General features: G+C 33.8%; 5 protein-coding genes, 2 long non-coding RNA genes and 2 other non-coding genes across 17 annotated transcripts; 2 read left to right on the top strand and 7 right to left on the bottom strand.

Annotated features, from left to right (window-relative positions):
• Positions 1-14,066: 14,066 nt before the first annotated feature.
• On the top strand, positions 14,067-20,620 carry SOL1 (carboxypeptidase D). 2 transcript variants are annotated; one of them, XM_085741328.1, is made up of 15 exons: positions 14,067-14,278; positions 14,680-14,746; positions 14,885-14,980; positions 15,165-15,195; positions 15,306-15,362; positions 15,459-15,554; positions 15,969-16,091; positions 16,488-16,592; positions 17,602-17,648; positions 17,738-17,863; positions 17,952-18,054; positions 18,273-18,335; positions 18,874-18,957; positions 19,413-19,476; positions 20,238-20,620. In XM_085741328.1, the coding sequence occupies exons 1-15, from the start codon at positions 14,098-14,100 to the stop codon at positions 20,534-20,536; spliced, it is 1,542 nt and encodes a 513-aa protein (XP_085597454.1). In that variant the 5' UTR covers positions 14,067-14,097; the 3' UTR covers positions 20,537-20,620. The 2 variants fall into 2 exon arrangements, with proteins under 2 accessions (XP_085597454.1, XP_085597453.1); XM_085741327.1 differs by having other exon boundaries at positions 14,677-14,746.
• A 2,264-nt stretch (positions 20,621-22,884) lies between these two features.
• On the bottom strand, positions 22,885-24,407 carry LOC146958222 (chalcone synthase 4-like). Its single transcript, XM_085741329.1, has 2 exons — positions 24,137-24,407; positions 22,885-24,006 (listed from the first exon to the last, which is right to left on the bottom strand). The coding sequence occupies exons 1-2, from the start codon at positions 24,312-24,314 to the stop codon at positions 23,015-23,017; spliced, it is 1,170 nt and encodes a 389-aa protein (XP_085597455.1). The 5' UTR covers positions 24,315-24,407; the 3' UTR covers positions 22,885-23,014.
• Positions 24,408-25,988: 1,581 nt separating this feature from the next.
• Positions 25,989-26,105, bottom strand: LOC146958221 (U5 spliceosomal RNA). Its single transcript, XR_015025065.1, has one exon. It is a non-coding gene; the product is annotated as a U5 spliceosomal RNA (small nuclear RNA).
• Positions 26,106-29,457: 3,352 nt separating this feature from the next.
• Positions 29,458-30,996, bottom strand: LOC146958220 (chalcone synthase 4-like). Of its 2 annotated transcripts, XM_085741326.1 has the most exons (3): positions 30,963-30,996; positions 30,698-30,927; positions 29,458-30,577 (listed from the first exon to the last, which is right to left on the bottom strand). In XM_085741326.1, exons 2-3 carry the CDS (start codon positions 30,873-30,875, stop codon positions 29,586-29,588), a joined length of 1,170 nt encoding a protein of 389 aa, XP_085597452.1. In that variant the 5' UTR covers positions 30,876-30,927; positions 30,963-30,996; the 3' UTR covers positions 29,458-29,585. The 2 variants fall into 2 exon arrangements, with proteins under 2 accessions (XP_085597452.1, XP_085597451.1); XM_085741325.1 differs by having other exon boundaries at positions 30,698-30,996.
• Positions 30,997-32,794: 1,798 nt separating this feature from the next.
• Positions 32,795-32,911, bottom strand: LOC146958219 (U5 spliceosomal RNA). Its single transcript, XR_015025071.1, has one exon. It is a non-coding gene; the product is annotated as a U5 spliceosomal RNA (small nuclear RNA).
• Positions 32,912-39,585: 6,674 nt separating this feature from the next.
• On the bottom strand, positions 39,586-42,169 carry LOC146958218 (uncharacterized). Its single transcript, XR_015025006.1, has 3 exons — positions 41,653-42,169; positions 40,495-40,575; positions 39,586-40,395 (listed from the first exon to the last, which is right to left on the bottom strand). It is a non-coding gene; the product is annotated as an uncharacterized LOC146958218 (long non-coding RNA).
• A 236-nt stretch (positions 42,170-42,405) lies between these two features.
• Positions 42,406-43,955, bottom strand: LOC146958217 (chalcone synthase 8). Of its 2 annotated transcripts, XM_085741321.1 has the most exons (3): positions 43,902-43,955; positions 43,657-43,866; positions 42,406-43,534 (listed from the first exon to the last, which is right to left on the bottom strand). In XM_085741321.1, exons 2-3 carry the CDS (start codon positions 43,832-43,834, stop codon positions 42,543-42,545), a joined length of 1,170 nt encoding a protein of 389 aa, XP_085597447.1. In that variant the 5' UTR covers positions 43,835-43,866; positions 43,902-43,955; the 3' UTR covers positions 42,406-42,542. The 2 variants fall into 2 exon arrangements, with proteins under 2 accessions (XP_085597447.1, XP_085597446.1); XM_085741320.1 differs by having other exon boundaries at positions 43,657-43,955.
• A 1,878-nt stretch (positions 43,956-45,833) lies between these two features.
• Positions 45,834-53,159, bottom strand: LOC146958216 (S-adenosylmethionine carrier 1, chloroplastic/mitochondrial-like). Of its 2 annotated transcripts, XM_085741323.1 has the most exons (13): positions 53,016-53,159; positions 52,834-52,938; positions 52,070-52,152; positions 51,878-51,954; positions 51,517-51,607; positions 49,964-50,017; positions 49,793-49,888; positions 48,680-48,769; positions 47,635-47,686; positions 47,109-47,170; positions 46,730-46,810; positions 46,501-46,628; positions 45,834-46,028 (listed from the first exon to the last, which is right to left on the bottom strand). In XM_085741323.1, exons 1-12 carry the CDS (start codon positions 53,047-53,049, stop codon positions 46,512-46,514), a joined length of 942 nt encoding a protein of 313 aa, XP_085597449.1. In that variant the 5' UTR covers positions 53,050-53,159; the 3' UTR covers positions 45,834-46,028; positions 46,501-46,511. The 2 variants fall into 2 exon arrangements, with proteins under 2 accessions (XP_085597449.1, XP_085597448.1); XM_085741322.1 differs by having other exon boundaries at positions 45,834-46,628.
• A 977-nt stretch (positions 53,160-54,136) lies between these two features.
• LOC146958215 (uncharacterized) lies at positions 54,137-57,168 on the top strand. Of its 5 annotated transcripts, XR_015024592.1 has the most exons (5): positions 54,137-54,422; positions 54,621-55,142; positions 55,571-55,650; positions 55,732-55,790; positions 56,004-57,168. It is a non-coding gene; the product is annotated as an uncharacterized LOC146958215 (long non-coding RNA). The 5 variants fall into 5 exon arrangements; XR_015024590.1 differs by having other exon boundaries at positions 54,621-54,876; positions 55,732-57,168; XR_015024589.1 differs by having other exon boundaries at positions 55,732-57,168.
• The last annotated feature ends 13,948 nt before the right edge of the window (positions 57,169-71,116 follow it).

Genomic DNA, 71,116 nt, shown 5'->3' with positions numbered 1-71,116 from the left:
CTTATCCCAATCTCTCTCAAAATATGATTTTGTAACACCTAAGATTGGACCCTGGAAGTCACAAAAGCGTACGAAGAAGCCTCTACTGTCAAGTATAAACCCAACCCACAACCTTAATAGGTAAAGAAGTCAACCTCCATTGAAGATCCCCGAAGATAGGATCTCCACCAACCACATTGTCTTCAACCGCCCCTCAAAACTCTTTATCAAACAACATAGACGCCTCCTCCATGTGAATCGGTTGGCAAGTTTGTAGGCCATACACGTGCATAAGCAAATTAGAAGAAGCTCACTATGGAGATCTCTTAAATGTGGATGAAAATGCATTAACTCCACAATCGTAAAAGGCTCTCTTCATAGCCAACTTCTCGATAAAGTTGTCGTCTCGACTATCAGCCCCTCCGAGCAATTTCACCCCAACTTCGACCTCCCGATCTCTGAAGGGAACAACCCCCCTATAATATTTATTATCATCCCATGAAGGCCAAAAAAATCTCAGTCTTACGAACATTCAATTCAATGCCTAATTCTGGTACGGACTCCCAGGCGATGTCCATGCTTTAGCCACGACCTCCTCAGAATTTCATACTATAGTCTCGTCATCAAGATACCAAGCATGAAGAAGAAGCTCGCAACTATCTCTGATATGATGATGCCTATATTACTTATGAGTATGTTGATGTGTACACTTTTGTTTTGGTGGTAAGTTTGGGTGGTAAGTTTGATGTGTATATTTTTTTTGTAAGGGATGTATGTGTATACTCGTTGGGTCGTTATTGATGCTTAAATGTATTTTTGATATCTCTATTTAAAAAAAAAATGGTCTCCAATTTTAAAAATTGATTTTTCGATCCTAGGATTTATTTATTTTAATGCATTTTCTACCATCGTTCCATTTTAGGGTTACTTTTGCTGATGAGTCATCATTTATGTGGCCACATTGAATATCCTTGTCATTGATAGTTTTATTTATTTGTTAATTGTTATTTCTAAAATATTTTAACACTTCAAATACAACATTAAATTCTTAAAAAAAAAATACAACGTTAAATTAAAATAACAATTATAAAATTATATCTAACAATGTTTAAATAAATTAAACTAAAATTCATGGTAGTTCCCCCAATTTAGAAAGGAGATAGGCATCAATGGATGCGTTCTTCCTTTCTTATTCGTCTTCAATCATTCTTTCCTAACTTTTCAATCACTCGGGGACTAAGGTCATTGAACTGTTGAACCATTGATCTCATTTAGTGATTTTTTTTACAAGATCTCATTAATTTAGTGATTTGATCTTTCATCCATGCAATGATGTGTAGCTCGATTTAGACATTTTCAAAGAAAGTGTTAAGCCTATGTAGATCGGCAACTAGTTGTTTGTGTTGAACACAAGTTTGAGGCACGAGTAGTAGCGACTTTGTTATACTTGGCAAATCTAAAAGTCATGAAGTTGGAAATTTATGAGTCCAATTTGTGTTGCCATAATGCAATTCTCATTTACAATTGGCATACACCACAAGGTTGCACACTAAATGGCGCTAATTTGGACATCACACAATATCTTTTTTTTTTGACAGAAAATAACTATCTCATTTCATTAATAAGAACATCTTGAATACAATCAGGTAATATAGTGAAATCTTGGATACTAGCATACAACGTGGCCGCCCTAGCAAGTCTATGAGCAACCTCATTTGCTTGTCTCCTAATAAACTCTACCCTTGAGTTTGTGAAAAAGGATGAGAATGTAGACCTACATTCTCTGATGATAGCTCCTAAATCAGATACATCATTTCTAGTGCTATAAAAGCTATCTACTACCCTCTTAGAGTCAAGCTCGAAAATAACATTATTTAAATTCTGCTCTTTTGCCCATCTGATAGCATATAAAAGACCAATGGCTTCTCCCTCAGACACCTCTAAAAGTGGCGATGACCACCTGGTTCTGGCTTTCACTAACCTCCCTCGATCATCCCTGATGCACATCCCTATGCCTACCCGGTTACTTTCTTTGAAGAAAGCAGCATCTACATTGCATTTGAAATGACCTTCGTCTGGCTTGCTCCAAACCGTGTTGTCAATACGCTGTTGCTGTACACCCGCTCTATTGCGGCTATCTTGCGCGTTTTGCCAACCCGTAAGAAGATTAAGGCCTCTGTCACGAACTGCTGCAGTAGTCAAGACTTCATTCCTCCAAATATAGTCATTTCTCTGTTTCCAAATAGACCACATAACGCAAGCCCAACTAACTCGTTGACTCGAGTCTAGCTCCCGCAGTATCTCAAACATGGTGACCCCAAAGCTGAGATTTAATTGAGCATTTTGCTGAATTTTGCTCCACAACCCTAATTGCTGCCAACACTGCACACTCTTTGTGCTACCAAAAAATAGATGCATACTATCCTCATCCTCATTCTCGCATAAAGCACAAGTTTTTGTACAATTTACCCCTCTGTCTTGAAGCCGGACTCTTGTAGGAAGAGCATTCCTGCAGGATCTCCAGAGGAAAGTTTTCACCTTAGGAGGCACCTTAAGATTCCAGAGGAACCCCCAATTTCCATCACAACGGTGAGTACTCAAGTCCACATGTTGACTGAGACTGATACGATATCCACTTCTAACGGAATAGATACCATTTGTCTCTGACTTCCACACTCTTCTATCGTGCTGATTAGGTTCGAAGATAGGAGTATTAAGGATGCGATTAGTATCTTCGTTGCTAGCAAGGTTCCTCAATAAACCAATATTCCAGAACCGAGTGTGAGATATGAAAAGATCTGAAACAGTAAGCTCTTTGAATTCTTCTGGCAGACTTTCTGGCTTCTGTAAAACACCACCATCCACTAGCCATCGTTGGTCCCATACACAAATATCAGTACCTGAACCAATGCTCCATTTGTATCCTGCACTAACAACACTTTTAGCCCCCCAAATGCTGCGCCAAACGTAGCTTGGATTATGACCAACCTTTGAGTCCAAGAAATCACACTTGTTAAAGTATTTTGCTTTGAACAATCTAGTGACAATGTTATGCGGTTCCGTCATGAATTTCCAAGCTTGCTTACCAAGCATAACCTCATTAAAAGCGTGGAGGTTTTTAAAACAAAGACCTCCTTCCTTTTTGTGAATGCTAAGTCTTTCCCATGACATCCAGTTGATTCCTTTGGTGTTCCTTTTGTTATGACCCCACCAGAATGAGTTCAACATTTTCTTTATATCATGTTCAAATCCCTTTGTTCTTGCCACAACCAAACTTCAATCTCCCTCTTGTTTCACCTCCACCATTAATGCCATTCATTTCCATCAAATCAAATCAAAATAGAAATATCCACAATTTCCATTAGAACCTACTTCAAATTTAGTTCTTTTGCACACCACAAGCAAAACCAACAAACACTCCCACCTGTCAGCACTCAAGCATAGTTTCATTCAAGACCTTATATTTTCTTTTCAGTGTTGTTGACCAGTGTAAGCCCTTTCTAACCTGTCGCCTAATTACCTTTTCAAATATAAGAAATTGCAGTTAAGCATCGTAAAAACTTGTGTATCTTTTTTTTTTGTCAAAAGAACTTGTGCAAATTTTGAAGTTGCTCTTGGCTGATGGAAATGGTGATTTGAATATTATTTTTGTTTAAACAACTTGTGAGCATAATTTTAATATTGGGTGATGTTCAAAAAGTTGAAATAATTGGAGCGAGACAGCGGCCAATATAAAGTTCTTGGGAAAATACTTGGCTGACATAATGTCACCGTGACATTAAATCTGGGCCGCACAAATGTACTCATGGATGTGTTGTGTGGCCCAGATGCAAATGGTAATGTGTGTTGTGTGGCCCAGATTTAATGTCACGGTGACATTATGTCACCCAAGTGCTGTCCAAGTTCTTGGCGTTAGTGGTTAAAGAGAAATGATATTTTGACAACCACTTTTTGACAACTTTTGGACAACTTTCTCTCTCATACTCACATGATGCTGTTATCCTCTCTCTTCCTTTTTCTCTCTCCATTGTTTTTGACCAATAAGAAGTGAGAAAAACAAGGTTGTCAACAAAGTTGTCATCAAATGGATGTCAAAATATCATTACTCTAGTGGTTAGCTTTGCGTCGGTGTGTAGTGGTGTCAACTGTGTGCTAGATTTGGTAAAAAAAAAAAAAAAACTGTCTGCTAGATATTTGTGTATGGGTCTTTTTTTTTTTTCTTTTTTCTAATCAGTAGTATCTTGTAGTATAACTAACTGCAAAGATCAATCTCAAATTATGAAAAACAAAATCTCCATTAAAAAGAAAGACAACAAACTCTTAAGTTTCAGTTGTGTTGCACTTCTCGAACTTATAATCTCTGGTTAAGTTGTAAAATACCTGAATGATTTCATCCAAATGTTAGATATTTTTGTCCTTAAATATAAGAATATTTTTTTAGTATTAGAAAATTTATAAAGGCTTGTTTAAATAGATATTTAGTTTTTCAAAACTGAACGATTTCTTAGAGAGGACTTTCAACCGAATTTTCTTGTAAGAAAAAAAGTCTATTGGTATATTTGTTTTTTTATTTCAGTCCATTAGTATTTTTATTATGTGGAATAAGACTACCTATAAGAGGCTTTATCACAAAAAGACAATATATAAGAGAGGAATAATGAATTGGTTATAAAAACTAGAGGAATGATGAAATGAATGCATAATTTAATCACGATAGATCTCAAGGTCAAGGCCCGTAAAATTTTAACAGATATTTACATATGATCTATAAAAGTTGTAGTATTAATAGAAATACTTACCGATGATCCACAAAAGATGTCATTGACAATTTAATCAACCCTAACCATCTTTTCCATAAACAACCCTAACCGTCTTTTTTTTCTTCGTGATAAACAACCCTAATTATCGCTGTGATAGTTTCACAACACAATTATCACTTGTAATAATCAAGTGATTTGGTGGAAAATTTTATATTCAAATTCTAATTAAAACAATTTTTATCAGATTTTACTTACGCGAGTTGGTTGAACTTCAAATAAATATGACACATTCTCCTAATAAATCATAGTGTAAAACAAACAAAAAAAAAGATATAACTCCATAAAACGTGTTTACTCCACATGAAAGTGATATAGGTGAATCCCACTATCCCAACATTTCAAAAGGTCAACCTAAACTAATTTACAATGTTGCATAGGAACCCATTACATTTCATAATCATCCTTTCGGAGGGCACTAAGCCACCATTAGGGCTGACTGATCATGTGTGGTAAAAATAGTTTGTCTTGCTATTACCATATTTAGCAAATGCCAATAGGCTCTTGCTTTTTAGCAAAGGCTAATAGGTTCTTGCTTTTTAGTTGACTTAAGTTTTATTGGCCACTCTTGCCTTTTTTTTTTTTCAAAAATTAAATATCACAAGACAAGAACATTCAAACATTCAATAAAATTTGTTCAAAGTGGAGAAACATATTGATTTAGTAATGGCTAGTGCAATTTATAGTTTAAAATTATACACGTTAGTTAGTGTTGATTGATTGAAAGATACCACGACTAAATTAGTGCTCTACTTTTTTTTTGAAGTAAGAATTAGTGCTCTACTTGACGGGTTGATTCTTCTTTCTTTAATTTAAAGCAGCTTTAATTTAACATATAAAATTACATAATTTTGTATTAATTAAGTCAAACTCTTTAAACAGAAGAAGTTGGGGAAATGTTTTTCCAGTAGCGGTTTTCTTCTTTCTTCACACAAGGCATGCTTAAGAGATACACATGTCAACAAAACATATAAAAAGACATGATACTTTAAAACTAAAATTTTGATGTTAAATATGATTCATTTGATTTTATTCGTATTTTTAAAATGCATCTAAGTTGGAGAAAATAGAAAGTAAAAGAGATATAAAGATTAGGCAAATATATATGATCAACTTTATCTGTATTTTGATGCTAAAATAAACAACTCATCTTAAAAATATGGTACAACACAATTCATGATGATTGCGTGTTTTCTCATCATGAATAGATTTATGAATCTATTCACCAACTTATCATTTTGATTTTCAACATTAGACAATGTATGAATAATCGAGTCATGATCTTTTATGAATCAATATTCATTGATGATTTTTTTAGAGGAACTCATCGATGATTTTAAAATGTTTCCAAATCATTTTCAATGTATAGTCTAAGGTTCTAAATGCAATCATAATATATTCCCACCCTTGTGAATGTTCCAATTAATTTAATATAGATTCTCCAAGCGTGTGTTTGATTATGCGGTGACGAAAATTGATTTTGGTTGAATTGATTTTATAGAATTGATTTTGATTAAAAGTGAGATGAATGAAAAGTGATTTGTGTTTGGATACCTTTACAATTGAAGTGATTTGTATGAAATATGATGTTTGGATATTTTGGGTCAAAATTACTTTTGGTTGTGTAAATGACCAAAATGGGTTTTTTCATATGTGTGCATTTAAAACATATTTCATTTATTTGATTTTTTACAAATTTCATTTACATCTTTAGTTAGTTATTAAATTTTATGTTTCATTATTAAATTTAATACAATTGTGTAAATATTATTAAAAAAAACTTTATACAAAAACAAAAGATTGTTAAAAAACTATCGGTAATTAAACTACTAAAATTCATATTATTGTTTCATAAAAATTAAAATTAGTTGGGCTCTTAGAATGACATAGGGCCATTAAAAAAGCCTTTCAGATGACAGTGGAACAAGAAAACAAGAAGGCGTCACAAAAAACACTGTTTCTTCCCAACAACAGTGTCTTCTTCAACCTTTGTCCTTCAGATTTCTGCATACCAACAGTGAGATGGAGTAGCGGGTTTCTCAGGTAGGTGAAGAGATTTGTCAAATATAAAAAGTATATAAAAGAAATTCAAGGGCAAAAGAGACAAATCCTGATATGTACTTATGCGGTGGAAAGACTCGATTTCAAAAAGCTAGACATAGCAGCTTCTTTCAAAATCGATTCTGAAGAGGAAAACGTGCGACGGCGGTAGAGTGTTGCTCGAGAACCAAACATGTCGGAATCGCGTTTGAGAAATTGGACATGCGTTAGACCGTTTGCACCGCGTAACCAAACAGGGACCAAGTCTCATGCATTGTGAATCTTAAGATCAGTACATATTTGAACAAACCATTTGAATTATACTACTTTTACTAACTAAGCCATTCTAAGATGTATGTTTGACAATCATAAAAATTAATGCAGTTAGAATCCGTTTCAAACTCAACATCAACCAATTGTTATTAAGTCTTACCAAATTCATAGCAGTTAGAATGCCAAGTGATCCCCCTTATCAACTTCAAGAATTGGAGAAATAAGGTCAATTTGAACTAAGATAAAGGTCCCATGATCATCTCTAATGCAAATGTCTATATCTACTATAAACTTTCTTTGGAATGAATGGTCCCCGTAGTTTTATATTACAACATTTGCAAGTATTATATTCAACATCATAACATATATATGCAACTTTGAAATGGTTCAGGATGGATTATTTAGAGTATTCTTTTCACATGAGGGGGTAAAATATGATTTCTTATCATTCAAACTCAATCTATTTAAACTTGTTGTACATTTGTAAGATTAAATGATGCAGATTTAAATTAAATTTACTAACTAAAAAAGATAATCGGCTTTAAATTAGAACATATTCAAGCAAATAACATTTTTTTTTGACACAAGGTAAATAACATATTGATTGCATGTCTGTACTCGTATAATACGAGTCATGATTCTTTTCATTTAAGTGACACTATTATTTCGAGAGACAAATTCATCTCCAAATAATAGTGTCTGTTAAATACCGAGGATCAGACTCTTGCCAAGAGATCCAACATTACCAATTACCATGGTGTAGAAATGAAAAGAAAAACTAAAGTGGGACTTACTTGTTTGTTCTTTCTTAAATGGTGACATGGAACATGCATGTAACATTGTTTTTTCTTTTCTTTTTTGTTTATGGTTTTGGTTTTGGTTTAGGGATACATTTGTTTACTAGTTGCCTTGTGACCAAGAGGGGTGGACCCACACAAATTCCTGCCCGTGCCCGAGAACGTATCACTCCACAATCTCAATACACGTGGCAAATGAGTGGCTGGGAGAGAGCGGGCAGCACAGCGGTCAGCTAAGAAATATCTGGTGTGAGGAGAAGCTCAATTTCCAAGATATTTATCCTATCAACTCGGAGACGAGTTAACCGTGTTGACTCGCTGAGTCGTGGCCCAATGAAAGTGCAGCTAGAGATATTGATAGTAGATCTAATTCTCAGCGCGTGGCCATGTTTTGTGAATTGTCGAATTTTCAATCACCCTACTTGGCTACTTGCACATTGGTGCCACTATGAATCATCTATGATGATGCCATGCTATCATATCATCCATTTTGATGGCCATCATGTTACCCACCTCATATCATGGCCAATGTTTAATTAATATGCCTAACTAAGGTTAGGAGTTGGATTTTGATTGGCTATGTATTATGTAAAATATGATTTCTTTTTCCTTCCTTTTTTTTAAGGGGAATAACGGTGCTATGTTAGTTGATTTATCTTTTTTGTTTTGTTTGAGGAGAATGTTTAATTTTGCCATTCCATATTTTTAAAGTTATGTATTCAATTTTTTAAAAGTTTAAATTTTCTTTTTTTTTTTTATGCAAATTTTTATTTTTGAGTTTTTAAATATGTATGCTCAAGATACAAGTTAGCATTTGTTATTTTGCGGTCTTGGTTGTTTGCTTTGGATACTTAGTCCCCATTTAATTTGTGAAAATGTTTTTGTTTTTATTTTTAAAAAAATATGTGTTAATTTTATTCTGTAATAAAAAGATTAAAGACTCTTAAAGTCAATTATGATGTGAAGGTAAAATAATAGCTAAAGATGACGCATGAAAGGAAATAACGAAAAAAACTTTTATTTTTGTTTGAAAACAATGATTTTCGTATGCTCTGATTTTTTTTTTTTGTTGTTAAAACGATATTCGATCTAAAGATCAATTAATTCATGAATTTTTAAGAGACATCAATTTTTAAGAAGCTTACAAATAACTAAGTTTACCTGAATCAATCCTTAAACCGTACAACGGTACCCTTTTAGGGTTCTCGGGAGATAATGCGGAGGTCATGGGATACCTAGAGTTCAAGGAAATCAACATCAATAACAACCCCCAAGGTGAAAATACCAAAGCGAATGAACTATCAAAACTGGCTAGCATGAAGGCATCTAATCAACACAAGTCTAAAATCTTTTAGACTTTACAGACACCTGATGTTTCAGAAATTGAAGTATGTGTGGTCACCACCAACCCAACATGGATAAAGGAACTCAAAGATTATCTCTCAAATGAGATACTTTCTCGCAACAAAGAGGAAGTTCTGAAAAGTTAAGCGAGTTGCAACACTTTACACCATCATAATTGATCAGTTGTGTAGGAGGGACTTCTCCCAACCTCTATTGTTTTGCCTAGAAGAACAAGAAACAAAATACAACTTGAAAGAACCAAACATTTGGAGATTTGTTGCCATATTTTATGTGAAACACTCCAAACAAGTGTCATGAAATTGTCTTATTGTTGCCTAAGCCTATCTCCTTTTGTATGTCCAAGTTGGACATGGTAAACATATACCGTGCTCCAACTTGTAGGGAGTAATATATACACGAGAAGTTTCAAGTGAAGATAATTTTATCCCATCAATTGAAGAGACTCGAAACGGCAGTTGAAAGCATAGTTATTTCAATTTCGAATTTCTAAATAAGTTAGTTAAAAGTTAGTTACTTGTTATGCAAGTAATTGCATCCAATGTGAGGTATAGTTTACCTTATGATAGAAACCATGTACTTGTATGACTATCTTTGAGTTTTCTCTCTTGAATTCTCATCTCATCTCATAATAGGGCACAAGTCCCACATTGTTTGTTTGTTTGTAAGGATTTACAAATAGGATAAAACTTCAGTACCAGACATACATTCAATCATACTAGACCAAAATAACCAATCTCACCTCTCAAAAAATGTTTGCTATGGACGGGTAAACATGTAACATCCTAAATATCTAATGACTATAGAATTTCGACAAGTGAGTAGAACAATCTAGAATCATGACAAGTAAGTTACTACCATGGATTATAATATAAGGAGGTGTCGGCTACACAATCACAATAGCCACTACGATTGGTAGACTTGTCCATTTCAACGACCAAACAAAGCAGTTACCAAACAACTTTACAGTTTAATAATGATATTAACAAATGATATTAATGAGAAATTTACATAAGCAATGGTATTCTTTCATACAAGAACCGTACACGTGTTGTTAATTATGGAATTGCATACTTTCTGTGGCCCCACGTAGCACCATCGTTACTGTGTCGGCAAGTGATATGCTATTATAAAGTGCTTTGGACGGCTACTTAGAAGAAATTTAATTTTTAACTATACTTAACATGATGTTACATGTGACTTGGTTTCCATCAAAAACCATTAACCAATTAAGTAATCAACGGTGTCTTTCCCTTTGTTCCTTTTTTGTTAATTTTTCATTGTTTCGATTCTTTCGAATATTCTAGTAATCTCTATTCATATATAGGAGTATAGGACATGTTTGGAGACCATTGCATGCAGTGTTACTTACTATATTTATGAAAGTGAAGATATATTTTTATTGTAAAATTTGACCTATTCATTTATTTATTATTTGTTTCTTTTTCGCAATCATTGAATAAATTAAATTATATTGTTTGTATGACTTTGATTTTATTTTTATTTGCCAATAATGTCTCCTTACAGATTCTAATATCGAAGAAGAATCTCTTTTGTATTTTTTTTTTTGACAGATGGAATATCTCATGTATATGTATCATGTATATACGTTTACTTTTGTGGAACATGAAAATAATATTTTTTTCGAGGGAATGAATATAATTGATTCAAATAATATCTTTTTTTTTAAACAACTGATTCAAAAAATATCAATGTCACTGTATTTTATTCAAACATGAAAAATAAATAATTTAAAATATAATAAAAAATTGAAAGTTTCGTGCTAGATTTTATTTTTCAATAAATTAATGTTCTTGTAGATTTTGAATTAGAAATAAGTTTTGTCACTAGATGTCAAACACAATACAATTTTTGAACGTGAGAAATCCATTTTTGTAGATTTAAAATTCTGTTATAAATAAGATCGAAAAAGTAGTATTTTTTTTTTTTTGTTAGAATTGGTAAGAGTATATTTAAGGTGCTAGTAGCTCATAAGAACTTCACCCACGTGGTTGGAATTCATTAAACAATTATTAAATCTTGTTGGCAATAACTAATACATTTGAAAAACTAGTTTTTTTCTTGTTGTTGAATGAATTTCAAAAGCTAGTTGATGATACATATTTCACTACTCTATTTTTTTTTTTATGGTAAACAATAGCTTTAACATTTCATAAAGTAGAGAATATTACAAATAGCTAGTGTTAACATTGAAGGAGTGTTTCCCAACAATTTTGAAGAGCCAATACAAGAGAAAAAACCTACTAAATTGTGATTTGAAATACACATAAACTTTGGAGACAGGTATGAAAATTTGAGCCAAATTACATAACCTAACAATCCATCCATCAACAGCTTCCATCTTCTATGTCTGACAAAGGAGATGTGAGAATCCAGAGTCTTTTTTCCTATCCAGTTACGGATCATTTCTTCAACCACATCACGTCCATTTCGACTACACTTGGTCTCAGATTTTTTCACTTTGTCATTCTGGACAAAAATCAATTGATGAAGGGCAAAGGTAATGAAACTGGATTCATTCCCATAGAGGCCAATAAAGCTTGTGTGATACCAGCAATTCAAATTCAGTTTAGATAGAGACTCAAAGCAAACAAACACAAATGGAAAGGCAGACTTCAAACAAACACACAATACACAAACCAACAATAAAAAACAGACAAGACCCACAACAAACACACAAATGGCAGGGCTGAATTCAAACAAAGCTAAACAAACCCAACCGAAGATCACCCATGGAGGTTTCCGCGGAGGCCTTTCGGTGCCAAGCTCCAGAGAAGAGAAACCAAACTCAGTTTTCTGCAAGGTGGAGTGGAGTCGCAACAGTAGCGGTCCTGTCCATATGTTCATGACAACTGGAGGGGGTGGCTCTGGTGGTGGCCGCTCCGCCAAAGTAGAGGAGATCGCAGGGATGGATCTTGAAGGCTTCAACATCATAACACCAAGAGTGAAACTCACAGCCTTCTCCTTTAACAGCTCAGACTTTTTCCAAACATCCATCAATGGCCAGATCTGGATCTAGATACAAAAAACAACAGTAAAAAAAGGAAGAAAAAACGAAAAGCCAGGAGGTGCTGGGAGGAGACCAGGAGGTACTGGGGGGAGACCACCACTTAGCTGCCTTTCACTACTCTATTTTAAATGTAGTACATATTAACATATTTCCCACCAAGTAAACAATCACATAAAATTAGATAGCTTCAATCTAGAAATTTGTTAAGAAAACGTCAATTTATATAAATAAACAAAATGAAGTATTTTTTCCGCCATATTACTGGTGTGTGACACACAAGTGAATTCTTTTATTTCATTAATCACTCTTTTTTCATGTGCAATAGTCAAAGATCAAACATCTAATTATTTGTTTAAGGAGCTCAAATTCATTACCGTTTGAACCAATTTTCTTAATTGGTTTATGTGAAACAAATACTTTGAATATAAAGAATGAGGAGTGCTGGAAACACTCTCATTCGAACACTATCTTTAAAAAAAAAAAGCGTGCCCTTTGCATGAGTTGGTTTGCACCTACCTAATACGCTTATAGTGTCTTGCTTAACCACTTCAATCAGTAGCTTGGATGAGTGATAGGTGGCTTATATCTTTCTATTCGCATCCATGAATCCATAACAATTACCCGAACAAAGTTAATTACTCAATCTAACATGTTTGAGCTAACTTTCAAACATTAGGATTGTTGATGTACAAGGTGGGACGAAATATACAACATTGGGCACACATTGTCACTAACCCTGTTATTAGCTAACCATGCTAGCTAGTTATTTTCCGATGGTGAGAATGAGATAATGTTTTAGAGTTTGGTGTATTTGAAGACCACAAATCTTTATAATGAGTGTTTAAGGGACTAGTTCAAATGAATTATGTCTGTCCCTGGTTCGCAACCAAATCCTAGTAAATCATGCTGATGGTCCAACTAAGATCGGGTTTAAGTGGAAAGTGCCAGGGTTGACTTAACTTAAAAAAAAAAGACAAATAAAATTAAAAACATTTTTTTTATAAGAAAAATCACACAACTATAAATTCTCTTAACACATGACACGTTTTTTTTTTTTTTTTTTTTTTTGGGTCAAGACATGACACATTTTAACAAAAGAATAATAATATATCACTTTATATGTTGAGTTTGTTTATGAATAAATAAATAAAAAATAATAGGTTAGTCTCTGACCATGGAGAACCATGTTCAAATCATAATTATAAGAGAATATTCATTAATTCATTTGGGTTTGTCAAATGACGTTGACTTGAGATCATGAAATGCGTTCCTCTTCAAAGTTTCAGTTTCAATTTTTTTCGGTGTCCAATTTAAATAAGTGTTCAACCTCTTAAAAAAAGAGAGAATATTTACACTAAATGTTCGACCATAGTTGGAACATGATTATCTCTGATTGACAAATGCTATGAGAAAAAAAAATGTAAATACATGTATATTAAAAAAACTAAAATACATATTCGTAAACTAAGAACAAACGAAGACCAACATGATGTGAAATAAATGGTTTGAATCCATAACTTTATAGGTGTGTGTATCTGTGAATTGCAGTTGTTTTGTGATATTAGCCAAAATTCCAACAAATTTGAGTTCATAAAAAACATTCATTCCAAATGTTTGGTAAAATTTAGAAAAAGAATTTGCAACGGAGTAGTGGGTGGTGCAAAAAGCAATAGATGAGTAATATACTAATATAATTGAATGACCCAAACCCAATAATAAAAAGTGAGCAACGTTGCTTAAAAATGAAAAATTTCAATTTTTCAGGTCACGTGGGTAACATGATGATTGTTACCTATGAATGAATCAGAACAAACTATCTTACCTGAATCCGACAACATCATCGTCCTCGTCCTCGTCGATGTTCATGAAGAAGATCAACAACGTTCTCTTCTCTCTTCATCTTCTTATTCTTCTTCTTGCTTCATCACTTTCCTCTTCTCTTGCCAAGGGCGGTGCTTTTCAATCCCTTCTTCCTTCAGGTTCTCTTCATCCTCAGTTTTTTTTTTTTTTTTTTGCATCTCAAATTATGCTTCCATCAATGCCTTCTTCAACTTCCCTTTTCTCTTTTTAGCACTTTTAGGATATGAGTAGAAATGGGTACATGCAAATTTGTGTTTTTTATTTATGTTTTAGAATTTAAGGTTTTTGTTTTATTTATTTTGTAGTTAGTTCTTATATGGTGAGATTGTGGCAAATTTCAAATGTTGACTTTTTTATATGTTTGAAGTGAAATTGTGTAACTTAGAGGTGATAAATAAGAGTTTACATGGTTATGATAATTAATTAGCATGATAAAGTTTTATTTTTAGCTTGAAAGGTGGATGTTTGAAGTTTTTTTTTTTTATAAATTCTAACTGCATGTTTGTTTTGTTGTTAGAAGATTTCATTGACCGTAGTAATGTAAGCCGTGCAAGGCGTTTGCTTGAAGACGGTGAATCCCGCGCCCGGTAATCACAGTGGATCTTTCACTGCACAGCATAGTTATGACTAAGTTATTGCTATGCTATGTTATGCTTGTAACTTCAAATGGTGCTGTTTTGTTTATTGATTTATTGATTTATTGATTATTTCTTTTCTTTAAGCAGTGTTGATTTGGCACAAGGTTATATGACCAATTCTGATCTTGAAAGGGTCATTAAGGAATTTGGACAAAGATGTAGCAACATTTCTAGGATATACAGGTGATTCCTCATACCTGCTCATAGCTATTGTTTTTATCAAATATCTCACAGATCATGCCTCAATAAATGACATTAATATCTTTTTGAATGAACGAATAACTTTACAAGGAAGTTCTTCTTGCCATTGCTAAACTGACTTACCTTTTGTTTCTCTCTTTGAGGGATTCTTGGCGTGGGCTATTAGTATCGGGAAGAGTGTGAATGGAGTTCCACTGGTAATTTCTTCTTCCATTTGGGATTCGTTCATAACTTATCTCTGAATCATAATGACTTTTCATTTTGCTTGCATGAATGGTGTCTCTCTTCTTTGTGTTCCTCCATATAGTGGGTGATTGAGATTTCTGACAAGCCAGGAGAAGAAGAACCGGAACCTGCATTTAAGGTGAGTTCTTGGCACCTAACATCAGTGAAATGAATTTCTCATATTTTTGGTAGTTCTGTATTACGAAATTCTGTAACCGACATAATACTGACGCAGTATATTGGAAATGTGCATGGAGATGAACCTGTGGGCCGTGAACTTCTAATATATTTGGCCAATTGGTTATGTCATAACTATTTAAAAGATCCTCTGGTATGTTTCCCTTTCTGTCTTTATTTGCATAAGTATAATCTAATCTCTTTCCTCGTATTTGTTGTGACACTAAACATGTGCCTTAACCGAGCTTTAACCGATACTGGTGACAAGTTTTTGAAGTTTATAAACTGTTGCAGTGTCTATTATCGAGCACACAAGTTTTAATGAACGGCCAAAAGAAAATTATCATGCAGCCTTGAAATTTCAGATGATTGAGATTGAATGTCAAATGATAATTTGTATTTGTTTTACAAATTCCTTTAATAAATGAGCATAATCTACATCTCCCATATATAAGAATTCAGTTCAGCATTCAAGTCTTGTATTTTTCAGTGAAACTATTGTTAGTTATTTTATGATTCAATTCAGTCTTTACTTTTACAATGCCTTACTTTTATTGAAATGTTTTAGGCGTCATTGATTGTGGAAAATGTTCACCTTCATTTACTTCCATCAATGAATCCTGATGGCTTTAGCTTAAGGAGGCGTGGTAATGCAAATAATATTGATCTGAACCGCGATTTTCCCGACCAGGTATAATTTTTGCTATATTGATCTGTATACAATATGTTAAAAATACTGTTTGTAGTTCCATTTTTTCCCTGAAATTAAATTCTAATGTGAAAATTCATTCTTATTGGTTTTACTGTTATGACTGAGATTTTACTATTATGGTCATAACTAAGATTACTATATTGTTTAATTACATTTATAAATGTCATTGTATAAATTTGTTTGCCTTTTATTGAAGTTCTTAACATAGAACCATGATCTTTTACTTTATTGATGTCGGTTACACATTTTCTTTGCTTAATTTAAATTTAATGTTAGATTTTCTATTTCCTGTTTTTATGGCTATAGTTACTGATATTTCTTGGTAGAGATCATTTGAGAACTAACTTGCAATGATTGTCTTGAATGAAATAACAGTTCTTCTTCGCAAATAATGATGAGGATTCCCGGCAACCGGAAACAAAAGCTATAATGAATTGGTTAAGAGATATACGATTTACAGCATCTGCAACATTGCACGGGGTATTTATTTGAAAATTCATATAATAGTTTCTACTATATGGTAGTCCTGTTATACATCAAGGAGTTCTTTCCTTGCTTTTATTTCTACAATCTCTCTGTTTTCTCTATTAGTAGATGCATAGTTCTAGAGTTTATAGTTATGTGGTTTTGGTTAATGGGTATAAGATAAAGTTGTTACAAGTCATTGAATTTGTTATTCTTTCAGAAATCTAGAATATGAAGGTAACAAGTTTCCTATGCTGCTTTCTGATATCCTGGGATTTTTTTTTGAGTTTTGTTGACATCAGCCCTTAAGGACAAGGTAAAGAATACAGAAGTAAAAAAGTTTTATTGAAAAAAAGTATTTATTGCATTAGAAAAGTAAAGTGCGATAAATAATTTTTTTTTTCAAATAAAACTTTCTACTTTTATATTCTTAACCTTAGTGCTACTCCTAAGGGCTGAAGTTAATAGAGGAGTATTTTCTTTTTGAAGGGAAGTTTGTCATTTGTTATTTCTTCTTCAAACGAAAACATATTTTTGGAGCTTTCCTGAATGCCTTCTGCCATCATTTTCATACATTGTGTTAATTTCTTCACTGAAATGCACTTTTATTGTTTTTCATTCTTTGTTCGAAAAGGACATGTTGAATTTATATACGGTTTTAGATAAGGAAAGAGTGAAGAGAAAAGAATAACAGAGTTGAATTGTGATTGTAGTTTTATGCATAAAAAACTAAGAGCTAACTCATTTATACCAATACTAGCGCCTATTCCTAATTAAATTAGAAAATAAATGAAATATAATAAAATATGGAAATAAATATTAAAGCAAATCTAAGGATGTAAATTAGTGTAAGATACAAAATAACTGTTATGAGATTTCTTTCCACGTATTCTGATTCTAATTGGCTGACATATTGAGCTATGCTAACCATGAACAATTGATCTTGTACACCTGATTAGTACTTGTCTGTTATTTAGATACAAAATTTGTTCATTAATGGTGTCATTTTCTTTTACTACTTCAGGGTGCACTTGTTGCAAATTATCCTTGGGATGGTACGATTGATAAAAGGTGGTAAATGATTTTACTGTAAGATTTACAATGACATGCTCTCAATCTGGACTCTTACTGAATTTTATTTTGATATAAATAAATTACAGGACATACTACTATGGATGTCCCGATGATGATGCATTTCGATTCATGGCAAGTATATACAGCCACTCTCACTACAACATGTCTTCAAGCAAGGAATTTATAGATGGAATCACAAATGGAGCAGCATGGTAAGATTATTTGAAAGTAATGTGTAGTTCAATACTGAAACCCATGTTCGTTCGATATGTTCATAAATTACAAAAGATACCGATGCAGGTACCCTTTATATGGAGGAATGCAAGATTGGAACTACATACATGCTGGCTGTTTTGAATTAACCTTGGAAATTAGTGACAATAAATGGCCTAATGCTGCAGAGGTTAGTGGGACCTTTGACTCGGAGCTGTTTTCAAATTTTAAAATATATATCTGGCAAAATAATATTTGTTTTGCTATTAAAAATAAAATTTTTAATCAGGTTTTTTTAATTTAAATATTTTTAATGGAATGCTTTTATTTTATAAATAATTATTTATTAAAGATCTTTTGAAAGATAACATAGCTGAGTTAACTTCGGTTTGCTTATGTTATATGCAGCTTCCTATTCTTTGGAAATACAACAAAATGAGTATGCTTAATCTTGTTGCAAGCCTTGTGAAGGTATGCCATTTCTGCTTATCTGCTTTAAATCTAAATAAATAATTTGAGATCTTTGTACTGTCTTTTTACTTCACAATATTTTAAAATACTAAAAGTGTATTTTCAAAAAAATTCAATGATTACTGTGAAATATTGGTTTGAAGAAGGATGTAGGAGAGAACACCGAAGACTGAATGAATATGTGACCAGGACTTTGACATCATTTTATTTATAAAGAGAACACAGATAATACAGCTATGTAGTAGTAGAAGAAATAATATCTTTTTCAATGCGATAATCTACTCATATATACATATAGGGCAATGTGTATGAGAAAAGGGAAAGTTTAGATGGGACTCAAATTTTTTATTATTTTTTATATAAAGTTTAGAGGGGACTCTAGAACATTGGATTGCATTCTATTAGTTGCTACTGTTAATGTTTATCCTATGTAAAAACACTTCTAATTATATTTCATAATGTGCACATAATTATTCACATATTTGCCTATTTTTGACCATTGCTTTTTCTGAGATTGATTATGTTTTTTACTCTCCAGACAGGAGTGCATGGAAGGATATATTCTTCAGGTGATGGAAGGCCATTACCGGGCTTTATAACTGTCAGTGGAATAAATTACACAGTATGTCTGAGATTACATTTTGGTTATTTTTCTGTTTTCATTTTCAACTTGTTTTCGTTCTATCTTTTCCCTGCTCACTGATTTTTCCATTTACGTGTCTGCACATTTTTGTTCAATTAAATAATGAAATTTAGATTTTTCTATAAAGTACCAACACCTCTCCAAAATTCCGTACTGGCATGTCGAACACAACTCGGTCACTCCTTAATTGCGTCCAAATAAAAACAACATTTTTACAATACTGATTTATAATTGTGCTGAATGTTGTAAGACTTATTGATCTATTATTAGACAATAAATTGTTTTGAAATTCAAATTCATGCTTGAACCTTATGTTCTGTAGTCATCGTATGGATTATACTTCTGCTACAATTCTTGACATTGTTTGACTGCTTGTTACGTTTTGAGCTTCACTTTCATAACTTACTTTGGGTTTTATAATTCTGGACGAACAGGTTAGGGCAGGAGGAACTTTTGCCGACTATCATCGCTTACTTGCCGCCAGAGATAGATATGAAGGTATCATGCTTTTGGATTATTTCGTTATCATATTGAATTGAAGCCTCCCAAAAGAATTTATGAAATAGTTAAATGATAAAAGTGATTGTCTCATGATTTAATTAACCTAGGTGGGTTATTAGTGCTATGTTTGGATTGATGGAAGGGTTAGAATTGAATGGAACTGAATTGAATCATGACAGGTTCTATCAAATGAACTGTTTGAAATAGAATGCAAATATGAATGAAACATGTTGGAATGCAATTCCATCTTATCCCATCCAATACCTCACTTTTACTTGCCCTCTAATTTGAGTGAAATTAGATGAAACTAGTCTTCTCAATTTCATCATCAAAATGTTCAAACAATGAAATCGTGTCTTTATTCCATTTAGTTTCGTTCATCAACTTCATTCTATTCCTTCTCATTCCACTGGCATCCAGGCATAGCCTATGTCGTCCGAGTCATTGAATGGCAACAGAGTGGCAAAAATAAAACAAGTGTTAAGCGAAAAAAGAAAAAAGTTAAATATTTACATAAAATAAAAACTTAGGACATTTAGACACCCTATTATTCGAATGACGTGAATTTATGCAAAACTTAGGGCTTTAAATTCAACACACATGGAATACATATTATACACTTATAAGGTGACAATTTAATGGATTATGATATATAGATTTCATCAACATCAGATGACAGTTTCTGGATTTTCATCTTAAATTGACATTATTGTCTACTTGCAAATTTGTGTAATCAAAATTTTCAATATAAATTGCAGTGGTGGCAACTATGCCTGGCTACAAATCAAAGAATACATCAATTTGGTTGGATGAAGGAGCTATGACATTGGATTTTGTTCTTGACCCTGAAGTTAGTATCAAAGGGAGTGTACTACAAAATGTCTATGATTGCAACTGTGACAGTAAAAGCAAACTAGAATTTGTTCAGTTTCTCTGGGGATCCCACTTTGAAGTTTTCTTTATTTTCATTGTTATTTTAGGATTTTTATGCTTATTATTTCAGAGGAGAAAAAAAGTCAAACAATCAACAGGGGCAAAAAGAACTGTTGTGGTTTGAGGTTTTGGTAACTTATTTGTATCAAATTCTGTTGTATACTAATTTGGGTAGAAAAAAAATCAATATTTTTTATGTGCAAATAAATTAAAATATTTTCGTTGTAAATTTCCGCAGATACTAAATACCGTTGTCCTTAAGAGGAAATCAACGCAGATAAAAATGAAAAGTAAAAGAAATTGGCCAAGATAAAAATGTGATAAAAGGACATTCATTTGATGAGAAGAAATATAGGGAATATTAGAAAATTTGAGTGGCTATAAATCTATTCTATATGACCCTTTGCCTCAACATCCTTAAGCTTTTTCTCAATATCCTCTCTCAAGGATTGTTCAGATCATCATATAGGGAATATTAGAAAATTTGAGTGGCTATAAAAATGAATATATGATCAGCATGACTTGGGGTTACATAGAATTTGGGTGTCTAAAACTCACATTCAGAAGTCAAAAGTTTGCAAAGCACTATATTGTCGGTTTGTTAATTTTTACTGTTACGCATTGAAACCTTAAACTGCTTTTCATAATGCCTACAATTCTTGAATGTAGCGTTAAACCAACAAGAAGGAAAAAAACATACTATCCTCCAACAACATTAAAAACATGAAACAACGGTAGGTTCTAAAGATCCTTCTTCCCCATTCATCTAGAGAAGATCGAATAGATTCACCTACCCTTCTTCTATCCAGCCTGAGTAATCATAGCTCTAGTAGAACACTTCTTTCTGATTATTGACCTACCAAATAAGATATATGCAAACTAGAAATTTGAGAAAATATATAATAGCATTAAGATTATGGTCTTTAATTAGTATTTGTAGGAATTGAATTCTAAATTTAATTTCAACACTAGGTATATTTAGAAGAAGTAATTATAAGGACGGGTGTATTGTCCTAACTAATAGCCAATATGTGTGCAAGATCCATTACAATTTGGGAGCAAGAAGCTTTATTACATGGAGCAAATATTTGAAAGGACGTTTGGGATGTAGAGTAGAAAACAGAAACAAGATAGACACATTTATTAACAATCACTACATCTCAACAATAGAAATTATCACCATCAAGATGACTTGGAATAGGTCAATTTTACTTCTGATTTTTTGGTTACAAAGCTAAAGGAAAAAGGCAAACAAACAGAAAGAAAAAAAAAAGGAAAAGAACAGTGAGTTAAACTCATCAAGGTTTCAGTCGCATCACTTCACAAGATAGAAAGAAGATTTGTCGGAGGAGAGTCATGACGAAGGAGCTCAAAATTTGATGAAGCACCAAGCTTAGCCATATAGTCTGCTCATTGATTCCCCTCACAAAGGGTGTGGATAACCGAGACATTTCCCTGCTCAATTAAGTCGAATGTCTTGAATGAAAACCGCATAAACATGAAATTTCAAGGAGGTGTCTTTGATGATGTTGATACAGTGTAAAGAGTCGGAATAGCAAACTAGGTTGGTAATACCCATGTCTTTACTTCTGATACAACTAATATATAGTTTTGATTGATGGAATATGAAAAGAAAAATATTGAAAATGAACCCATATAATGCATTCTTACAAGAATGTACTAAATGATAACTAATTTTACTATGGCTTTAAGTTTCATTTAGTGTTATGCTAGCATTTTACGAAAAAATAAAAATTTACAAACAAGGGTTGGTTCTCCTTCTACCTTGTAACTTTCTTGTTTCGAATAATGGTGGGAGAGAAAATGTCAAACTCCAGGGAAGCTATTTTGGCTTTAGCCTTGAGAACAGTCTTCAACTCTATGTGAACCTGCATAAACTTGGCCTCATTATCCTTCAGCATGTTCCCGAAAAAGTGTTCAAGCCTGACCGATATCTCTATTCTTCTTCAAGCCGACCATCATTGGTGATGTCGCTTACAGTGGCTTCTGTTATGCATGTTGCAGACCGTTTGCAACATTAGGGGTAGAGTCTTGAATTGTTTTGAAGATCGCAGTGGTGACATCATGAATATTTCTTAAGGGATGGATTGTATTTTAATATAGGATTCTGGTTTTTCCTTATGATGCAGGCTGTGGTGTGTTTGGATGAATTTAGTTTTTTTTGGTCTGTTCTATTTTGTTGTGTATCTTTGTACTTGGTTTGTTGATCACCAAGTACACTTTATGCTACATTGCTACTGGATTGTCTCTGTTTAGAGTAATAAAATCTTTTGTTGCTGCAAAATAAAACATAGTACAGTGTACAGATATTTAAAATTAGTTTCAAATACTATAAGTTAGACGAGTGCACACATTACATTACTACTTTTTATAGTCTTTTATATGTTAACACAATTTACTTCTTCATTATCATTATAAATCATATATCAAATAAATAGTTGGAGTAGAATCTAAAACAAATCACAAATTATATTACTTTTAATATGATGTTACATGTTGAACTGTAGACAAGTTTTTCATCCTTACATAAAAAATCAAGCAAATTTGAAAGTCATACATGAAAATAAAATAATTAAGAACCTCATATAGTGACACTACGCAAAACAACGGTTTCAATGGTAAGCCCCGGTCCAAAGCCAAATAAAACACCCCACTCAAGTCCTTCTCCCGTGGTCTTCAGTCCATCTTGAGCCGACTTCTTTCTCATTTCATCTAAGATAAACAAAACACAAGCACTTGACATATTTCCATATTCACTAAGCACTTCTCTGGTGGCTTTCATCTTTTCAGGTTTTAAGGCTAACTTCTGCTCTACTTGATCTAGAATTGCAGGTCCACCAGGGTGTGCAATCCAAAAGATTGAATTGTAATCAGAAATTCCCAATGGTTCAAAAGCCTCAACCAATGCTTTATTGATGTTCTTTGAAACAATCCCGGGAACATCTTTAAGAAGGTGAAATGTTAGTCCAGCTTCACGAAGGTGACCATCAATGGCCCCTTCACTATCTGGAGCAATTGTTTGTGCAGTCCAAACCATCTCAAAAATAGGTTTCTCAATTTCTGGTATTGGATCTGAACCAACAATCAGTGCAGCAGCTCCATCTCCAAATAGTGCTTGTCCAACAAGGCTGTCCAAGTGAGTATCACTAGGGCCGCGAAATGTAACTGCAGTGACTTCAGAACAAACAACCAACACACGAGCACCTTTGTTGTTCTCAGCCAAATCTTTAGCCAAACGAAGCACCGTGCCTCCTGCAAAGCAACCTTGTTGGTACATCATATACCTTTTTACGTATGGACGAAGACCTAAGAGTTTTGTGAGTTGGTAATCAGCTCCAGGCATGTCTACACCACTTGTGGTGCAAACGATCAAGTGAGTAATCTTTGACTTTGGTTGACCCCATTCTTTTATAGCTTTTACTGCAGCCTCCTTCCCTAATCTAGGTACCTCTACAACCACCATGTCTTGCCTAGCATCCAATGAAGGTGCCATGTATTCACAAACACTAGGATTCTCTTTCAAAATCTCCTCTGTTAGGTACATGTATCTCCTTTTGATCATAGATTTATCACCTGAAGGTAATTATGAAGAAATGATATTAGTTCAGCAAACTTGGGTGACAAGAAACCAATGTAAAGATAGCAAAATATGTTTAAATGGAAAGTATCTAAAAAAGTTAGGTAGAGGAAAAAAAATACTTACACATGCGTTGGAATTTTTCTTTGAGTTCAGTCTTATGTTCACTATTAGTGATTTTAAAGTAGAAATCAGGATATGTGCTTTGTTCAACACAATTGGCTGGGTTTGCAGTTCCAATGGCTAAAATGGTTGCAGGGCCTTCTGCCCTTTGAGCATTGCGAATTTCGGACACACTTACCATATTGATATATTTGGTAGCAAATGAAATTAATCAAAGTATTGTAGTACTTGTTGCAATCAAAGAAAGAGAAGGGTGAAGGAAGAGTGTTGTGGTGGAAAGATGTATGGGATGAAATGGTTTTATATGAAGGAAAGAGTGGAAGGAAGGGTAGGTAGCTGAACATCACGTGTTTTGGTAAAACATTATGCACTTTTTTATATTCAACTATGGCTGGCTGGCTATATGGGTGAGTCCATGAACTGACCATGTAGGAGGCTTTGAATACCCTCTCCAGTCAAAATCCCCCTTTTTTTAATGATTATTTTAGGGAAGAAAACTGATATTTTACTTGAGTTTAATTATTATACACATATATATATATTTTTTTTTTGACAAAACTATACACATATATTTAAAAATTATTTTACACATGTTTTTGCCACATCAATATATTAATATGATCATTCATGTGTTTTATATTCAATAATTGATATATCAACATATATAATTGAACGTATCTGTAAAATAATAATACACCGACAATGTATACTAATTAAATTCTTTATTTTAAAATGCAAAATTATTTTAGTATTTGAGAATAAACCGTTCAATTTGATTCTTGAGAAAAATAAAAAATAACTCTTAATTTCAGGAGAAATTGTTTTGGGACAATTTGGTTCCTACATGAACCACCATCATAACATGAATAATTAGGTCCCTATCAATAATAAAAATAGATAGTTTGTCCACAAGTATTGTTCAACGGGTAAAAATATCAAAATTATGAGCCAGATGTTGTGATTGAAGTTTGATCTCAGCCTCTTCATTTATGTGTGAGTTTCAATGACTATTTTTCATTTTGTCTATCTAAAAAAATAGATAGTCGGCCCCTGATAGCATAAAAGTCCTTTAATAATTTATTCTTTCGTAAATCTACCATCTATGTTTTTTTAACATTGAAAATTTTAAAAAGATCCATTTTTTTTGAACAAGCCAAAATGAATTATATTAACACTGACACCGTGATCACTTCAGCACAAGGCGTGCTAAAGAAGAACACGGAAAATACAAAAGTCTGTCAGACAGAAACAAATGGTTAGCCAATGCCCAAACACTGAAAAGGGCCTGACCACCAGGACTGAGTACCGTAAACAATTTTAAAAAGATCATTAACACTTGATAGTTCTAAAAAAGATTCACAATATATCTAAAAAAAACTGGTATCAACATTGTACAATAAATAAGAGTATGTTAACGTTGAAAAAAAAAGTACGTTTGGAAGTTGAGTTTTGGAGGAGATACATATGGAGGAATAAGCCTATATTTTAATATATATTTAATATTTCAATAAAATTGAAATAACAATATGATAAATGATCATATAATAATTCAATCACACTTAAATAATTTCTAAAATCCTTTTTAGTGCCATTAATTTTAGAAAACAGTAATTAACTCCTTTTGTATCTTCCAAACTAAGGAGTTCTCATTGGAGGGATGGATGGCGACATATTTATCAAGGAGACCATAGTTGTTGAAATTTTTTGTTGTGCATTTGAATCAATCCACTTAAATAATTAATTCTTTCAAATCAAATTTTAAATTTAATTGGAAATAATTAAAAGTTGTTTTAAGTTTAGCAAATTCATCTTAAGAGATGAATTTGAACCTGAAAACATTGAACTAAAATTGCAGAGCCCTCCGCAAAGAGGACTCTTCCAAAAACTAGCGTATGCCGCTAATTGTGACGCTCACACGGTATTCTTTAGTAAAAGGCGAAAGAATAGTTCGCTATGTGATCATCACACGGCTCCATGATTTTAAGGAGGAGAGGTCCTATCTTTTTATATGTGAGCTGCATAGTTTAGTTTATGAATTGGGCGATGTGGGACATTATTAGACACTCACCTGTCTGAATCATCAATGGTGTCATATCAAAAGAATTCAATGGCTGGAAATAAGCCTTGATGTATATAACTAAAGTTTGAAAATTTAGAATATAGATATCTCAATTCAGTTTTCTCTCCATCGCCAGTTGCCGTTCATGGTGCTTTGATTCACCTGTTTCGCATCTCCCCATCAAAGGTAATCTCGTTGTTCTAATGTCTTGCTTTCATTATTTCACTTTGAAATTTAACGTCGGAGAAATCGTTTTTTGATTGAGTTTTCATTTTGCTTTTGTTGTGCCTCATGGTATATATATAATGCTTGTTTTCTGTTTGATATAATGCTTCAATTAAATTTTATTTACTTCTCTAATCTTAGTAATGTGATTCTCCTGCACCTATGCTTGTTAAAGGTGTTTGGATTCTGTAAAATGAATGGAATTGTTTGTTTGGAATGCAATTATGTGCTAATTTTTTACTTAGGGGATCGTATTAACGTTTTTAAGCATGTTACATTATGTGCAAATTCGTTTATGTCATTCTTCACAATAAATTACGCTTGTTCAGATCAACATGTTGTATTCTAACTTGTTCTGGGGTTCTGAATTTGTCAAAAATTATCTTAGCTAGTCTGATTGAATGCATATTTCATAGTGGAAATTAGAACAGAACCTACATATATAGTTTTGATACCTCATAAAGAAGGCTTGTTGCACATTGTTCTTCTTACCTTTACATGCTTTATTGGATGAAAACTTCTAATAGTTATAGTATATAAGTGTTGCATACTTCATTTCCATTATGAAATCAAATTTCAAATGTTTGCATGGGGAAATATTTGGAGTTGTAAATCTAAATGAAGTTTATCTTCAAATATTGTTGGTTAATTTAAATATGAATGAAGTGAAAGCAAAGACAAATTTGGTAGATTCTCAATTTTTACTCTAGTCGACACTTTTTACAACTTTTCAAAAATATATAAATGTGACATTTTTTTAGTGTTACTGGTCATATAATAAGTGTTACAAAATATAAATATGTAACAATTTTTTACTGTTATAAATATTGATACAAAATGTTACTGAAGCTTTTTAGTAACACAAGCTTTACCTAACAATTGCTCAAATGTTACTAAATTTAATTAGTAACATTTTTCTTGATTTAGTTACAATTTTCAATTGTTATTGAATCTCAATCATGTTGCAGTGAGATATCAAAAACTCTCATATTTCTCTCATCTTTGGTGCAAGCATCAAGCTTACGCCAAGAGTGAGGGATATATTTAAGTAAATTCGAGTTTGTTATCATTTTTGAAACTCAGGATAGCTCCCTTCAATTTACTGCAAGAAAATTTTATATCTAAGTTTTTCACCATAAGGAAATGGTCCCAAGAAGAGCTCTAGGTATGTAAGATGAGAAGTGTGTGGTTAGAGCCTAGAGGCTGTTGGCATCCCCATTGCTTGGTGCGAAAAGATCATGTTGTTTGCAACTGAAAGTATTAGAACCTTAATCCAGCTCGAAGCCAAATGAGATGGTTACATGGAGCCTAGAGGTTGTCGGTATCCGATACAGGTATATCTCGATGCTTGGGATATCCTCCAGGCTTCAATTCATCTAAAAAAAGTAGATGAAAAGTCCAAGGTATAGGAAGAAGATAGAAGACAAGCTAAGAATACATTTTTAGTTGCAGTGAAAAGAATGTTGACATTCTCAAAATTTCTGAACTTTTAGATCTGTTTTCAAAAGTTGTAATAGAAAATGAAGTGAAAAATATTAGATCAATAAGCTCTTATGAAAACATGACACATGGAAAGTAAACAGAGTTCTGAGTTTCCATTTTGTTTTTCCAATCCATGTTCTTTTGCCCCCATTTGGTGTTTGAATGGGAAATAAATCATTTTCTAGAAAGGAAAAGAGAAAAATAAATAATTTTTACATTTGTGACAGCACGTGCTTTATCAGCCTTGGAAATATAGACTTGGATATTTGAGATGTATAATAGAAAACAGAAACAAGATATGTAACAATTATTAGATCTCAACAATAGAAACTAAAGCTTATCAAAATAGCAACCCCATTCATACTTGGTAAACCAAAGCTTGAACTGAATTCTCTTTGAAACAATAAAAGGTGAGAGATCAAGCAAGAGAGTTACTGCAGGCAATATTGCGAAATGAATCAAGAATTAAACTTACAAACAATTGTATTGGTTTCCCTAATTATTTCTAAATTCAACCAAAAAAAAATTGGCCGGTATGAATTTCATGTTACAAATAAAATCTTGAATGTCACAATCTTTCACAATTTAAAAAGTAATTTATTCAAACTCCATTTCTACATTTAACAAATAAAATAATTAAACATAGCCAAACATAAATTTTATATACACTTGTAATGAAAAACTAAATTTGCATAATTTATTGAGTGACCATAAAGGGAAATTGCATATATTGCATCGCTGCAATATAACAGTCATATCATCAAGATGACTTAAACAGGTCAATTTTATGGAATATAATAACAAAAATATTGAAATTGAACTCATATGATGCATGCTGACAAGAATGTACTAAAATCTAAATGATAGCTAATTTCACTATGGTTTAAGTATCATTTAGTGTTATGCTAGCATTTTACGAAAAAATAAAAACTTAGAAACAAGGGTAGGTTCACCTTGTAACTTTCTTCTTCCGAATAATGGTGGGAGAGAAAATGTCAAAGTCCAGGGAAGGTATTTTGGTTCTTGCCTTGGAACAGTCTTCAACTATATGCGAACCTGCATAAACTTGGCCTCATTATCCTTCAGCACGTTCTTGAAAAAGTGTTCATGCCTGACCAATCTCTCCAATTTTTCTTCAAGCCGACCATCATCATCATCATCGTCATCATCAAATGATTGGTGACGTCGCTTACGGTGGCTTCTGTTATGCATGTTGCAGACCGTTTGCAACATCAGGGGTAGAGTACTGAATTGTTTCGAAGATTGTAGTTGTGACATCATGAATTGGTGTGTTCTTGGATTCAAGCCTCAAGATGTAAAGGTGGTCAAGTTCATGTGTGTTTGCATAAGGGGTGGGTTGTATTTCAAAATATGATGCTGGTTTTTGTTTATGTTGCAGGCTGTGAGTTAGAAGAGTGCACACATTACATTACTACATTTTAAAATATAATTCACTTGTAACAGTCATCTAATTTATTGTCTTTTATATGTTAACCCAATTTACTTCTTAACATCATTATAAATGAAATATTTTTCAAATAAATAACTATAAAGAATCTAAAACTAATCACAAATTATATTATTTTTATTATGATGGTACATGTTGAACTGTAGATGAGTTTTCATCTCTACATAAAAATCAAACAAATTTGAAAGTGATACATGAAAATAAAATAATTAAGCACCTCATATAGCGACACTGCGCAAAACAACAGTTTCAATGGTAAGACCCGGTCCAAACCCAAATAAAACACCCCACTCAAGTCCTTCTCCCGTGGTCTTCAGTCCATCCTGAGCGGACTTCTTTCTCATTTCATCTAAGATAAACAAAACACAAGCACTTGACATATTTCCATATTCACTAAGCACTTCTCTGGTGGCTTTCATCTTTTCAGGCTTTAACGCTAACTTTTGCTCTACTTGATCTAGAATTGCAGGTCCACCAGGGTGTGCAATCCAAAAGATTGAATTGTAATCAGAAATTCCCAATGGTTCAAAAGCCTCAACCAATGCTTTATTGATGTTCTTTGAAACAATCCCGGGAACATCTTTTAGAAGGTGAAATGTTAGTCCAGCTTCACGAAGGTGACCATCAATGGCTCCTTCACTATCTGGAGCAATTGTTTGTGCAGTCCAAACCATCTCAAAAATAGGTTTCTCAATTTCTGGTACTGGATCTGAACCAACAATCAGTGCAGCAGCTCCATCTCCAAATAGTGCTTGTCCAACAAGGCTGTCCAAGTGAGTATCACTAGGGCCGCGAAATGTAACTGCAGTGACTTCAGAACAGACAACCAACACACGAGCACCTTTGTTGTTCTCAGCCAAATCTTTAGCCAAACGAAGCACCGTGCCTCCTGCAAAGCAACCTTGTTGGTACATCATATACCTTTTCACATATGGGCGAAGACCTAAGAGTTTTGTGAGTTGGTAATCAGCTCCAGGCATGTCTACACCACTTGTGGTGCAAACGATCAAGTGAGTAATCTTTGACTTTGGTTGACCCCATTCTTTTATAGCTTTCACTGCAGCCTCCTTGCCTAGTCTAGGTACCTCTACCACCACCATGTCTTGCCTAGCATCCAATGAAGGTGCCATGTATTCACAAACACTAGGATTCTCTTTCAAAATCTCCTCTGTTAGGTACATGTATCTCCTCTTGATCATAGATTTATCACCTGAAGGGAATTATGAAAAGATGATATTAGTTCAGCAAACTTGGGTGACACGAAACCAATGTAAAGATAGCAAAATAGATTTAAATGGAAAGTATCTAAGGTAGAGGAAAAAATACTTACACATGCGTTGGAATTTCTCTTTGAGTTCAGTCTTGTGTTCACTATTTGTGATTTTAAAGTAGAAATCAGGATATGTGCTTTGTTCAACACAATTGGCTGGATTTGCAGTGCCAATGGCCAAAATAGTTGCAGGGCCTTCTGCCCTTTGAGCATTGCGAATTTCAGACACACTCACCATATTGATATCTTTGGTAGCAAATGAAAGTAATCGAAGTATTGTGATTTGAACTCAGTTGGTTTTGTTTGTAGTACTTGTTTGTTGTAAGAGAAAGAGAAGGGTGAAGGAAGAGTGTTGTGGTGGAAAGATGTATGGGATGAGATGGTTTTATATGAAAGAAAGAGTGGAAGGGTAGGTAGCTGAACATCACGTGTTTTGGTAAAACATTATGCACATTTTTATATTCAACAATGGCTGGCTGGCTGGATGGGTGCGTCCATGTACTGACCATGTAGGAGACTTTGAATACCCTCTCCAGTCAAAATCCCCTTTTTTTTAATGATTATTTTAGGGAAGAAAACTGGTATTTTACTTGAGTTTAATTACTATACACATATATTTAAAAATTATTTTACACATGTTTTTGCCACATCAATATATTAATATGATCATTCATGTGTTTTATATTCAATAATTGATATATCAACATATATGTTTTATATTCAATAATTGATATATCAACATATATAATTGAACGTATATGTAAAATAATAATACACCGACAATGTATACTAATTAAATTCTTTATTTTAAAATGCAAAATTATTTTAGTATTTGAGAATAAACCGTTCAATTTGATTCTTGAGAAAAATAAAAAATAACTCTTAATTTCAGGAGTAATTGTTTTGGGACAATTTGGTTCCTACATGAACCACCATCATAACATGAATAATTAGGTCCCTATCAATAATAAAAATAGATAGTTTGTCCACAAGTATTGTTCAACGGGTAAAAATATCTCAACCTCTTCATTTATGTGTGAGTTTCAATGGCTATTTTTCATTTCGTCTATCTAAAAAAATAGATAGTCGGCCCCTGATAGCATAAAAGTCCTTTAATAATTTATTCTTTCGTAAATCTACCATCTATGTTTTTTTAACATTTAAAATTTTAAAAAGATCCTTAACACTTGATAGTTCTAAAAAAGATTCACAATATATCTAAAAAAAAACTGGTATCAACATTGTACAAAAAATAAGAGTATGTTAACTTTGAAAAAAAAGTACGTTTGGAAGTTGAGTTTTGGAGGAGATATATATGGAGGAATAAGCCTATATTTTAATATATATTTAATTTAATATTTCAATAAAATTGAAATAACAATATGATAAATGATCATATAATAATTCAATCACACTTAAATAATTTCTAAAATCCTTTTTAGTGCCATTAATTTTAGAAAACAGTAATTAACTCCTTTTGTATCTTCCAAAATCCTCCAAACATACCATAAAATTCATGTTTCAATGGTGTTTATTGCTTGAATATTAAAGAAGAAAAGGACATAAGTGATTTATTGAAAAATAAACTATTTAGGGACATTTTCTTTTGTAGGACTAAATTATCTCTTTTCCAATTATTGTCTTGGACCAAATCACCCCTTTTTAATTATTGTTAGGCACCTAATTGTCCCTTTATTGACGATGGTTTTGGCATCCAATTACACTGAGAAAATTAGTCTTTCCTCTTTATTTTATTCACTTACACTGAGAAAACTCAATTTCAAGTTATAGACGAAAAATGAAGAGAGAAAATTTCAACACATCTTAATATTACTACTTCAAATGCATTAAGGTTTCATGGGTAAAATATAAAAGAAAATAAGAGAACCACATACTACAGGGAAGAGTTGAACAAGAGAGTCACATAATCATCAACAATAAGGAGTTCTCATTGGAGGGATGGATGGCGACATATATATCAAGGAGACCATAGTTGTTGAAATTTTTTGTTGTGCATTTGAATCAATCCACTTAAATAATTAATTCTTTCAAATCAAATTTTAAATTTAATTGGAAATAATTAAAAGTTGTTTAAGTTTAGAAAATTCATCTTTAAGAGATGAATTTAAACCTGAAAACATTGAACTAAAATTGCAGAGCCCTCAGTAAAGAGGACTCTTCCAAAAACTAGCGTATGCCGCTAATTGTGACGCTCACACGGTATTCTTTAGTAAAAGGCGAAAAAATAGTTCGCTATGTGATCATCACACGGCTCCGTGATTTTAACAAGAAGAGGTCCTATCTTTTTATATGTGAGCTGCATAGTTTAGTTTATGAATTGGGCGATGTGGGACATTATTAGACACTCACCTGTCTGAATCATCAATGGTGTCATATCAAAAGAATTCAATGGCTGGAAATAAGCCTTGTTGTATAAACAAGCCTTGTTGTATATAACTAAAGTTTGAAAATTTAGAATATAGATACCTCAATTCAGTTTTCTCTCCATCGCCAGTTGCCGTTCATGGTGCTTTGATTCACCTGTTTCGCATCTCCTCCATCAAAGGTAATCTCGTTGTTCTAATGTCTTGCTTTCATTATTTCACTTTGAAATTTAACGTTGGAGAAATCGTTTTTTGATTGAGTTTTCATTTTGCTTTTGTTGTGCCTCATGGTATATATATAATGCTTGTTTTCTGTTTGATATAATGCTTCAATTAAATTTTATTTACTTCTCTAATCTTAGTAATGTGATTCTCCTGCACCTATGCTTGTTAAAGGTGTTTGGATTCTGTAAAATGAATGGAATTGTTTGTTTGGAATGCAATTATGTGCTAATTTTTTACTTAGGGGATCGTATTAACGTTTTTAAGCATGTTACATTATGTGCAAATTCGTTTATGTCATTCTTCACAATAAATTACGCTTGTTCAGATCAACATGTTGTATTCTAACTTGTTCTGGGGTTCTGAATTTGTCAAAAATTATCTTAGCTAGTCTGATTGAATGCATATTTCATAGTGGAAATTAGAACAGAACCTACATATATAGTTTTGATACCTCATAAAGAAGGCTTGTTGCACATTGTTCTTCTTACCTTTACATGCTTTATTGGATGAAAACTTCTAATAGTTATAGTATATAAGTGTTGCATACTTCATTTCCATTATGAAATCAAATTTCAAATGTTTGCATGGGGAAATATTTGGAGTTGTAAATCTAAATGAAGTTTATCTTCAAATATTGTTGGTTAATTTAAATATGAATGAAGTGAAAGCAAAGACAAATTTGGTAGATTCTCAATTTTTACTCTAGTCGACACTTTTTACAACTTTTCAAAAATATATAAATGTGACATTTTTTTAGTGTTACTGGTCATATAATAAGTGTTACAAAATGTTAAACTTCTAATTCCTGATATGTACTTAACTTGCTGCGCAAGTTTCCTTTGCAGCCCTAGGGTTCTTATTGTGTTCCTACTTTAGATTACAAAACCTTAGATAGGAATTAGTTAGAGTTTGTTAGATTCTATCTGTACTATATATAGAACTTTGTAACAAACTCATCATTATTGATTCAATAATATTCATAGTTTCTCTCTCTTTTCTCTTTTCTTCTTCACCAAGTTTCTGTTTTCATCAACTTCCACCAGTGGATCATCATCTTCCACCAGTGGAAATGGTGAAGTTTATGATGGTATCAGAGCTTTTCTAAGCTCTGTTGCGCATCGTTTCCTTCACTCTGATATTCGTTCCAGATTGTTTTTTTCTTCCCTGTTTTCCTTCTTTCTCTTTTCATCATGGTTCGTGGTAATGCAAATGGTGGCGTTAATGGCGGTCCCGTGGTTGCACCGGTTCAAGATCCGTCGCAACAACCTGGTAACGTGTATTACGTTCATGCTTCTGATGGACCTTCCTTCGTCGCCATTACACCAAAGCTTAGCCATTCCAACTACCATTCTTGGGCGCGTTCTATGCGTAGAGCTCTTGGAGGGAAGAACAAGTTTGATTTTGTGGATGGTTCTATCCCTGTTCCAACTGAGTTTGATCCGAATTTCAAAGCTTGGAATCGTTGCAATATGTTAGTTCATTCTTGGATTATGAATTCTGTTGAGGATTCAATTGCACAAAGCATTGTTTTTCTGGAAAATGCCATTGATGTTTGGAACGAGCTCAAAGAACGTTTCTCCCAAGGTGATTTCATTCGTATCTCTGAATTACAGTGTGAGATCTTCAGTTTGAAGCAAGATTCACGTTCTGTTACTGAATTTTTCACTGTTTTGAAAGTGTTGTGGGAAGAACTTGAAGCTTATCTTCCTTCCCCTGTTTGTGCATGTCCTCATCGTTGCATGTGTCTCACTGGTGTGATGAATGCTAAACATCAACATGAGATCACGCGTTCAATTCGTTTTCTTACTGGTTTGAATGATTCCTTTGATTTGGTTCGTTCTCAGATTCTATTGATGAATCCTTTACCACCTATCAATAGGATTTTCTCCATGGTTATGCAACATGAGAGGCAGTTTAGATTTTCACTTCCTGTTGATGAGACAAAAATCTTGGTAAACTCAGTGGGTAAATCACAAGGAAGAGGACGTGGTAATGGTAACCCCAATGGTAATTTTCCTGGTCAGAAGCGTTCTTGTTCCTTTTGTGGAAGGGAAAACCACACTGTTGATACTTGCTATAGGAAACATGGTTTTCCTCCAAACTATGGAAAGAAGAATTCTGCAATGGTCAATAACTCTTCTCTGGAGAGCAATGAAGAAAGGGAAGATTTGGATGACTCAAAGAGTTGCAAAGGAACAGGCAACTCAGAACCATCTTTTGGTATCACTAAGGAGCAATATGAGCAACTTGTCACTCTTCTTCAGTCTCATCAAGCTTCCACAAGCAAGGTGAACCATGTGACTTCAGGTATAACTAGAATCTCATATTCTTTGAATCATTCCAGTTTTGGAACTTGGATTGTTGACTCTGGTGCTAGTGATCATATATGCTCCTCCATCAAATTTTTTGATTCATATGCATCTATTATCCCTGTGCACATCAAACTACCAAATGGTAATATGGCTATAGCAAAGTTCTCTGGTACAGTCACTTTTTCACCAGGACTTGTTGCTAGAAATGTACTATATGTTGCAGAATTCAAATTGAATTTGTTATCTGTTCCTAAACTATGCATGGATAATAATTGCATAGTAACTTTTGATAATGATAAATGTTTTATACAGGACAAGAGCAATTTGAAGATGACTGGTTTGGGTGAATTGATTGAAGGATTGTACTTCCTCAACCTTAACCCACAAGTTCATCAACCTGTTATAGCTTCATCTCAAGCCAGCTTTTCCACCACTTTTCTACCTCAAGAAGCCCTGTGGCACTTTAGACTAGGGCATTTGTCCAATGATAGGTTGCTTAGCATGCAACAATCTTTTCCTTGTATTAAAGTTGATAGTCATTCAGTGTGTGATATCTGTCATTACTCTAGACATAAAAAGCTTCCTTTCAAGCTCAGTGTAAATAAAGCTAGTCATTGTTATGAACTAATTCATTTTGATATTTGGGGTCCAGTTTCTATTAGTTCAATTCATGGTCATAAGTATTTCATTACTGCTCTTGATGATTACAGTCGTTTCACATGGATCATGTTATGTAAAACAAAATCTGAAGTTTCAAAATGTGTTCAAAATTTTATTCTTAACATAGAAACTCAATTTGACTGCAAAGTTAAAACTGTTAGAACTGATAATGGTCCAGAGTTTCTCATGCCTGAATTTTATTCTTCCAAAGGCATAGAACATCAAACTAGTTGTGTTGAAACTCCCCAACAAAATGGGAGAGTAGAAAGAAAACATCAGCATATCTTAAATGTTGCTAGAGCCTTGCTTTTTCAATCAAAACTCCCAAAAATTTTCTGGTCATACTCAGTTTTGCATGCCATTTACATCATTAACCGTATTCCTACTCCCTTATTGCAAAATAAGTCTCCTTATTTTCTTAGATATGGTCATGATCCAGATTTAAATGATTTCAAAGTGTTTGGTTGTCTCTGTTATGCTTCAACCTTACACAATCATAGAACAAAATTTGATTCTAGAGCTCAAAAATGTGTTTTCTTAGGTTACAAGCAAGGTATTAAAGGTGTTGTTTTATATGATTTAAATCATAGAAACATTCTTGTCTCTAGAAATGTGACCTATCATGAACACATATTACCTTACTCCACTCCTAATCAATTGTTTCAGTGGCAATATCATTCTAAACACCCCATTACAGAAGCCACTGAACAAGCTCCATCCCAGTTTGAACCAACTGAACAAAACCAACCTGAAACCAACAAAGAGCCTGATCCAAACCTTTATGAACCAGATGTACACATAGATAACAACATTGCAGTTCAAAACCCAACACAAATTGAACCAGAACCACAACAGTTGAACATTAGAAAATCAACTAGAATCCCACACAAACCTAACCACCTTTCAGACTATGTGTGCAATTCTTCAAGTAATTCAACCAATCAGGCTTCTTCAGGTATACTCTATCCTCTTAAGCATTATCATTCACTCAACAATATTTCTGCTTCCCACCAGAAATTTGCTTTGGCTATTACTGATGCTTCTGAACCAGCTAGTTACAAAGAAGCCAGTAAGCAAGAATGTTGGGTGAAGGCTATGAATTCTGAACTTAGTGCTTTAAATCAGAACAAAACTTGGATTTTTGTTGATACTCCACCAAATATAAAGCCCATAGGGAGCAAATGGGTTTATAAGATAAAGCATAAGTCAGATGGGACTATTGAGAGATATAAGGCAAGATTGGTTGCTAAGGGCTATACACAAGTTGAAGGGCTTGATTTCTTTGACACTTTCTCACCTGTAGCCAAGATAACAACTGTGAGAACTTTACTTGCCTTAGCATCCATAAATTCATGGCACCTCCATCAGTTGGATGTAAACAATGCATTTCTTCATGGAGATTTAAATGAAGACGTTTACATGTCAGTTCCTCAAGGTGTTCATAGTCCCAAGCCTAATCAAGTATGTAAATTGTTAAAGTCTCTATATGGTTTGAAGCAAGCCAGTAGGAAATGGTATGAGAAGCTAACTGGTTTTCTGCTTCATCAAGGGTACAAACAGTCTGCATCAGATCATTCATTGTTCATTCTACATAATGATGCAAGTTTTACTGCTTTATTAGTATATGTGGATGATGTCATATTAGCTGGAAATTCCATGATTGAGATAGACAGGATCAAAACTGAACTTGATACTGAGTTTAAGATCAAGGATCTTGGAAAGTTGAAATATTTTTTAGGCATTGAAGTTGCTCATTCCAAGACAGGCATAAGCATATGTCAGAGGAAATACTGTCTTGATCTATTGAAGGACACTGGGTTACTTGGTGCTAAACCTGCTATAACTCCTCTTGATCCTTCTATCAAGCTTCATCAAGACAGTTCACCACCTCATGATGATATTCAAAGTTATAGGAGACTTGTGGGAAAACTGTTGTACCTTACAACTACAAGACCTGATATAGCTTTTGTGGTTCAACAATTGAGTCAATTTCTCAATGCTCCAACTATCACACATTATGATACTGCATGCAGAGTAGTAAAATACCTCAAAGGGAATCCTGGTCAAGGATTACTATTCAGAAGAGATTCCAAACTTCAGTTACTTGGATTTACTGATGCAGATTGGGCAGGATGTGTAGACAGTAGAAGGTCCACATCAGGTTATTGTTTCTTTCTTGGTTCTTCCTTAATCTCATGGAGAGCAAAGAAACAACATACCATTGCAAGGAGTTCATCAGAGGCAGAATATAGAGCTCTTTCTTTTGCAAGTTGTGAACTACAGTGGCTTCTCTACTTGTTGCAAGACTTAAAAGTTAAATGTGACAAGCTTCCAGCTCTCTATTGTGACAACCAAAGCGCTATACACATAGCCAAGAATCCAGTATTCCATGAAAGGACAAAGCATTTGGAGATAGATTGCCATTTTGTCAGAGAAAAAATTCAACAAAACATCTTCAAGTTGCTTCCTGTCAAGTCTCATTCACAGCTTGCAGATTTTTTCACCAAACCCCTACCATCTAAGAGCTTTCATTCATTTTTGCCCAAGCTTAACATGATTGATTTATACCATGCTAAGCTTGAGGGGGGATGTTAAACTTCTAATTCCTGATATGTACTTAACTTGCTGCGCAAGTTTCCTTTGCAGCCCTAGGGTTCTTATTGTGTTCCTACTTTAGATTACAAAACCCTAGATAGGAATTAGTTAGAGTTTGTTAGATTCTATCTGTACTATATATAGAACTTTGTAACAAACTCATCATTATTGATTCAATAATATTCATAGTTTCTCTCTCTTTTCTCTTTTCTTCTTCACCAAGTTTCTGTTTTCATCAACTTCCACCAGTGGATCATCATCTTCCACCAGTGGAAATGGTGAAGTTTATGACAAAATATAAATATGTAACAATTTTTTACTGTTATAAATATTGATATAAAATGTTACTGAAGCTTTTTAGTAACACATATTTTACCTAACAATTGCTCAAATGTTACTGAATTTAATTAGTAACATTTTTCTTGATTTAGTTACAATTTTCAATTGTTATTGACTCTCAATCATGTTGTAGCGAGATATCAAAAACTCTCTCATTTCTCTCATCTTTGGTGCAAGCATCAAGCTTACGCCAAGAGTGAGGGATATATTTAAGTAAATTCGAGTTTGTTATCATTTTTGAAACCCAGGAACTCATGATAGCTCCCTTCAATTTACTGCAAGAAAATTTTATATCTAAGTTTTTCACCATAAGGAAATGGTCCCAAGAAGAGCTCTAGGTATGTAAGATGAGAAGTGTGTGGTTAGAGCCTAGAGGTTGTCGGCATCCCCATTGCTTGGTGCGAAAAGATCATGTTTGCAGCTGAAAGTATTAGAACCTTAATCCAGCTCGAAGCCAAATGAGATGGTTACATGGAGCCTAGAGGTTGTCGGTATCCGATACAGGTATATCTCGATGCTTGGGATATCCTCCAGCTTCAATTCATCTAAGAAAAGTAGAGGAAAAGTCCAAGGTATAGGAAGAAGATCATAGAAGACAAGCTAAGAAGAATACATTTTTAGTTGCAGTGAAAAGAATGTTGACACTCTCAAAATTTCTGAACTTTTACATCTGTTTCCAAAAGTTGTAATAGAAAATGACGTAAAAAATATTAGATCAATAATCTCTTATGAAAACATGACACATGGAAAGTATACAGACCTAAGTTCTGAGTTTCCATTTTGTTTTTCCAATCCATGTTCTCTTGCCCCCATTTGGTGTTTGAATGGGAAATAAATCATTTTCTATAAAGGAAAAGAGAAAAATAAATAAATTTACATTGGTGACAGCTTGTGCTTTATCAGCCTTTCAGAGAAAGCTCCAGGCCTGCTCAAAATTCATTCAGGCTTTATGATTGCAGACCAACTTTCAATTGAGGCTCAATGGGCTAACTGAATCCTTGCAGGGCCAAGGGAAGAATTTAGAGATGAATGAGAGAAAAAAGCTGAACAATAAGTGGCTCCATGCAATCATGAAAAGATTAAGATGCATTGCAACTTCATCAGCTTAATCCTGCCTTGAAAAAATTCACTTCTGAGCATGAGTTAGAGGGTGCTTCTGAGCAAGAATTTCCTTTGTCTTCTCAAGAACACCAAAAAATATTGAACCACCTATTCCTATCCACACCACTCTTGGCCCAATACCCTGCAAATAGTTTGTCTTTTAAAAAGCTGTTTGGTTAAAAGAAACTTAAGAGTGAAAATAATGATTTGTGTTACACTAAGTTTCAAAAAATATTCATACCTTAAAAAGAGCATTAGCTCCTTCTTCTTTAACTATTGTCCTCACACAATCATAAATGCCTTTGTAATGTTTTTGAGTTCCCTAATAGGGAGGATTGAGAGTATGATAATGTCAGATATCACTTCAGATAAAAGTCAAGTTTAATAACAAGTCATAAAATGAATTTCAAATAGCAGCTCCTATTAAGAATATTTGTCACCCCTCTAAATATGCTTATTCATTTTGCGTGTTGGAGTGGCGAGGTTAACTTGAGGCTTTTAAGGAAAGGGTTTTGGTTAATTTTGCATGCATTGATTTGGAAGGAAATAAATGCAAGGATTTTTAGAAACCTATTCAAGAATTATGACGAGGTGGTTGATGACATTAATGTGTTGTCTTGGTGTTGGTCGTTGTCTCGTTGAGTAGACTACAGATAGCATCTTGTCTCTATTACGAGTGGTGTTGGAATCCAAGAGAGTGTCTCAAAAGGAAGTAAGGGCGGGTGTTTTGTTGGAGCTGGCAGGTGGGATTGTTTTTTCTGGCTTAACAGTGCTTAACAGGTGTTAATTAGTGGAGCTTCTAGTGGTTACTGTGATTGGTTTTTGGGAGTTGCGGTTGGTTGTTCATTTCGATGGGCATCTTATGATATTTTCTTGTATTGTAGCTACTGTTATCTGTTTTCTGTTGGATTTGGTGGCGTCATGCGCCTTGTATTGATCCATTCTTTGCCATTTTTTGGTTGCTGTACTGTTTTCACGCCTTTTGCACTTCTTGTGCTAGGCTAATCAATGAAATTATGCTGATTCAAAAAAAAAATGATTCAAACTCCATTGCCACATTTAACAAAACACAAGTTTTATGTACACTTGTAATGAAAAACTGCATAATTTATTGAGAGACCATAAAGGGAAGTTGCATATATAGGCATCGCTGCAACATAACAGTCATCATCAAGATGACTTGAAATAGGTTAATTTTTCTTCTGATACAACCAATATATAGTTTTGTTTGATGGAATATGAAAACAAAAATATTGAACCAATATATAATGCATGCTGACAAGAATGTACTAAATGATAGCTAATTCACTATGGCTTAAAGTTTCATTTAGTGTTATGCGGTACATTTTACGAAAAAATAAAAACTTAGAAACAAGGGTACATAGGTTTCTACTTCTACCTTGTAACTTTCTTCTTCCGAATAATGGTGGGAGAGAAAATATCAAAGTCCAAGGAAGGTATTTTGGTTCTTGCCTTTGAACAGTCTTCAACTCTATGCGAACCTGCATTAACTTGGCCTCATTATTCTTCAGCACGTTCTCGAAAAAGTGTTCAAGCCTAACCAATCTCTCTGATTTTTCTTCAAGCCGACCATCATCATCATCGTCATCATCAAATGATTGGTGACGTCGCTTACGGTGGCTTCTGTATGCATGTTGCAGACCATTTGCAACATTAAGGGTAGAGTATTGGATAGTTTTGAAGATTGCAGTGGTGATATCATTAATTGGTTAGGTTCATGTAAATTTTCTTAAGGGATGGATCGTATTTTAATATAGGATGCTGGTTTTTCTTTATGATGCAGGCTGTGATGTGTTGGGATGGATTTTTTTTTTGTCTGTTCTATTTTGCTGCGTATCTTTGCACTTGATTTGTTCACCAAGTACACCTTATGCTACATTGCTATTGGATTGTTTCTGTTTAGAGTAATAAAATCTTTTGTTATTGCAAAATAAAACATAGTACAGTGTACAGATATTTAAAATTAGTTTCAAATACTATAATAAGTTAGAAGAGTGCACACATTACATTACAGTACTTTTTAAATTCACTTGTAACAGTCATCTAATTTACAGTCATTTATATGTTAACATAGTTTACTTCTTAATTATCATTATAAATGATATATCAAATAAATAACTGGAGTAGAATCTAAAACAAATCACAAATTATATTACTTTTAACATGATGTTACATGTTGAACTGTAGACAAATTTTCTATCCTTACATAAAAATCAAGCAAATTTGAAAGTGATACATAAAAATAAAATAATTAACTAATTAAGCACCTCATATAGCGACACTGCGCAAAACAACGGTTTCAATGGTAAGACCCGGTCCAAAGCCAAATAAAACACCAAACTCAAGTCCTTCTCCCGTGGTCTTCAGTCCATCTTGAGCTGACTTCTTTCTCATTTCATCTAAGATAAACAAAACACATGCACTTGACATATTTCCATATTCACTGAGCACTTCTCTGGTGGCTTTCATCTTTTCAGGCTTTAAGGCTAACTTTTGCTCTACTTGATCTAGAATTGCAGGTCCACCAGGGTGTGCAATCCAAAAGATTGAATTGTAATCAGAAATTCCCAATGGTTCAAAAGCCTCAACCAATGCTTTATTGATGTTCTTTGAAACAATCCCGGGAACATCTTTAAGAAGGTGAAATGTTAGTCCAGCTTCACGAAGGTGACCATCAATGGCCCCTTCACTATCTGGAGCAATTGTTTGTGCAGTCCAAACCATCTCAAAAATAGGTTTCTCAATTTCTGGTACTGGATCTGAACCAACAATCAGTGCAGCAGCTCCATCTCCAAATAGTGCTTGTCCAACAAGGCTGTCCAAGTGAGTATCACTAGGGCCGCGAAATGTAACTGCAGTGACTTCAGAACAGACAACCAACACACGAGCACCTTTGTTGTTCTCAGCCAAATCTTTAGCCAAACGAAGCACCGTGCCTCCTGCAAAGCAACCTTGTTGGTACATCATATACCTTTTTACGTATGGACGAAGACCTAAGAGTTTTGTGAGTTGGTAATCAGCTCCAGGCATGTCTACACCACTTGTGGTGCAAACGATCAAGTGAGTAATCTTTGACTTTGGTTGACCCCATTCTTTTATAGCTTTCACTGCAGCCTCCTTGCCTAGTCTAGGTACCTCTACCACCACCATGTCTTGCCTAGCATCCAATGAAGGTGCCATGTATTCACAAACACTAGGATTCTCTTTCAAAATCTCCTCTGTTAGGTACATGTATCTCCTCTTGATCATAGATTTATCACCTGAAGGGAATTATGAAAAGATGATATTAGTTCAGCAAACTTGGGTGACACGAAACCAATGTAAAGATAGCAAAATATATTTAAATGGAAAGTATCTAAGGTAGAGGAAAAAAAATACTTACACATGCGTTGGAATTTCTCTTTGAGTTCAGTCTTGTGTTCACTATTTGTGATTTTAAAGTAGAAATCAGGATATGTGCTTTGTTCAACACAGTTGGCTGGATTTGCAGTTCCAATGGCTAAAATGGTTGCAGGGCCTTCTGCCCTTTGAGCAGTGCGAATTTCAGACACACTAACCATCTTGATATATTTGGTAGCAAATGAAAGTAATCAAAGTATTGTAATGAAAGTCTCAGTTGGTTTTGTTTGTAGTACTTGTTTGTTGTAAAGAAAGTGAAGGGTGAAGGAAGAGTGTTGTGGTGGAAAGATGTATGGAATGAGATGGTTTTATATGAAGGAATGAGTGGAAAGGGTAGGTAGCTGAACATCACGTGTTTTGGTAAAACATTATGCACATTTTTATATTCAACAGTGGCTGGCTAGCTAGATGGGTGAGTCCATGAACTTACCATGTAGGAGAGTTTGGGGCCATTACCCGCATGACTTTGAAGACCCTCTCCAGTCAAACCCCATTTTTTTATAAAAAAATAAATAATAGTGAGGCTGAAGAATTTTTTTTCTTTCTGTCAATTAGTACAGTGATTAGAATTCATTTTTGAGGTGAATAAATGAGATGTTTTGACTTCGAACACCGTCCTATTCATGTAACAAGGCTGATATTTTTTGTGTTTAAAGTTATTTTACACATGTGTTTCTTCATCAATTAATGAACATGATTATTTATATGTTTTTATTTTTAATTGATGTTATGACGCATCATTGAATGAATGTGTAAAATAATTATACACAATTAAATTCATTATTTTAAAATGAAAATTTATTTGTGTACCTGAGAAAAAAACTGTTCAATTTGATTCTTGAGAAAATTAAACAGTAATTCTTTCCCTAAAAAAACTCTTAATTTCAAAATCAGGACCTACAAGAATAATTATATCCCTATCAATAATAAAAATAGATACTTTGGTCCCTGACAAAATAAAAGTCCTTTAATAATTTATTCTTTCACAAATCTCCCATTTAAATTCCTTTTTTTTTTTCAACATTGAAAATTTCAAAAAAAGATCCTGAATACTTGATGGTTCTAAAAAAGATTCAGAATATATCTAAATAACTGATATCAAAACTGTACCGAAAACAAGAGTATGTTAATGTAAAAAAGTATGCTTAGAACAAGTCTATTTTGATATATATTTCATATTTTAACAAAATTGAAATAGCAATATCATAAATGATCATATAATACTTCAATCGCTCTTGAATAATCTCTAAAAACTTTTTACAGTGTTATTAATTTAAAAAAGTAATTAACTCTCCCCCTCCAAAATCTTCCATCCAAAGTCTAAACATGCCAGAAAATTAATGTTACGTGGTTCATAGTTAAAATGGTGTCTGTGTATGTAGATGGTAATTGCTCGAATGTGAAAGAAGAAAAAGAACAAGCATAAGTGATTTAATGAAAAATAAACTATTTAGGGATATATTTTATTTTTTTAATTTTTTTTGAAGAATTTCTTTTGAAGGGACTAAATTATCTCTTTTTAAGTTATTTTCTGGGACCAAATCCTCCCTTTTTAATTATTGTTAGGCACCTAACTGTACCTTTAGTGACTATGGTTAGGTATATGAACAAAGTTGCCATTAGTTTTTTCCTTACTAACTTAAACTTGTGTTTATTTTTCTAAAGGAGCAAATTGGTTCACACCTACGAAGCACACAGACACATACATCAGATATGACATTAACGTTGACACCGATAAAATTTTGAAAAATGACATGATTTAATGTAATCACAAGTGTCAATGTCCGACACAACACATGTCGGGCACCGAAACACGCCTTCAATCAGAAATGTCGGTGCAGGTAACACAATTTTGTCAAATACTAAAATTAGTCTTTTCCTCTTTATTTTATGCACTTACTCTGAGAAATCTCAATTTCAAGTGATAGAGGAAAAATGAAGAGAAAAAATTTCAACACCTCTTAATATTACTTCAAATGCATTACATTTGATAAAAGTACAAAACATATATTTTATGTTGTCTAAAAGGGAGGAAGAGGTGATGAGAAAATCATATGGAAGAAGGATAGAAAGGGGGGAAGATTAAGGTTTCATGGGTAAAATATAAAAGAAAATAAGAGAACTAGAGACCACAGGAAATAGTTGAACAAGAGGGTCACATAATCATCAACAAACCCAGGAGTTGTCATTGAGAAGACTATCAGATCAATATTCTCTTATGTTTATTAGCTGAAGTGAAAATGAAAACATGATACATAGAAAGTAAACGAACCTAAGTTCTGAGTTTCCATTTTCTTCTTCCAATCCATGTTCTCTTGCCCCCATTTGGTGTTTAAATGCGAAATAAATCATTTTCTAGAAAGGAAAAAAAATAAATAAATTTACATTTGTGACAGCATGTGCTTTATCATTATCAGTCTTTCAGAGAAAGCTTCAGGCCGGCCCAAATTTCATTCAGGCTTTATGATTGCAGCCCAACTTTCAATTGAGGCATCAATGGGCTAAACTGAATCCTTGCAGGCCCAATGCAACAATTTAGGGAGATGATTGCTTTTCCCACTTCAAAGGTTGCTAAAAACACATGGAAATGACATTCAATACCCCAACTGTAGTTAACTACAGTTCGCTGCTTAATTTTCTCTTTTGGAGCAAACAATAGTTAACTACCGTTGCGGTATTTTGGTCATTTCCATGTGTGCGATAGCAAATCATTTAGTGTAAACAGCAATTTTCATTCAGGGATGAAGGAGAGAGAAGCTGAACAAAGTGGCTTCATGCAATCATAAAAAGATTAAGATGCATTGCAACATCATCAGCTTAATCTTGCCTTGAAAAAGCTCACTTCTGTGCATCATTTGGAGGGTGCTTCTGAGCAAGAATTTTCTTTGTCTTCTCAAGAACACCAAAAAATATTGAACCACCTATTCCTATCCACACCACTCTTGGCCCAATACCCTGCGAAAGGTTTTAGTCTTTTAGAAAGCTGTTTGGTTAAAAGAAACCTAAGAATGAAAATAACTATTAGTGTTGCACTAAACTTAAAAAAATATGCATACCTTAAAAAGAGCATTAGCTCCTTCTTCTTTAACGATTGTCCTCACACAATCATAAATGCCTTTGTAATGTTTTTGTGTTCCCTAATAGGGAGAAGGGAGAGTAAGATAATGTCAGATATCACTTCAGACCAAAGTCACAAGTTTAATAACATGTCATAAAAAAAATGAATTACAAATAGCAACTCCTGTTATGAATAGTTGTCTTATGGATTAATATATGCACTTTAAGTGGTTAATGTGCATAATATAATGGCTAGGACAATACCTAAAATAACAACTCCAAGTGGTTATTCTTTCATTTCATAACAAATTTCCATTTTCGGATTTCTTCCAAAAATTTCCTTCAAATAATAAAAGAGGGAAGACAATTTCACCGTACCTGAACCATTAATCTGGTTTTTACTACATCAAGAGGAGTCGTAACTGCTCCAGTTATGGCACCTACAAGGTATTAAGTTTATTAATTTCAGTTCCAACAAAAGCTTGCACTATATTAAGCATGAGTGAAAGGAATTATGAAATAAAAAGACTGATTTGAAACTAAATTTGTAAGTAACAATGTTTCCTTGCGGTTCATTTACTAGTTTAAACAAAACTTTCTTCGAGGGAGAGGTAGTCAGCATGTTGCAAATTATCATACTGTAATGGAACACTTTGCTAACAAGGCCTAACAAACTGTGCATTAGTTTATCTTTCACAGCAAAAATTAACACTAGATTAGAAAATTGTCTAGGAATGACAACAAATATATACCAAAAAATTGAAGGCAACATTATTAGGAAGTTGTCTAGAAGGACTGAACACTGGTTTTTGTTCAAATTTCAAAGAAATCTTATACAAACATGCTATAAAGAATCCTGAAATGCTTCAATAGAAATTGTTTAATCGGTGTGCCGTAGAAGTACCAGCAAATGCCCCAAGCATAGCATTCTCTGGATCATTCAGATCTCTTTTTGCCTGCAAAAAGAAAAAACAGAATACAGATTTAGCAATTATTTAAGAATAGATAAAAAAAATTAGGTTAATTCTGTTTTTGGTCACCGTAAAACGAACAAATTTTAATTTATGTCCCTGAAAAAAAAAAATCATATAATTTGTTAACTACTTATGCGTCCCTTGGAAGGCCACTTGGCCGCAATAGATGGCATCAAATAATACCCATGTGGCAACTGGCCAATGCCACATGTGTCTCCCCTAGGATTTGAATAGTTTTCATTTTAAGAGCTCTCAAGGAAATATTTTGGTGGGAGTCACATGACGACAAGGCAAATGAGTAGCCCCATTGGCATTACCAGGTGCCACCTGATACAGCCATGTGACCTTTAGTTGACATGTAAGCAATCAACTGATGTCACAATATGGTATAGACAAAAAACATTGATTTCAGATTTTGGAGGAATGAAAACTAGCGAAAATATTTTACGGGGACCAAAACCAAAAATCACTTATTTTACAGAACCAAAAATATATTTAACCTTAATCACTGTACAAGATAGAAGAAATAACACTACATAGAGGAACGGTCCAGCTTCCACAACAAAGGGAAAAAAGAGACACAACAATGAACGATTATAAGATACATATATTCTAACAGGAACATCTAGAAATACAATTATGTAGCAAATTGTCCAGTTTTCTGTATAGACAAACGACTCTCTTGAAACAGCCATGAGCTGAAAACAGAAGAGAAGCCACAAAATAATAATATATCCCTAAAAAGTTCAAGGACAAAGACATTCTAAGTAATGCATGAATTTTGATCCAACTATGCCAGAAACAATCATAAATATGTGGAATTTTTTTTTCTTTAAGAGCACAAACGTTTATATTTATAACAGTCAAACTACTCTTTTATATGAAACGGAGTGCTTCTCATTTTAGATGACTTGAAAATATGGGTACCTTCATAAAGTTACATATAGAATAATAGAGACTTCAAATTAAGCTTACCGCTAGTTTGTACCCGATACGCAGCTGTTCGTAGATGCATAATTCTAAAGCATCAAATGGTAAATCTCTCAATAAGAAAGATCTATATCCCTACAATCACTCAAAAACAGAAGTACGTGTCAAGATGGGTAATATAACAACCAAAGTCAGCATATATATATATATATATATATATATATATATATATATATATATATATATATATAGAGGGCATATCAAGTGAGAGGACTTTTAAAATGAGAGGGTGAGAGGAAGAAATCACAACTATTCAATTAATATAAACGGCTGAGATTAACCTGCTCCTTAAATAGTCACGCGCTATTCTAAATTCCTAACCTTCATCTTCTCTCTCTCTCTCTCTCTCTCTCTCTCTCTCTCTCTCTCTCGTACACTGCTTCTTCTTCCTTCTGAAATTTATATCCCAGTCCTACCCAGTTTTCATGCTTAATTTTCTTTCACTGAAATCCTTCTCTCACTCGTGTGTATTATTACCATTGTCATATGTTTCCGTCTTTTTCTTCCACAATTGTTCAATACTAAGTAACACCCCCTTTGATACTCTAGGTTTTCCTTTTCTTACCTTCTGTGTAGATCTAACCAACTAGAATTATCAGGTCCACACAAATCAAGTCCAATTACTGTTCATCCCATCCTTCTTGTTTCAATTTCATTCATGGAATTCTGGAAAAAGGGAGATGAAGAAATATGGAACGGAAGAGACAAAGGAAAATTGAGAAAAATTAAAGTGTGTGAGTCACTATAATAACAGTTTTAATCTGGGCCATTGATTTTGATCCAATGGTTGATAAAAGATCCTCTCACCCTCTCATAATAAAGAGTCCTCTCATTTGAATATAATATTAAAGTAGCATTCAAAATGGCAGTAAAAAACAGAGTAAAGGCATTATCATAATTCCATAATCTGCATACAACATCATATCTCCTCTTTCTTATATAAACCAACATGAAAGCTCTTTCCACTAGAGAGGGAAATCAAGCAAGTATTACCTACTAGAACAATATTTTAAAGCAGAAATTATTCCTCGCTACCTCAAAATTAAAGAACTACTAATTCTATGATCATCTATGACATGAAGTGAAACTAACACATACCGCATAAAGACCTTTAAAGCCCTCATTTGCAATGATAAGACGGACAGCATCTGGGGCTGATTTGAATTGACCAATTTGTATCCTTTGCTTAACAACCTAGAAAGGCACAAATCAATTCCAACCTCAAGGAAGTGGAAAATAATAGGCAATGTCAAAGGTAAAATAACTTACCTCAGTTGGAACACGAACAAGAGAAGAAGCGGCTCCTCCAATAGTACCTGCAGCCTGAACTCAGATTAGGAGTATTATCACAACAAAATTTTAAATAGAAATGTCAACCACAGTTCTAAGATATCCTAAACTGCCTGTGTGCTAATCATTTAAGACAAGCTAAGCACTGAATTGATCAACATAGCAGTCCATCAATTTTATATGTTTCAATTGTGTGTATATGTTTACATGTACTCTAAATTGTGTTTTCTTACAAGCACTAGAACTAGTGCAGTTCATGAAAAACGAGTAACAAAACTTTAGGCTTAAATGCAGCTATGGTCCCACTATTTTGATCAAACAGCAATTTTGGTCCCTCCATTAGCTTGTCATCCAAGTTTAAACGGTGATGCTGCCGTGGTAGTTATATGCTGATGTGACATTAATTACGTAGAACCTATGTGGCAGTGTAGTGCTGACTAACTAATTACTTGGTTGACATGTAAGCTGATGCGTATGCACCTTAGGTGGAAATAGTGAATCACTTTAAAAACTGTTTCACAAAGTCTTGGTATTGTGTTCTACTCTTAAATATGTAATTTTGTGAAATATTTTTTAAAGTGATTTACTATTGCCACATAAGTTTTGGAGACAGCCTCTTACGTAAAAAAGAGGGTAAGGCTGCGTACAATACACCAAAATGGTGGGACCCCTTCCTAGACCTTGCGTATGCAGGAGCTTTAGTGCACCGGCCTACCCTTTTTACTATTGCCCCGTAAGCTACATACGTATCAGCCAAGTAATCCTTTATTTAGCACTACATGGCCAAATAGGTTCCACGTAATTAATGCCACATCCGCATATAACTGCATGTCAGCATCATGGTTTAAAATTGGATGGCAAGTTGATGGAAGGACCTAGATTGAGTAATTGAAAAAATTGAGGGACTAAAATTGCGTAATTTAAAATGAGGGGACCAAAATTGTGGATTGATCAAAATAGGAGGTCTAGAACTGCATTTAAGCCAAAATTTTATGTGTACTTTATATCACAAATGTGTAGAAGTAGATATCAAATTTGAAAAATCTCCTTTCAAGCCAACCATAGGCCTCAAACTCTTTCGCTGCTCGAGATGAGCTTGTGAAAGAAGACGACTATTAAGACAGTTTTTCAAAAACTTGTCTGCTTTCAGCAAGTGTTGTAAGCCATTACATAGTAAAATAAAATAAGGATACTATCTGTAACATTTTGGAATGATTGAAAATAAATTTTGGTAAAAATTCTAATAAATTTGGTGAATAACTAAAATTTAAAAATATTGGATATCATGATAAGTCTAATGTTTTTGAATCAGAAAAGACGGCCTGTAAAAGAACTATGCTCATGTATTTTTGGTGAAGTTTGGTTTTTTTTTTTGTTAATCCTGGATTGTGTATCCTATGATTTATATCAACTAACTAATTCTCTGAACATCACAATGTCAGTATACAAACATCAAACGGAGAAATTTGTGTGCGACATGCCTAGATAATTCGAGTAGCTTATCTATTTTATTATTAAGAAAGCCAACTTACAATATGAGCCAAAGCGCTTAGATTCTCAGGGAAGATCTTCAGCAATTTATGCTTTGTTGGTTCATACACACCAATAAAAATCGCAGAAGCTCTGTCAAGCGGTAAACATAAATGTAAGTATTCTAGCAGAGGTGGGAAAAAGACTCTTTCAGACAATTCTTAATAGATAAAACTAGGAACAAAATATTTCTTAGCTTGAGATCAAAACAGATAAGCTATAATATGTAATTAGCTTTGATTCAAACATATTTGTCATAGTAATACATTAAACGAAAAGCAGAAAACGGGATAAAAAGCACCGAAATGAATGCAGCACAATTTGAAAGGGATGAGCGGTAAATGAAAAATAAAGCCTACTCACGGCAACACACCAGCAAGATTTGCAGCCAATCCAGAATACAAACCCTTGAAAGCAATATTTACTCCACCACGAGCAACCTAATACAGAATGGAATATGATTAAAATCAAAAGATAATGGTGTTATAAATTAGATAAATCTGTATAGACACACGAAGTAGAACTAAAAAAATTCACTCAATATACTTAATTCACCTGTAGTCGAGTTTTAATGGTATCAATGGGGTATAAAGCTGCTTCTACAGCAACACCAGCAACACCTCCAGCAATGCAACCCTCTACAATATTCATAAGTATGTTATACATCACAACTTCAAGAGGCAACTTATGACTAGTTCAGTTAAGATGAAAGATCCTACGTCATAAAAGCCAATTTATCCATAGAAATAGAAAACATCACTGCTCATTTTTATTGTAAAAAACAAACCAGAAAATTGGAATATCCATGATAAGTAGTCAACGCATCCCATAGAAGATATGATTATCAATTCAAAATGAAATATACGTGGGAAAAATACAAGAAACTGACATAGCAAATTACAATTTCAAGGCTTTGAAATTTTCAACTTGCTACTTCTAATCGCAAGTTTATAATATGTAACTGATTATGATGTCTGCATAAAAATGCGGCAATATGTACATATAATTTATAACTACATATGCATAATACCACAAAAAGGCAGACTTCTGCTCAGATAAACAACTTAACTATTTATAAGGTATTATAATAACACCAACAAAAATGTTTTCATGTAAGCTATAATTTGTTTTCATAAGCTATCCTAGAGAGCTTGTGAAAATGAGCTGAAAATAGCTATATAGTCATATAGACAAGTCATAAGCGATTTCCAGAAGCTCTCTTAAATAGTTTCACAAGTGCTTATGTCAGTTGATAAGTTCAAATAAGTCAATTCATTTGTTAAAAAACCAGAGTCTTAAACCGGAATTGCGAAACTTACCATATAGGGCACGAAAATAGTCAAATGGGTTATTCTCCCCTTGAGTGATAGACATGAAGAACATATCATGATCCTTTTGAGAGGCCATTTTAAAGCTCAATGAATCTGTGTATACAAAGTCATTTGTTCAACATAAGCATTAACAAAACAAATTAAGACAGAATGAATCGTAATAAACATACCAATTGAATCAGTTTGGGGCGCTTTGGAGCTCATGGAAACTGTGCAAAGAACAAATATTTGATCTAACGAACCAATGACAAGTTGCACAAGCTTTAAACAACGAACGAGGGTTTTGCAAGGTTTCTTTGGGTTTATTTGCACGTCTTAAATAAACCGTTTTGTTTACTTAAACCAAACCAAAAACTGAACCGCCCCCTTTTGAACCGTTTTTTTTTTTTTTTTTTTTTTGGGTTAGCAACCGTTCTATAAGCTGTTTTTATGCTATTCATTAAAAAGAATTAATTTTAAGTTATTATGCTTATATTATTATATTAAATTAGATATTAGATACACAAACTATGTTTAATCAAAGTTGAGTATAGTGAAAAACGTTGGAATTCCACATCGACTTACCAATTCTCGAATCTCAGTTGAGATAAATACTTGTATTTAGTATTCAATAAACTCGAATAGAATTACCTTCAATTAAAAGTTCTCGGAAGAAACAAAAAGAAAAAAAAAGGGTGGTGAGTCTATGAAACACGAACACTTTTCGGATTAGACGTGTCTTTGTAGCGACACATATAATTACACTTAATTATATGATTTTCTTAAATCATTATTGATATCGACGTGTCAGTTTCTGTGTCATATACGCATGAGTGCTTCATAGATGGTGGCCCATCCAAAGCCCAAGCACGAGGCTTGCAAGGGAGAAATGGTTTAAGTAGAGTTATTTAACATGGTCATGTTGACCCATCCGGTTCAACTACAATGATTTCTTATTAATTGTGGATTTAAAAAAAGGAAAATAAAATATTAATGCTTCAAACCCCAACTAATAATTATTTTATCTTTTTTTGAAAGAATTATTTTATCTTATTTGTGTAGGATTAATATTAATATTAGTATTGATTGTCTCGTTCATAAAAGTGTGAAAGATCCTAAACTTCTACATAATGGTAGCAATGTCAATTATTGTCGAAATTTTGAATAACTTCCTAAGTGCAAAGCAAGTTTTGTCCAATTTTAAAAAACCTAAACCATTCATTTAAAACTGAACCGGTCCGTATTTGTTAAAAAATAAAACCGGTCCGTATCAAACCAAAAACAAAATTCGGTCGAACCGCATAAAAAAGCATCCACTGACTGAAAGCTATTCTAGTTCGCTTCTACTAAATTCCACCATTGAAAGCACCTGAATCTGAAATCTGCCACTGTCCCAATTCTCAAGTTTGTTTCTTTCTTGCATTTTCTGATTCTACAATGCAAAGGAAAGGGTAAACTTAACCTCAAGAATTTGGAGATTAAGGTTTCCATCGGAGTAACTTCCCGGAAATTGCATCAACGAGATATTCCCTGTAATTTCCTGAAATGGGGTTCGCTTGGATTCTGCAAGACGTCAACCTTCGCCACTGGGTTCTATTGTAAGTGCTGACAGACTTAAGGATTGTTGTGCTGAATATGTTGCTTCAATTTGGGACGTTGTAATATCTCATTTCTTGTTATTTCAATTTCTTTTTCTTTATTGTTTTCTATTATTTGATTTCATGATTGTCATGTCATGTGAAATCTTTATGTTAATTGCTCACAAATGTTATTAATACGAGTGCCACATTGCTTAGGTTCCTGCGTTGTTGGGTGTATAAATGTGTTTGACCACCCTTTAAGGTAGCTTTTGGGATGAGATTCAAGAGAGTCTCGTTAAGGATTGCAATGTAGAAATTGGACTCTGCCGTGAGGGTGGGCATTGAAGTTGTTTGTAGTCCCACATTGTTCAGATTCTTAGGTTGTTGAACGTATAAATGTGCTTGAGTATCCTCGTCATTTGAGCTAACTTTTGAGATGCGATCCAAGCTCATTTAACAAGAGAAGAGAATGGTTAGTAGAATAATCTTAAAATGCATTTTTGCCTTTGGAATATGCTGTTGTTAGACTTGTTTCAATTGTTGGGGACTTCATACAAATGAAATAGGTTGGATATGATCTGATCTCCAATGAAGAAAAAGAAACGAAGCAAGGAAAGCAAGAAAAAATGTGGACTTTGTTAAGCTTCTGTTTGTTGTTGTTGATCAATGGGAAACACCTAAGCATCTATCTATATGTGTTATTTGTATATCACAATCAGAAAATCCATGAACACATAGGTATACAAGTGCAAGATTTGTGAGGAACCTAGTTGTTGTTCTTCCATGTGCTTCTCGAGTACTTTATAACAAGTTCACAATGAGCCTTATTCCAACAACAAAGTTAATGGTAAGGTGAACTTTCCATTAACTTTGTTGTTGGAATAAGGCTCATTGTGAACTTGTTATAAAGTACGCAAGTAAGGGTATGTGTACTGTTTATTTATTTTTTAAAATTTGAAGTCCATCCTTAATTGTGCAATTAACATGCATGTTTTAGAAGAGCTTTTTCCTTTGTTGCCAATTTGCCACGTTGTTGTTTCTCTATGTTTTGATGGAACGTTGATACAACTTATGAAACAGCTGTTTGGTTATGTAGCAATTATAAGTTAATTTGTGATTTCTACTTTCTGTTATTTTGATATATGATTCGGCTGGCTTTGTTTCAGTATCACATAGGTAGAGGTCATATTGGTGTGACTATGAAAGCAAAACTTTATCACTTGCTAGAGCATAGAGCTAAGGAATGGTAATCGATTTGATCAATACTTATACTATGAATTTGTGCTCTTTTAGATTTCACGTTCTTACTTCTATTTCTCCTTGGCAGCCAATATTTTGTCATTCCTTAGTGGAGGGGAACTGATTATTGGACAATGTTTGTTCAAGGTTTGATAAAAATTACCTTCTCATATCATTTTATTCGAACAAATTAAATAATTATTGATCTGTCTTTGTAAAAGAGAAAATTTCTCCTCTTCCAACCTTTTCTGACTCGCAATGTTCCAACGCAATATAGCTTAGCTGCGTAGTTCTAGCTAGCATATAACAAACTTATATTCTATCAGACACAAGAACTTGAACTTACAAATGATTTTGTAGGGGATTTCCAAATTTGACTTTATGGCAGTTTCAGAGAGTGTGGAGGATTGTCTCATGGGTCACTCTACATAAACTGTAGAGAGGGTCAATAAAAGAATGTCAATCCACTCGGAATTGGTCGGTAGGGAGAGCTCCATGCAGGATCTGCCATATAAAGAACTTCAGATTTTTAGGTAAATTCAATATCAATATTCGTCTAGGTCTCTTTGAAATGAATTTGATAAGTACATGGGAGGAGAAACTAAAACTAAAACTAAACCCAGCAGGTGTATTGGTTAGCCCCCCCTCAATATGTTGTCAAGCTTAACATAGATAGTAATTCTTTGGGTAACCCGGGAGGCATTCTTAGGAACTCTGGTGAATGTCTGCTTAGTTTCTTTGGCCGGTGTGGCTATGCAACCAACACTAATGCTGAGTTGTTGGCCATAGCACATGGGCTCAATACGGTCTGGAATGCAGGATTCAAAACTGTGATTTGTGAGTCAGACTCCCAAACCGCTCCGCAGCTCATCACTAAGGATGTCCTTGAGACCCATCCTTATGCCACTATGCTGAAACATATCAAGGAATTTCTTTCCTTTGATTGGTGTATGAGCTTCACTCATACGGTGTGAGAGGGTAATTCCTGTGTTGATAGGCTGGCCAAGGCCAAGTAAGGGGCTGCTCATGATAATGGAATCACTACCCAACTCAGATTTCCCCACCTCTATGCTGATGCCATGGGAGTCAAGTTCTTTAGGCTCTAGATTTTTTCTCTACTCTGCTGCTGTTCTTTCCTTTTAATAAAAAATAATGTTCATTTCGATCCTGTTTGTATAAACAATTTAATTAAGCCTTTATAGCATAAGTACTTATCATATAAGTTATTTTTATAACAAAAGATAAAAGTGAAAGGAAATGAAAACTAAACAATACTGCAGAAGCTACTATTATGTGTTGATGCATTTTGCCCGTGGAGAAATGAAAATGACCTAAAGCTCTAAAAGGCCAATGCGCATGTTTGTTTTCATAATATTATAATGTTAAAATTGTTTGTATTTTGTTGACTGTAAATATGTAAAATCATGGCAACTCATTTATCTTCAAACTCCGGTTTGACTATACAAGAAATAAAAAGCAGTGACTTTTACATAAGTTACACAATTTAGGTTAAACTTTACAAAAAGAATTGTATTTTGAATAAATTTATTTACTAACATGTAGTCCGTTTGAGTGGCAAATGACTCAACATTTTAAGCAAGTGACCACAAATTTGATTCATAACTCCTAAGTATGGATAAAATGTGATTGAGATGAGAGAAGTCATATTGTGTTCAAATAAATTCCTTGATGAGCATCCTCAAAAAACCAAGTGGATATTTTATATTTCATATGAATGAAGAAACATATGTTTAAACACTAACGGCCCGTTTGGTGCGCATGATAAGAAGACAGGATATGATAGTGTTATCATATCCTACTTAAATATGTTGTTTGGTGCATCAATAGGAAAGGATAAAATAAACCTATTACTTATCCTATTCTATTGCTTCTTTGTAATTTTAATCCTTAGTTTTTGGTGGGTTAACAACCTGATAGCATAAAGCTATCAAACCCGCATTCTCTATTTCTCAGGAAACCTCCTTTGACTCTCAGCCTCAACGTTTTTTCTTGAATTTCTTCCCAATCGATATCAATTCCAATCACTTTTCTTCATGTTTTGTTCCTCCAATAGATTTCCTTCCCCAATCAATTTGGGCTGCTGCACATGAATTGGAAAATTCCATTTACGATTTTCCACTATTTTATTTTGTCTATTTTCTGCACAATTTACGATTTTCCACTATTTTCAATGTTCCTCCAATCATTTTTGCACAATTTTCTGCACAATTTTTTTTTTGCACAATTTTCTGCACAATTTGTTTTCTCCATAATTCTTTATAATTTTCTTCATAATTCTGTTCCCAATCTTTCTAAATCTTGTTTTTCTTCATAATTTTTTTCTCATAAAATTACAGTCAATATCAATTCCATCATTTTCTTCTCAATCTTGTTACCAATAGATTTAATTACGTGTGTAAAATTAAAATTATGCAGTGTTGTTATTTTTATCATGTATGTCAATAAAAACTGTGCGTCAAACACATGATAGGATGCTATCATATTTCTTATCATGTGTGCACCAAACACATGATATGATAAATGTCTATCATGTCACTATCATATCCTATCTTTATCTATTTTCTAATCATATCATGTGTCTATCCTATCATGCGCACCAAACGACCCCTTAAAAGGATTGAATTATAGATTTGAATTTTAAAAATTCACATGTAAAAGGATTGAAAGAACAAAAATAACATAAAGATAAGAAAGATAAAAAACGAAATTGTCAATTAACTTAAGGACGACGAGAGTAATTTTGTCAAAAAAATATAATCATGTTCTCGCTTGATTATCCCTCACACAATGGTAGGGTCACCGCCACCTACATAGTTTAATGATTTATTGTATTTTCACGTTTTAAGTACAAGATTTTTTAGTATTCTTTCGTATGGCCCGGCATGAAAGCATCTTTCATTTTTCAACCTTAACTAAAAATATTACTCCATTTGATCTAACACGAGAAAAGAAATTCATAGACAATACTGTTCGTTGTCTGCAACAAGTTGTTCTCAGTTCCATGTTTTCAAACTAGAGGTTATTTGGTGGGGACATATATAGATAAGAGTGAAGAACCCTTTGATAAAAATGTCAATAAATACTTAGGGTGGCATTTCACATGGGAAAGGTCAATTCTTTCCCACCATGAGAAAGTTGGTATCTAACCATTAGATCAAATCAATGGTGGCATTTAGGGTGGGTGAGGGAAAGAATTTCCCACCATAGGAAAGTTTTTTTTCACCGTTAGATTAAAGAGGAGCACTGATGTTATCATAGACACTCAACACAAGACTTTTTTTCACTCTCTTCCATGTCTCTCTCACCCTCCTCTTTCAGCAATCTCATTTAACCCATTTAAGAACATTCTCTCAAATACCTTATACTCCATGGCAGAAAACCCTTTAAGCTCCCCCTCTTTCCGGTGAAATACAATCATAATCAACAACAAAATCATCATATAATCTTTTTAGAAAGAAAAAAAAAAAACATAACAAAAATTATGTATTCAGTTAAATAAGAAAATCGGACCTATGATGATTGTTGCAATTTCAATGAAAAAAATTCTGGTTCAATTGAATTCAACCGAAATCAACTTGAGTAAAATAGTAACTTATGGTTGCCTTCAATTTTCTTTTATAATTTGACTTCATTTCCGCTTTCAGCTATATATCACTTTTTTTACATATAGTACGTTTTTAAATTAAAATACGAGCTAGTAGCAAGAAAATATTAGCTAATATATATCTGAGAGATCAATGATGCAAGAAGAGAAGTAGCATGTAATTTATGGAGGTTTTAGATAATTGAGAAGGAGATGCAGTGGGGTGATGGAGGAGAACAGAGCGTTTTATATTCTCCAGCGATGTTTCACAATATACTTGGAAAGGCTTTGGTAAAGCAAGAAAAATTCCAGATCTGTGAAAAAAATCTGTGTTCATGGGGTTGAAGACAATATGAAAGAGAAAGAGAAAAAGATATAATGTAGGCAGACTAGGGTAAAATCAGTGATCCTCTTTAATCTAATGGCCAGAATCTACTTTCCTATGGTGGGAAATTCTTTCCCTTACCCACCCTAAATGCCACCCAAATCAATAGAACAATTTTATCATACTCTCTCCACACTAGATTTTTGTACACACTTTTACTACCATTCCAAATTAAAAAAAGTTCAGATTTTTTTTTTCAAACATTCTAAAAAGTTTTTTCAAAATAAAACGTTTTATTTTTTTTAGTAGAAAAACAAAAAATTACATAATATTTTTTGAAAATAAAAAACTTATTTTCCAGAATTTTATTTTCTTAGAAAAATAAAAAACTTTAATTTAAAAAAATAATTTTTTTAGGATTTTTATTTCATTTTTCAGAATATCTTATTTTATTACGAAATTAAAAAAATATTTTTTTTTAGAAAAATAAAAATTTATCTTAGTTTCCAGAATTTTATTTTTATTGAAAAATAAATAATAAATAAATTTTCGATTTTTCAATTTTTTTCTAACATTCAATAAATGAATTACAGAATTTAAAAAAAAAAACTTATCTGAATTTTTTTTTCTATTTTTTCGATTTTTTAATTTCTGGAAATTAATTTTCAGAATTTTTAAAATTGTTGGAAGATAGTGTGAAGAAAAATCTAGTGTTGAGAGAGCATGTTAAGAATATGTTCTTCACTTAATCTAATCATTGAATCCAACTTTCCCATGGTGGGAAAGGATTGGCCTTTCCCATGTGAAATGCCACCAATACTTAGTCTAGGTTTTCTCACACATTTGTTTTTTCTTTTTAGATAAGCACGTACTATTGAATATTTCAAACTAACACTGTTTAAAACTAACACTATCAAGACGTTGGAATTAATTATATACTATGTGATTTTACCCTTAAAAAAAAACTATGTAATTTTAACACTAGTTATAATAAAAATGAATTTTATTAATAATGTAAAGATTATGACTGATTGACATTACAAAAACATTTAAGAGAAATGGTGTACTTTTTTTTAGAGGCAAATGGTGTACTTTCTTCAATTCTATTTATAAGAGACATTTCAATTAGCAAAATGTGAAGTATATCTAGTCAAAATTATAAATCAAATATTTTAATTTTTTGTTGATACAAATGTCTCATGTAGATTAATCATAGAAGAATTATATGTCTAAGATAAAACTATAATAAGAGCTCACATAAAAGTTAAAACATACTATTACTATTAGTACAATACTCCATCTGAAATAAAATATAAACAAAAGCGATAGTTAAAAAGTTAATGCATTTGTTAAAAATTTAATCCAAGTACATTAACCTTTTAAACATGTATCAGTGTGGTGGAAATCGATATGCAGAGTTCGTGAGGGTGTTGGTGAGGGGGTTGGAAGATGGTTCGATGATAAACATTCGTAGAGTGGTAGGTGATGGGCGGGATACCCTTTTCTGGTATGAGAATTGGGTAGGGGACATACCGTTGTGGTTAAAATATCCTCGATTGTTTGAGTTGGCTGTTGATAAGGAGTGTAAGGTAGGGGATATGGGGCGGTTGGGATGGGATGGAGATGGAAGGGCGTGTGGGTGTGGAGGCGCCGTTTGTTTGCATGGGAGGAGGAGAGTGTGAGGGAGTGTTCTATCCTTCTATGTAACGTTGTTTTGCATGGTTGTTTTGCATGATAATGTCCATGACTACTGACGGTGGATGTTAGATCCCGTGCATGGGTATTAAGTGAAAGCAGCCTATAACTATATTACCTCCACAGGTGCTACTTCAGACAGGTCTCGGGTTGATACTATTTGGTTTAAACATATTCCTTCCAAGGTGTCTTTGTTGGTTTGGCGGCTCTTTCGAAACCGGTTCCGACTAAAGACAATCTGGTGAGGCGGGGTATTCTTCTTCATACGGATGATGCGTTTGCGGCTGGTTGTGATATCATTGAATCAGCTTCACACCTTTTTTTGTATTGCAGTACTTACAAACAATTGTGGTCTAATGCGCGAAATTGGTTAGGCATCTATTCAGTGCCATCTGGTGAGCTTCGACATCATTTTATTCAATTTACCAAGATGGCAGGAATGCCAAGAACTACACATTTATTTTTAACTGTAATTTGGTTTGCAACTGTGTGGATGATATGGAAGGAGATGAATAATCGTGTCTTCCAAAATACGATATCTGATCCTTCAATGCTCACTGAGAAAGTCAAGCTAAATTCATTCTTATGGCTGAAGTCTAAACAGGCGGCCTTTGCTTATACCTACCATGATTGGTGGAGACACCCATTGTCCTGTATGGGTGTGTTTTTGTAATTTTGTTTTGTTTCTTTGTTGAATCTTCGGGTTCGATGACTTTGTAATTATGTAAACACTGTTTTTCGGTTTCTTTTTTGCGCACCTTATGCAAGGGAAAACACCTTTGAGTAATATATATTCCATTTTGATTTGTTTAAAAAAAAAATTAACCTTTTAAATACTTTATTTGCTTATAATTTCATTTAAGAGAGAGTAATATTTAAACGCTAAAATATATTTAAACGATGAAATTTTCAAAGCGTGATGACAAATAAAAGAATTAATGTGACACAAATTACTAAAAAATAAATAAGGGAGTGTGACTGGCAATGATAGTATGGTATTGGGGTGGCACTTTGGTGACATAATGTCACCGTGACATTAAATTTGGGCCACACAACACACACCTTTGTGTAACCCAGATTTAATGTCACTTATACAACACATCTGGACCACACAACACAAACCTTTGTGTGGCCCAGATTTAATGTCACCGTGACATTATGTCACTGAAGTATTATCCATGGTATTGTATGGTTACGACTAGGGATGGGAATAGGCCAGGCCAGGCCAGGCTTTGATAGGCCTGAGCCTGGCCTACGAAAAAATTTACAGGCCTAAGCCTGGCCTATGGCCTATCATAGGCCGTTTTTCTTGGCCTGGCCTGGCCTATTTAAAAGCCTGGACTGGCCTGAAAGCCTACTTACAGGCCTACTTTATATTAAGGCCATCAAATAGTTCATTTAGCCTACTAAATAAGCTAAACAAGCCTTAAAGCCTACTTAAAAGCCTATTTAACTACAAGTAAATTTTAACTAGATTAAAGCCTACTTAAAAGTCTATAACAACAAAGCCTATTATGGGACTACTAGATAGAGAAAAAGATATTTATATTTTTAATATATGCAATTATTTTAATATAAAAAAACATTTTTTAATAAATAGTATTAATAGGCCAGCCTATTAGGCTTAACAGGCTTTTCTAGAAGCCTAAGCCTGGCCTATTTAACTAAACAGGCTTTTTAAAAAGCCTAAGCCTAGGCCTATCTACTAAACAGGCCAGGCCAGGCCAGGCCAAAACAGGCCAGGCCGTAGGCCCCTGTAGGCCGGCCTGGCCTATTCCCAACCCTAGTTACGACTTTAATGGACATGTGATAGTTGACCCACAGCCCCGCATAATAGAGTTGTGTTTCTATTCTGGAGTCTCATGTCATTGTAAGTAGGGAAAATTGCAATTAAATAAAGGGTCATGTTAACTTGTGCCCTTAGGGCACAAGTTAAGGAATTAAAAAAGGAAATAATAAATCAATTTTGCATTGAAAATATAAATTGTTTAACTTTTACAACAATGAATACATAAGTTCCAAGAAAATGTTTCTATCTTTAACTTGTTAACTTGTGCCTTAAGGGCACAAGTTAACATTTCCCTTAAATAAATAGGGGATGTATTCAATTAAAATTTAAAAGGATTTTAAAAGACCTTTTAAAAAAAATACTAGTGGTGTTCAATATTATAATCTGTTAGACTTTTAAAACAGTGCAGTGATATTCTAAGTTTCTAACATAGTGTTCAACCTTCTTCTCATTGTTGTTTTTCATTTAAGCATGGAAATCTTGAAGATATTTGGCCCGAGAAAGTAAATCAAGTTGAGTAAGAGGGTTAAAACCACAAGTCATTAATTTCAAAAGGTGAGAAATTAAGTAGTAGTACTACGTGCCACCCTATTACATGCAATGAAAGGCATTCTTTCCAAGACTTCAAATTTGATTTAAAAACTCTTCCAAGTAAGGTGTCAAGTGTTCTATTAACCACGCTAGTTTGTCCATTTGTTTGAGGGTTAAATGTGGTGGAAAATAGAAGCTTGGTACCTAATTAGCCCACAATGAATTTTGGAATGCCATGCAATCGAACAACCTTTTTAAAAAATAAATTTGCAATATAACAAGCATCGTCCACTTTGTAACAAGGAATAAAATATGGTATTTCTGAAAATTTCTCGACAACAAAAGTAGAATTACGACCAAACTTGTTTTTGGATAGCCCCAAAATAAAGTCCATGGATAGGTCTAGTCAAGGAGAAGAGGGAATGGGATTGTATAAACCATGTGGCATTGGCTTTGATTTGGCTCTTTACGAACCATACAGGTGTAACAAATTAAATGTAGGACGTCGGTCATGTTCATTTGTGGCCAATAAAAGTGATCATGCAACATGTCATTTGTCTTATGTTTCCCAAAATGTCACCTTCATGGACTTCCCTCACAAGTAATAATTCTCACAAATAACACTTAAGAATGCATAAATGACTTCCTTTGAACAAACATCCATCATGTCCAAAGAAGCTATCAAGTGATATCAATTCAAAATCAAGGAAAATACTAGCAAAATCCTCAGCTAAAGCATATAAGTCTCTAATATGTTCAAAACCTAGAAGTTTAGTTGGAAAAATAGAGATTAACGAGCACCTCCTTAAAAGAGCATCCACCACCACGTTAACTTTTACCTTTTTTGTGTTTGATGACATTAATTGCTCCAAAAATTCGATCCATTTGTCATGTTTTTTTTTTTGCTAAGTTTACTTTTGCCTTCGAGATACTCATGATCACTATTAAATAATTTGTAATGTATGTAATGCTCTAACCAGTTCGATACAAGAAAATAGTTGAAGGATTAATTTATTAAAAACAATTAAAAAATCAATTTGTTATAAAGATCAAACTTTTTTTAACGGCAAAGATCTAACATATATTTACTATATAAACTAGTTAAAACAAATTCTAAAAAAAAAAAGTGTAAAATAAAATAAATAAACTAGGTGAAAAATCTATAACTTGATGGGAGCCGTGTTAGGCTGTTAGCTGATTCTTAACGGCATTGTTTTCATCCTCAATTTTCATAACTTAACGCGGTTTATTATCTATCATAGAGACAAATTTGACCTTTTTCTGCTTTGTTATAACTTGACCTTTTATGAAACAGAAACTTGGCCCTTTTATTCGTCTTTATCTTTTTCGTCCCATAAACTTGGTTTTACGTTCTGTATCATTTTTTTTTCTCCCTAAAACAACCCTGTAAGTTATAAATGTTTTGATTTTAGTCTCTATCGTCATCACCCATTACAAAAACGTATACGTGGCAAAGTGGATGATGAGTCATACAACGAGAGGGACCAAAACCAAAAAGCGAAATTCGTAGAGGGACCAAAACCAAAAAACAAAATTCGTAGAGGGATCAAAACCAAAAAACGAGAAGGCAAAAAGTTTAAATTTAAAAACATTGATTCTTCCATCTTCTTCCTATCTTTCTTCCTCCATTTTAAAAACGAGTAACAAGAAACTCGAGAGAGAGAAAATGAAATGAAAGTGAAAAACTTTATTAATGAATCAATCAAATGATACAAAGTGTATACACTTATTTATAGACTAATGAGAGTCTATTGTAGTTATCATACACTAATCATATACTAATGCTACTCATCTAACTGCCATAACAGAAAGTCCAGCTGGCATATTCAAGTTACTTGATCCTCAAGTAACTTCTTCTTCCTCATTTGTGAGCTTACTTGCATCACAAGTAATCTCCTCTTCCTCTTTATTTTGTAACAGCCTCCCACAAGCTGGAGCTTGGTATATATCTACCATGCCAAGCTTGGACAATAGAGTAATGAAAGGCTTAGGATGCAGTGGTTTGGTGAAGAAGTCTGCTGCTTGTTCAGCACTTGAAACTGGGAGAAGCTTCATAGTTCCATTTTGTACCTTCTCTCTTACAAAGTGACAATCTATCTCCAGATGTTTAGTTCTTTCATGAAACACTGGATTGGCTGCAATATGTAAAGCACTTCTGTTATCACAATACAATACAGGAAGCTTAGTGTTGTGAATCCTTAAATCCTTGAGAAGGTAAATCAGCCACTGCATTTCACAAGCTGCAGCTGAAAGTGCTCTGTATTCAGCTTCACTTGAAGATCTAGACACTGTGCTTTGCTTTTTGGTGCGCCATGATATAAGAGAGGAACCAAGGAAGAAGCATAAGCCTGTTATGGATCTTCTTGTGTCAACACATCCTGCCCAGTCTGCATCTGTGAAGCCTAAAAGCTGTATGTGTGATGACTTAGAAAAAAATAAACCTTTGCCTGGTGAATTCTTCAAGTATCTAATCACCCTACATGCTGCATTGTAATGAGTTTTGGTTGGTGCAGACAGAAATTGACTAAGTTGTTGAACCACAAAACAAATGTCTGGTCTTGTGTTTGTCAAGTATATTAATCTGCCTACAAGCCTTCTATATGAGTAGATATCTTCATAGGGTTGCCCCCCATCATGGTGCAGCTTGATAGAAGGATCCATAGGTGTGGAAACAGGTTTAGAACCTAATAAACCAGAGTCATTGAGCAAGTCTAAACAATATTTCCTCTGAGAAACAGAAATACCAGTTTTGGAATAAGCGACCTCAAGACCAAGAAAGTATTTCAGTTGACCTAAATCCTTGATTTTGAAAGATGCATCAAGTAAATGCTTGACTCTAGTGATTTCTGGCAAAGAATTTCCAGTTAAGATGATATCATCAACATAAATGAGCAGGGCAGTGAATGAATCATTAGAATCATTCACAAAAAGAGTGTGATCTGCAGAAGCTTGAGTATATCCTTGCTGAGTGAGAAACAAGGTTAACTTTTCATACCAGGACCTGCTGGCCTGCTTCAAACCATAAAGAGATTTATTTAACTTGCAGACTTGATTTGGTTTGGAAGTATGAACACCCTGTGGGATCTGCATATACACATCTTCATGGAGGTCACCATGAAGAAAAGCATTGTTCACATCAAGCTGGTGCAAGAACCAATCATTGATGGAGGCCAAAGCAAGAAGCATTCTAACAGTGGTGATCTTTGCTACTGGTGAAAAGGTTTCAAAATAGTCAAGACCTTCAATTTGACTATACCCTTTAGCAACCAATCTGGCTTTGTACCTTTCAATAGTGCCATCAGAATGATACTTGATTTTGAACACCCATTTGTTCCCTATAGGTTTAACTTTGGGAGGAGAATCAACTAATGTCCATGTACCATTCTTTACTAAAGCCAGGATCTCAGCATTCATTGCCTCAACCCAGTACTCAGATTGCATAGCCTCTTCAAATGATTTGGGCTCAGTGTGGGAAGTAACAGAAAGAGTAAAATGTGATTGTGAAGGAGAAAGAAAATGAGAAGAAGTAAAATTGGACAAAGGATATAAACTACCTGAAGAAGATGAAGATGGTTGATCTGTGAAAGAGTTACAAACATAGTCTTGAAGCTTAACAGAGACATTTTTGACTCTTTCAGACCTTCTAATAACAGGTTCAACATCATCTATAGGATCAGGTAAATTAGGTATAGGAGGGTTTATAATAGGAGAGGAAGAATCATTATGATTGATAGGAGGAATGGGAAGAGAATCAGAGAAAGAATCCTGATTATGATACGCTACACGTGGGACAGACGCAGGAAAATTATCAGAAGCAGAAGGAGGATCAGAAGCAGAAGTAGGATCAGAAGCGGAAGTAGGATCAGAAGCAGAAGTACGATCAGAAGCAGAAATAGGATCAGAAGCAGAAGTAGCATCAGAAGCAGAAATAGGATCAGAAGCAGTTTTATAAGGCAAAACATACTCATAAAAAACGACATTTCTGGAAATGAAAAGTTGCTTAGACTGTAAGTCAAAGAGAACAAAACCCTTGACACCAGTCTTATATCCAAGAAAAACACTCTTTCTTGCTCTAGAAGCAAGCTTAGTTCTGTGAGAACAAAGAGTAGAAGCAAAACACAATGAACCAAAAACTTTAAAACTATCAAAATCAGGGTTTTGATCAAAAAGAAGTTGATAAGGAGATTTATCCTTTAAAATGGATGAAGAAACTCTATTTATGATGTAAGTGGCATGCACAAGAGCATAAGACCAAAATTTTTTAGGAAGTTTTGATTGAAAAAGAAGCGCTCTTCCAACATTCAATATGTGCTGGTGTTTTCTCTCAACCCTCCCATTTTGTTGGGGAGTTTCAACACAAGATTTTTGATGTAAAATTCCTTTTGAAGCATAAAATTGTTGTAAATCAAACTCAGGACCATTGTCACTTCTGACAGTTTTAACCTTGCAATCAAATTGATTTTCTGCAAAAAGTATAAAGTTTTGAACTTGTAATTGAACTTCTGATTTTGATTTCAATAAGATGATCCATACAAATCTACTATAATCATCCACAACAGTAAGAAAATAACTATGACCATGAATGGATTTAATAGAAAGAGGACCCCAAATGTCAAAATGCAAAATATCCATTTTATTGATTGCTCTTTTGGTACTGATACAAAAGGGAAGTTTCTTTTGCTTAGCAAAATGACAAGTTTCACACACTAAGTTGGGATTAGTTTGCAGGAAAGGAAACTGCTTATTCATAATAGCTAATCTAGAATGAGATAAATGCCCTAGCCTATAGTGCCAAAGAGCTGAAGAAGGAATGATATTGGGATCAGCAACTGAAACAGACATGACTCTTGACATGCTAGCTTCAAGGTTTAGTTTGTACAATCCTTCACATAGATCAGCCAAACCAATCTTCCTTTGAGAAGTCATATCCTGCAATTCACAATATTTGTCAAAGAAATGTAAAGTGCAATTTGAACTGGAACATAGTTTGGACACTGAAATCAAATTAAAAGAAAAATCTTTGAGATATAGAACTCTATGTAAAACTAAATGAGGTGTGAGACTGATGGTGCCTGCTATATTAGTGACAACAATAGTATTATTAGGAAGTTTAACATTGGTAGGCTCAATGTTATAATATGTAGTAAACCAGTTCAAAGAAGAGCAAATATGATCACTTGCTCCTGAATCTAATATCCAGGAGTTAGATTTAACACAGGCCAGGCAATGTGCAACAGGTAGGGAACAATAAGCATTACCTGAAGTAGATGCTTCAACTGGTGTATGACCAATTGAAGCTGAAGTGCTGACCTGGTTTACCAAAGACTGAGGAGATGCAACCTTAGAGGATTGAATTAAGGCAAGAATGCTGTCATACTGTTCTTTAGTAAATGCAGGCAATGAACCAGAAGCAGTCTCAGTAGATCCTTTACAACTTTCATCAGGATCTTCAGATTGCACAGAATTTGCATTAGAGTTGAATCTACCATTACCATAGTTGGGAGGATAGCCATGCTTTCTGTAACAGGTCTCAATAGTGTGACCTGATTTACCACAAAAGCTACATTGTCTACCACTTTTCCCTCCCTGAGAAATGGATCCCTTGCCTCTACCATAAGATTTCTTGGTTTCAACAGCATTAACCAAGACTTTACTATCATCAATAGCATCAATACCTTCATGACTTTCTTCTTGAGCCACTAAAGAGTAAACTTTGCTGAGAGGAGGTAATGGATCCATAAGCAGAATTTGAGTACGAACAATGGAAAAAACTTCATTAAGGCCACTCAAAAACTGAATCACTTGATCCTCATGCCTAAATTCTTTAACATTTCGCATGGAAGCACACACACATCTCATAGGGCAAACACATGAAGGTGTAGGTCTATGACTATCATACTCTTCCCAAAGAGATTTCAATTCAGTGTAATAGTCATTAACAGAACCAGTACCTTGTTTGAGATTGTTGATCTCAGATTTGAGCTTCCAAACACGAATGCGATCAGCTTTGCTAAAACGTTCCTTCAACTCATTCCAAACGTCAGAAACGTTATCAATATACACAATGCTCTGTGCAATACTATCAGAAACAGAGTTCATGATCCATGAGTGGATAAGATTGTTGCAACGTTCCCATGCAGAAAAATTCAAATCATTATCAGTAGGAGGAGGAATTGTTCCATCTACAAACTGATACTTGTTCTTGCCACCAAGACCTCTGCGCATAGCACGCGCCCAAGCTTGATAATTGGACGTGTTCAATTGAGGCTTGATTGCAACTGAATGAGGTCCATCACTGGGATGAACATAGTAAGGTGAAGAATAATCTTGTGTTGGATCTTGATTTCGAACCATGATTGATTGAAAGAAAATCAAAATCTGAACGATTCAGGAATCAACACAAAGATGAGAAAAGAGATACGAAAAAGAAAGGATCTTCAACGAGAAGAAAGAAGAAAAAAAGGAAAAAAAAACTTGAAAAAGCTTCAGAAACACGCATCCATGGCGGAAACGGTGCGTAACTGAATCGTAACCACCTTCCCCAAAGAGAAGGCTCCTGATACCATAACAAGAAACTCGAGAGAGAGAAAATGAAATGAAAGTGAAAAACTTTATTAATGAATCAATCAAATGATACAAAGTGTATACACTTATTTATAGACTAATGAGAGTCTATTGTAGTTATCATACACTAATCATATACTAATGCTACTCATCTAACTGCCATAACAGAAAGTCCAGCTGGCATATTCAAGTTACTTGATCCTCAAGTAACTTCTTCTTCCTCATTTGTGAGCTTACTTGCATCACAAGTAATCTCCTCTTCCTCTTTATTTTGTAACAACGAGAAGGAAAATCCATTCAAACCGAATGGAAACGTCTTCCAAACGTGCCTGCGATTCTCTCTTGACGATTACTACGAATCTGTAACCGTCCGACACCTCGATGTGCCTACAACGACTCCTACATGTTACCTCAACATGTTACCTTTACATAGTCCTCAAATGTACAATACTCTTTCTAACATAAACCCTCGCTTTTGTTCTCTGAACTGACTTGAACATCAAAGTATTTGCATGTATACCCCCGCCATTCCAAGCTTACAAACACCCAGAACCACCACACCAGACGTCATCATTCTGATGAGATATATGATCACATTCAATTAAATCACAATATAATACCACCTTCTTACCGTAATTTTAAAATAACTCTAGAATGAAAATTATTTTTAAAACAAAATATACCAAAATTTTCTATTTTTCCTAATTAAATCAACATATACCAAATTTAAGCCAAAATTTATTACACATATAATCATCATTAAATGTCCATTCTCATTGATTCTATTACCAAAAAAGATTCTCCTTGATTCTGGTCAGTCAATAGTTATCTACAAAATGACTTATAAAATTACAACTCAGCTTTATAGCAAAAAGCTCTTGCACAATATAAAAATCTCCTTTTTCCAAATAAAAATGTAGAATCTCTGTGGTCAACAAAACACC

The sequence above is a fragment of the Medicago sativa genome, chromosome 1, assembly GCF_051527215.1.
Source record: "Medicago sativa cultivar Bolivia chromosome 1, Bolivia_mono, whole genome shotgun sequence".
NCBI lineage: Eukaryota > Viridiplantae > Streptophyta > Magnoliopsida > Fabales > Fabaceae > Medicago > Medicago sativa.
The sequence above is the reverse complement of the archived record's forward strand: the minus strand, read 5'-3'. Positions and strand labels throughout refer to the sequence as shown.

Coding starts and splice junctions, on each gene's coding strand:
- SOL1 (XM_085741327.1), top strand. CDS start 14,098: ATGAATCAGAACAAACTATCTTACCTGAATCCGACAACATCATCGTCC. Junction 17,864..17,951: donor ATCACAAATGGAGCAGCATG/GTAAGATTATTT, acceptor ATACCGATGCAG/GTACCCTTTATATGGAGGAA. Junction 19,477..20,237: donor CGCCAGAGATAGATATGAAG/GTATCATGCTTT, acceptor TATAAATTGCAG/TGGTGGCAACTATGCCTGGC.
- LOC146958222 (XM_085741329.1), bottom strand. CDS start 24,314: ATGGTAAGTGTGTCCGAAATTCGCAATGCTCAAAGGGCAGAAGGCCCT. Junction 24,007..24,136: donor AGAAAAATTCCAACGCATGT/GTAAGTATTTTT, acceptor AATTACCTTCAG/GTGATAAATCTATGATCAAA.
- LOC146958220 (XM_085741325.1), bottom strand. CDS start 30,875: ATGGTGAGTGTGTCTGAAATTCGCAATGCTCAAAGGGCAGAAGGCCCT. Junction 30,578..30,697: donor AGAGAAATTCCAACGCATGT/GTAAGTATTTTT, acceptor AATTCCCTTCAG/GTGATAAATCTATGATCAAG.
- LOC146958217 (XM_085741320.1), bottom strand. CDS start 43,834: ATGGTTAGTGTGTCTGAAATTCGCACTGCTCAAAGGGCAGAAGGCCCT. Junction 43,535..43,656: donor AGAGAAATTCCAACGCATGT/GTAAGTATTTTT, acceptor AATTCCCTTCAG/GTGATAAATCTATGATCAAG.
- LOC146958216 (XM_085741322.1), bottom strand. CDS start 53,049: ATGAGCTCCAAAGCGCCCCAAACTGATTCAATTG. Junction 50,018..51,516: donor TAAGCGCTTTGGCTCATATT/GTAAGTTGGCTT, acceptor ATCTGAGTTCAG/GCTGCAGGTACTATTGGAGG. Junction 48,770..49,792: donor GCTTTAAAGGTCTTTATGCG/GTATGTGTTAGT, acceptor GAGTGATTGTAG/GGATATAGATCTTTCTTATT.